Below are 59,519 nucleotides of genomic sequence, written 5' to 3'. Positions count from 1 at the left end.
ATAAGTTAATTTTAGTTTATTAAAAAAAATTTCATTTTTCTTTTTATGTATATATGTTTTATAACTGTTTATTCAAATAATTTTTTTAGCTATATTAATTAAAGTGGAATGTTAATATTAAATTTAAATATAGTTTTAATTTAACAATTATATTATAAAGATTGAAATATTATAAGACATATCAAGTGTTATATTGATATAAAATGATTGCTACTCATCATGTGTGTAGATCAATTTATACTAGATATCAAAAATTAAAAATTGAAATTTTTACAAAAGAAATAATTATGAATCTAACATTTAAAATTTTTATAACAAAAATCATGTTTAATTTTTTTTGCATAATTTAAGAAATAATTAGATATTGCGTTATTGCATCACATATATAATATATTATGTAAATATTTACTATTAAGTTACATATTTTCAAATATCTAAATCGTTTTGAAATATATATATATATATATATATATATATATATATATATATATATATATAATCATCCAAATAATATCATTTAATTTAATGATTGATTAATATATTTTATAAAAAAATTATTTAAAATTTTTCATTTCAAAAAAATTAATATCTAATACTGATCTCCCAATTCCTACTTACGAGACTTAAATCAGAAGTCGTATACTTGTTCTTTATTATAATATTCAATTCATAAATTTTATATATATATATATATATATATATATATATATATATATATATATATATATATATATAAGTTTAAGACAAATTTATTTTCATCAATTAAATTAATTATTTTTTAATTTTGATCAATTAATTAGATAATTGAATGGTATAAGTAAAAATAAAAGACGTGTGAATTAATCCTAGTACGTGTGTGTGATTGTGTTTGTTTGTGACACATTTCTAAATAATGTTAGTCCCAGCTTAAAGTCAACTATGTTTAATTAGTGCCTATTTTAGTGGTGTTGAATCTATATAACTTCTACAACGTTAAATGTGTTTGAATGAAACTTTTGTATTCTGGTCTAGTTAACTAGTGTTTTAAGGACAATAATATTTTTAAGATATTATTAAAAAACTAAAAGAAAAAATTATTTATTGTATAAATTATAGAAAATCATAAAAAAATTATGAGTAACATAATTTTTAGTCTCCTAATAAAAATATTTTTATTTAAGTTTGTTAACCAATGTTTTTAGTTCACTGGTTATCATTTTTCTTTATTTTCCTAATTTCATCATGATGAAGTTTATGTATTTGGATTTTAACGAAATTTTGTTGTGGTTATGTAATTATTTGATCAATATTTCTAGGTTAGAGCACTTATATTTTATTCAATAAATTTTTGCTTATATAAAAGAAAAGATGACCGGCCTTTTTTTAAAAAAATTGAGAGAGAAAAAGAAATCATATCAAGTCATCGTTAATACTTATCACAATTAACTATAGGTTTACTTGTTTATTAAAAAAAATTGTCTTTTCCCTGTTAAAGAGCAAGAGATGATTTAAATCTTTGAGTTTTTGTTGCGTATACGTATTTTTCTATGCTTGAATGGATCCACATTTTTAGTCTAAATGAAATTGGGAGTGTGTTAAGAGATTAAAATCAACTTATGAATGCAAATTATTAGATCAAATTATGTAGTTTGTGTTAACAATAACAAATGAAATTCTAAAATAAATTAATCATGCACACATACAGACACAGGATTTTGATGAGGTATGACGTTTTCAAGAATAGAACGATTGTTTTTAATATTGAAAAACCAATGAGATTATATCAGTATATAGGTTTTCGAGCAGAATGGTTTTAACCTTGAAAGTCTTTAGGCCTCGTCTATTAATTTCGAATATTAAGGTCATCCATTAATTAATGTAAGAATATAGAAAATCTATACGTATATATATCTATGTAGAATTATGTAAAAAGCCATATTCAATGAAAGTCGTACGACGCATGTAACATTTGGTTTGGAAAGAGATGTTTCATATCTTTTGGAACAAAAAAACTAAAATAAATGATTTTAGAAGAACAAATTTATAATATCTATCACTCTTGTATCTTATTGTGCTAACTTGTGCATTATAACCCAACAACAAGTGGCACAAGCCCAGAGTTGTTGTTCAGCTCCAATTCGCTTATTACATTTCCAGACTAGGATTAGCTAATTATCTGTAGTTTATGAAATCTAAATAACCACATAGCAATAAAAAAAAATTATGTACATTTGTGATTCCTTCCATTATATGTGGGATTTGAATTTGATGGGATGACATAATCTGGATTATGATATGTGATGGTAGGAATAGGAAGACTTGGTGGTCAGCACTGCCCTTGCCCATACCGCCGTGTAAAAAAAGGTAAGTAGAAAGAAAAGTTTGAGGGATTCTAAGATGCATCCCTTCTAGTTGGTAATTGGTGCATACCAAAGTCTCTTTAGCCATAGATTAATTAATTTTTATGGAAAGTTTAATTTATTGCAGAAACATGCATGACGAACTTGCTCTGAATTTTCTTCTCTTGGAAGGAAATTAAGTACTGCCTTTGTCATAGCCTTCAATCATGGCGGGTAGTATGTTTTCATGAATTCAGCAGGAAAGAAAATTAACAAAGTGCAGCAACCGTTGTGGTTTCTTTTCTCGGTCAATGGATGCAAGGTCTATTTGACTGTTTTTTATTTCACCAGAAATATCTAGATCTTTTTTTTAATAAAATATATAAATAACGGATATATTATAGAATACCGGTTCATTTTTAAATTCAATAATTAAAATAAATAATTTTTAACAAATTAATAAATACATCATACACACTTTAATTAGCTTAAAGAAAAATTAAAGTCATATCTCCTTATCAAGAGAAATATAATTAAAGTCATATATAGGAATAAATACGTAATATTGTGCATTCTAATTTATGATATAGAAATAAAATATCTTCTTTAGATCATATATAGTCATATATATTCATAGGAAATATTTTTTCTTATAAGCTTCAAAGGAAATAAATTAAAGTCCTATATTCTTATTAAAGGAATAAAATTAAGAAAAATACTAACGAATACCTTAAAATATTAGTTAAAAAATTAAAAGAAGAATAATTTTTTATTGAAATATGTAATATTATGTTCTTTATAACTTATTTTAGGATCTCTTATATTTTACACAATAAATATTTTATCTTTTTAATTTCTTCACCAATATTTCAAAGACACTAATCAACAAGATCCTACAAATTAAATGTTTTCTATAACTATGTAAATTAAAATATTGAATTGATTTTTTTTCACTGACCGTGCATAGTGGGCCAGTAGTATTCTAGTTAGTTTAGAAAATAATTAATGATATTCATAACACGCTCCCTATATGTCTATTACTAAAGAATATTAAATGGAAAAATCCTATAGGACAAAAATTTAGAGAAGAAAAAAAAGAGTGCATCATTCCTCCATGTGCTATTGAATAATGTTTATTAAAAATCAATATTTGATCCAGATCTTTGAATGACAAACTCCAGTATTATGAATAAGCTTTCCATATAATGCAAACGACAAGTACTTTGTCAAACAAATTAGTATAGTGTAATCTTTAAATAAAATTGAGAAGAAAGAAATGATTATGATAGAAAGATGTAGAAAAGAGAAGAAAAAGAGAGAGATTTTTTATTAGTTAGATTAAGAGAAATAAGGAAATTAAAGATGAAGAGAAAGAAAAAAATGTTTCATATTTGTTTATTCGTTTTGATAGGAAAAAAAAGAGGAAAAAAATGTAATTATATTAAGTGAGTGTTTTGTTTTTTTTTTTTTTTTTGAGTAAGAGTATCCATGACTTATCCGCTTTCATTATCCCGATTTGCCTCAATGTTATTATTTGTGGGTTGAGATTTAAGAAATTAGACCTAATGTATTTTGAGGATAAATTTATGTTCGTCGTCTCAGTATGGTCCAATCTTGATTATTCTTTTAAAAATAATAATGTATTAATAATATAATTTCTAGAAACAAATATGATTTATACCTTAATTTTAGTTATATATTGTTCAGCAAAAAAAAAATTATATATTTTAATTTTATGATTTAACTATATGATGTTAAGATTAGTATCTTATATCAACAAATCAAGTTGATCTGGTCCTATGCCGTATATATTATTGAGTCAAAATTTCGTGACCGGTAAGAACGTAAACATGTCCTAAACAATATTAAGTTAGTTTAAACTATTCCTAATATATATGAAAAATAGGATATATTTTTCATTACGGGATTACCTACTACGCATTTCTTTCTTGATTGTTTTTTTAGATTGTAAAAAAGAAGATAAACGTTAACACACAAAATTCGTTTAGCTTCACTTTTCTCGCATTTCAAACTATCGATGAAATATTGATAGTGCACCTCCACATTCAAATTTTCTGTTACGAGGATTTTTTTTTTCCTTCCTTTCCTTAATTTGTTGTTCCAAAACATCCTTTACAGTGAATATCATTAATTAAATTCAAAGAGGAATAAAATATAAAAACAAATGACAACGTAGAAGAACATCAAATACACATGACAAGTTGAAGAGTAACATTATTATTGATTTGTGTGAGTTAATTATGAGCTCACATGTATTCCAATACGATGGAAAATATCATAACATGAATCTATATAAATTCATGATGCTATTATTTATTCTTAATATGTATGGTATATAACTCATCATCTTAAATGGTAGCCATCTCGCTGCTACAAATGTAACAACCTAGTAGGGTCTTTGGCCAACATAGTTGCCAGGAGGAGCATAGTTGCAAGTGATGAAAGTGCCTCCATTATCACATGCTACTTTGGCACATCCAAGACGCACAGAGTCTCTCCAAACAACCTGAGTGTAATGCAGACACTCTCCACCAACACAGGAATTAGAATTGTAGTCATAGTTAGACTTCTCATCAACCCACAATTTCACTGCATCTGTGCCACTTAGGTCACCAGTGCTCATAGCAAGATTCTCCCCGTATTGGCCACCACCACCAGAGTGGATCAGTTGACAATCACCTTTACGTTGATTAGCATAGTTCTGTGCAAAAGCAGCAACCGTGTCATCCCAAGCCAAGTTTTGAACACCCACCTCTGATCTTGCAGCGTTGTGTGCATTGACGTAATCTGCTGGTGAGTCTTGAGCATTGGCAACGTGACTCACAATCATGACCAACCCCAACACACATAATACAGGAAATGAAACCTTGCACAACCCCATTTTGATTGATTGATTAATATTAATTTCTTCAGCTCTATAGAAATTAATAATACTGAAAGGGAGGTGTTAATTTGATGAATAAGGTTGGAGCTCCTTTGAGGTATTTATAGGAAGATTCGTGTGCAAGAATAGTAGAATTTTTAAAATCATAATTGCGTGGATGACTAAAAATCTAGATAGCTTGCTAGTGTTGGCTAACGTCTAACTAGTAGGTAATTCTTAATAAGGCATCATACAGACACAAACTTTTGGTTTCCATCTATCTATCTATATTTAAATAAACTAAACTTTTGAAGAAATTTTGATATAAATTTTGATATTATTAATGTAATATCTAGATCAATATATAAATAAAAAATTTATATAGTATAACACAATTTTATTATTTAATTGAAGTTTTTTACAGTTAGTTTATATAAAACAATTATTTTTGTCAACATATTGACGTAAAATATCCACTAATTTTGTTAAGTATTAATTTATGTCGTAGAATTTGACTAAACATATTTTTAATAAAATCTTTTTTTCTGATCCTTTAATTTTATATAAATATATATATATATATATATATATATATATGTGTGTGTGTGTGTGTAAATTTTATACCAATATTTAAGCACATATATTTTTCTTATATAATATGACACATTTTTGTTAATTAATTAAGAATTTACAAAATCAGTTTATAATATATATATATATATATATATAAGAAAATTATAATATTTATAGAAAAAAATCAATTTACCTAATATATTAATCAAGAATTTACAAAAATCAGTAAATAAAATATATTTGATATTTTTTATGTAATTTTTATAGAAATATATAAATAAATAATTTTTTCTTATATAGTATATATAATACAGTATGATTTTTATTTAATGGAGGTATTTTAAAAACTAGTCTATAAAACATGTTTTCAAAAAATATATAAAATTCTAATGTATTTTGTTGATATATATATATATATATATATATATATATATATATATATTAATTTTATTAATATAATATTTATAGAAATAGATAAATAAATAGAATTTCCATATATAAATATGTTAATTAATTAATTTTTACTTTATATATATATAATAAATATATAAAATGATATTAAATAAATATATTAATATTCAAAATACACATAAAGTCTAAATCAAATTTATAGTATATTATCCAATTTAATATTAAGAGTAAATAGTTGATACATTGACCAAGTAAAGGAAATTGTATATTGTCCTCTAATCAGAAATTTTCATATATAGCAGATTTAATTTATTAATTTTTATAAAAATTATCTTAAAAAGTTCTAATTATCACAATTTTTTATTTGTTAACAATATAATTTTTTTACGCTAAAATTACATAAAAATTAAACTCTAATCTTAATTTGTTTGATATTAACACTTCCAATTATCTCAGAATTTATTTTTTTTCTTAATAAGAAGAAGATTTGAACATTCTTATATGCATTTAGTTGATGAAATCCGTATAACTATAGCAATCACTTAATTTGATTTCTCTATACTAGTCATTTCTTCTAGTGTAAATGGGAATTGAATTTGATCGGTATGATGTATATAATCTAGATCATGATCCATGATTGTAAGAGGACTTGGCAGTCATCGCTTAATTCTCCGGCGGCTTGCCCCAACCATCATTCTGCCGTGTAAGAAAAGGTAAGTTGAAAGAAAACTTACACTAATTAGACCATGCAATTGAAACGAACTCATGCGGGAAAATACTTGTTGCATCATTACATACCAACTTGTATTCAATTCAATTCTCTCTAAACTCTTCCTCGTCACAGGCTTCAATATTCAAGGTATCGCACGTGTTCCATGAATAGACTAGAAAAACTGCCAGCACAATGTTTATTTGTATTTTCTAGCTAGGTCAATATATGATTGGGCATATATACACACGATACACGGTTCTATTTGGCTGTTTATACTATTCTACGCATATAATCCCGGATATTTTAAGTACAAGAGACATATTTTCAACTAAAAACTCTTTTATTCTAATAGCTTGTACTTCTCGTGATTGGACCAAGTTTCTATCTAAATAAAATACATCAAACATAGATAGAAGAATTATATATAGGCATGTTTTGCAAATTTTCACAACTAAGTTAACCATTGTCTTATTATTAACAGCAATTAATCATGGAATAATGGAGTGAAATATATATCTTTTATTCTTTTTCACCTGGTCTATCTCCTCTATATTAATAAGACCTTTATTATAAAGTAAATACTATTAACAGCGTCGGTCTAATTGACGCATAATGAAAGTAACATCCTTAACTTTTTTAAAAATATTAAAATAGTTATATCTTATACATTGATTGAAATCTATGTTAACAAAGATATTTACTTTAGCGTGACCTAGCTGACACTAATGGAAAATTAATGAACTTGATTGTTTGATTTAACTTTTTTATTAGCATCATCCCAAATGTTGTTTAATATAAGATTTAAATACATTTTTCATTTTTACAATTTAGCATTTTTTTTATTTTGTTTTAATCTTTACATGGATATATTTTGTTTGTCTTAACGATAAAACACCTTGAACAGTTAAAAATAAATATTTTCAACAGTAAAAAATGTTATCTAAAGTGTTTTAAGAAAAAAAAATAGACACATTTTATATGGACTAAAAAAATTATAAAGATAAAAATGAAAAAAAATACTAAATTAAAAAAATGAAAAAAATATATTTAAACCTTAATTAAATTAACAAAAAATTGGTTTAAAGAATAATTTTTTAAAATTGTTAATTAATAATAAGTAAAAATAACTTTATAAAGGGGTGTTTACAATAAGTGAGAATTTTCCTATTAACTTCTTACAATAGCAAAATCTCAAAAGAATATTTTAAATGCCACATATTTGTGTCCTATAACGTGATCTATGAAAATTTAGTAAAAAAATCTTTATAGTATAAGAATATTTAAGTAATTTTATAACGGATAGTATATAATGGAAACCTATAGACACGAGTACCATAATACTTGCCTCTACCTCATTAATAAATAAAAAAAATTGTAATAAAATTATTTGTTTATTTAAACTATTTGTAAGTAACCATTTAATTATCTATCTTCTATTCATTACAATTGATTTTATCCACAAATAATGTACAAATATTTTTATCATCTCTAATTTTAATGACATTAATTAAATGATTTTAAATAAAAATAAAATATTTAATATGTTAGACCTCAAAGTACATAAACAGTGAAAAATAATAAAATATTTAATGAATTTATTAAACACTCTGTAATAAAATTTAGTAAAACTGACAAGTAAAATAACATCCTAGACTAGACTACTCTACATGCATGTAGTAAAGTCAACCTAACCCGACACTTCTTGTCTGAAATATAGACCTTAAAAAGCTGTTTCAATGGGACCCAACAGTTAAATACACCGGTCTACCAGCACTAGTTAAGCAGTAAATTCTGCCTATTAAGCTGAGTGGAGCCCACCGTTTTGTGTGTGTGTGTGTGTGTTTTTTCTTTTTCTAAAAATAAGATATTTTTACGGTGAGAAGTCCTGAGATTAACTTTCATCTTTTTCAATAAATTTCTTGTATCGATTTTTGTGTGTGAATGTAGTATTGGAATTTATTATTAAACCATTCAAATTAAAAGTGTCTTTATTTATTTGTATTTTGTATTGATGTATTGTACGGGTAAACAACATAAAATGAATTCTAATTCCTTGTGATTATTCTATTGCAATGTGCTCAATCATGGGTTTGTTTGAGAAGTGCAGAACCAATTAAAATCTTGCGAGCCAATGTCCTTCTTTTGAAGCCGCCGGCAAAGAGAGCGAAAGGGAACATGTGTTGCTTAGCACTAAAGTGATCCGTGAACACATTTTGGCATTACTCTAACTTCCATATGCCAAGTGCCCAAGTGTGAAGAAGAACTTATAATTGTTTATTTTCTTTCTAGCTTATATATCTCACCATTTCAATATTTTTAGAGTTATATTTCTCACCCATGATTGCATATACTCGTATGATTTCATCATTTCCATTAACGAGCAAGTTCTTTTTTCTTTTTTACAATAGCTATAACATAAAACTTTTTATTTTATTGGTATATGGACTATTTTAAGGAATATATATATACTCCTGCCACTAAAAATGTCCAACTATAATTGCGACAATTATATGTACCAAAAATATAACTGCGACAATAAACTCTTATCTACGCCCACAAAATAAATCCAGCAAAATCTTATTATTACAGGCAACATAATATACTTATCCTCAAAAAGGATGATAAAAAAATTTAAAAAAAAACTTATCCTAAAAAAGAGACATATACTTGAATAATCCTATATCGGAAACAGTATCATAATAGAGGCACTCGGTTATGTATACTTATAAGATGAGATTAAAGAAAAATCTGATTATTAATCTGACAGATATTGGTCAAAATATTTAATACATTTATTAAACATTTTGATTTTTTAACAATAATTATTTTGATTATTTAAAAATAAGTACCACTATTAAATACTTTTATAGAAATGAATATTTATGTTTTTATTAAATTATTTTTTATTTTCCTTGATCCTTATCCTATGACATTCATTAACATTAATTTGTCTTATTTTATTTACTATTTATTTGGTCCGAAATAGGTGAACCTGATTAACTAACTCTAATTTTGACTTATACCGATGGGCATTTGGCCAGGCAACGGACACCTAATTTTAAGGTTGCAGAGTAATTTAGGAATTAATTTCAAATTTATTCCGGCTTACAATGGTGTTGTCGTTTCTGCTACTATTTGTGATTTGGGTCTATTGTTATTTGTAGCTGTTACAGTTAAGAGCAGTTACAAAAAACGTAACTGCCCATCAAAGAAATTGCCCTTGCTACTCAATTACTCTACCATCCATGCTTTATTTGTTATTCCAGATTTTTTTTTCCTTATTATAGGTAAATATTAGTTTGTTAGGATATTAATTTTTGTTAGTATAAGATTAAATTTAAGATTTTCTTTTATTTTCTTTTAATCATTCATCATCTTATATTTTTCTTAATGTTAAATGCACAAATTATCACTTGGGTGTGCAAGTGATTCTATCTCTATTTATTTTTTACTTAAATACATTTTTTTGTTTTATGTAATTTAGTGGAGTTTTTTTTTGTCCTTGTAATTTTTTTTCTTCTGTGTGGTGTGCTTGTATCATGCCCTATCAATTTCGTTTGGAAAGCAAAACCCATTGTCAGTTTTACCCCGTTTATAAATGAAATAAGGTCACACTAAGAAATCTCTTTATAATTCATAATGGAAATATCATACATTCATACTCAATATATATCAATGTCACACATGGTGATTTCCAAACAATAATAACTCAAAGACAGGATACCCTACTAATGCTAGTTCATTTTTCTTTAATAGTATTAATAAGAAAGAGAATCAATAAGGTCGTTCCCCTTCAATGTTGCCTGGTGGGGAATAGCTGCAAATAACAAACACCCAGCCATTGTTACACTTTGCTCTAGCACACCCAAGATGAACAGAATCACGCCACACAATCTGAGTATAATGCAAGCACTCATCATGGACACAAGCGTTGGAGTAGTGGTCATAGTAAGGCTTCTCAGTGAGCCAAAATTTGACAGCATCCGAACCCTTCATTTCGCCGTACCCTTCAGCGAGATTCTCGCCGAAGGGTCCCATGGAGTGTTCGAGGTTGCAGTCAGGGATTCTCTCATTGGCATACCTTTGAGCGTAGGCTTGAAGGGTGTGGTTCCATGAGAGTGGACCAACACCAACCTCGGCACGAGCCTGATTGTGCACATCAAGAAAGTCTTGAGGGGTGTTCTGGGCAAGGGACAGTGGTGGTGTTGTTGTACACACCAAGAAAAATATGGATAGGATCACATGGGATGGGGACATCATCTTTTTTCTTTCTATACTCTATTAATGTTTTTGTTCTTTGTTTTGAAGAATGAATGAGACTGAAGGGGATGTAGATTAAGCTATGTATTTATAGCGAGAGTGGAACACTTGAGGCCATACATAAAAACTGAACAAATAATGTTTTTTAATCAATTGTCTGGTATGAGCCTCTCATCCCCTTCCTTGCTTTTCTAGATTCCCTGAAAAGGAAGAAGTATTAACAATAGATAAGTGATAAAAACATTAATTTTAATTTTCATGATGTAAAATTTATATAAAAAAATTACATAAGTCACTGTAAATAAAGAAATATATACCTATTTGATGCTCCTTTCATTACTTTAACTAAATGAAATGATAAGACAAAATAAATTAGCTGAAAAAAGTAAAAGGGGAAAAGGTAAAATGATAAATAAGAGTATTAGATACAGAATTCAGACAAAAGGCGCGTTTGATTCTGTATAGCCATAAGTAAAAGTATAATTAAAAATATTATATTTTATTGTCCACTTATAGTTATCTCTTTTATCTACATGCCACTGTTTTTATTTTTTCTTTTAGTTTTGTATAAATATTAATTATTAGTTTTTAGTAGTGAGATTTAAACTCACTACTTTCTCACTATCTCTTCTCTTTATTAATCTAACCTTTAAAATCTTGTCTAGAAGTCACTGTAGCAACTGGGTTTTTTTTTAACTAGTTATTATCTTCCCACTAAATTTAATTCTATAAAGTCTTATTTTGGGGGAAAAGCTATATAATAAATTATAAATTCTCTCCTAATTATTTTTTTAACAATAATATCATTTATTATTATTTTAAGAAGGGTTTAAATGTATTTATGTTCTTGCGATATTGACTTTGTTTGCGAAATAATAAAATAATTATTTATAAAAAAAAGGTGTTTTATAAAAGTCAAACTATAATATAAAGTGATAAAAAAATGATATAAGAAAAAATATAAATGTAATATGCATTACATATTTTACCCTTATAAAAATTACAGAAAATTGTTTTATTTGTTTTTGATTCAGTGTATGGCCAATATTTTCTTTAAAAATTGTCAATTATTAGAAAGAATCGTAAATTTAATACAGAGAGAAAATAAATTTATTTTATATTGATTTTTTCCTTAAGCATTTGAACTATATTTTCTTTCTTTGAAAATTTTCATTTAATTATCATGAATTTTAAATATATTTTAACAATAGAAGGGTTTTTTATAAATAAAAAAGAAGAAAATAAATAACTCTAATTCTTAGTTAACTATTAATATTTTTTATTTTCTTTATTATAACTTGAATGCAATCCATGTATATCACCGGATGCCTAGATCAATTGGTGCATAAAGAGTTTTGTTTTCTATAATAATTATATATCATTATTAAAAAATTATATTAAAAATGGCATATGTCACTGTAAATAAAGAAATATACCTATTTGATAAAGATACGTGTCGCCTATTCTAAAATGAATATAATGCATACATGAAAAAATTTGTGTATAAAATTCTAAATATTTTATGAAAAACATTACCGTTTAATACTTGCTGCACGAATCCATTTTATTAGAAAAATAAAAATAAGTATTTAGTGGACAATATATGTGGTATATACTAAAATGAGGATAATGCATACGTACGCCAGAAAATTTGTGTATAAGATTCTATTTATGAAAAATATATTGTATAATACTTGCTGCACGAATCCATTTTACTAGAAAATTATTAAGGGTAATTGACAAAAAGAAATATACAGGATAATTCAGCTTTCAAATTAATTTAGATAAGTTTGTGTAAATGAATGCTTTATGTGAGATCATCAAATTTTGTTAAGTTGAAAATCCTTTATGAAATATATATATGATCGTTTTCCATTATGTGTATATCATAAAATTCAATCAACTTAAACAGACAGTACATCTTTTTATTAAAAAAATCTTGTTGCATATAATTTTTTTTTTACCGGCCTTGTTGCATATAATAGTCTTCATTTTGCAATTCTTTAATAATAATATATATTTTGCTTAGTTATTGAAGCAACCGTTTAACAGTAAACCCGTGCATGTGACTAACTCTCTTCCTACTATTGCAAGTATGACTCAAACATATCACTATCACGTACCACTACATGTAATGTAATTGATAGTCACATGTTATGAATCTAGCACCTAGCAATATTATTATGTGGAGAGGGACCCAAGATTTCACATGCTTCTCCATGACTTCTGGCCATAAATCTCGGAAGGCTAACGTAAGTGGCTGATAAGACCCTAAGTTAGTGGGTACAAATTATAAAAAATAAAATTAATGGGTTCAATTATATAAATATAAATAAAATAAAATATAAAAATATAAAATTTTATTTATAAATTTGATTAATTTTAAAAAATAGGAGGTGCAAGTGCACACCCTCAGAGCCATGTAAGTCCGCCGGTGCCCAAGATCATTTCTATAGACTAGAAAATTGGGTATAATGTCACAATTAAGGGCGTCTGAACTTTCTTGTTCTCTTTTTGCTTTTGGACTTGAGCTATGAGGCATTAAATTAAAATTATGGAATGATTGTGATTGTCTTTATATATATATATATATATATCTTACAACTGTTGTTGAATATTTTCTGACTGTTGCTCTTAACTTTCTTATAATAACTATATATGTTTATCAAATCATTAAAGACCTCTTAAAAAATCGAATAATTAAAGATACGGATATCACCCACCACAGATTATAGTATCACATATTTTATAGTTATCATATCACATTTATATATTTAACTCGATATTATACAGAGTGTACAAGTTTTCTCAAATTAAATTTTTAAAAATAATATGCCATTTTTAAACACTTAGAAAAAAGCTTTCCTTTAACAATATAATTTTTCCAATGCAACTGTAAAACAAACACTCACAATATCACATTTAACTTACTGGGTTCAATTTTCATGCATTGACCGTATAAAGATTTTTATGTCTAAATATATAGTTAGTTAGCTTTATATCTGTAGTTAACTTCTGTTTTCTTTCTTTTAATTTACCCGTGTATATATGATTTAATATTTTTTTTCTAGAAATAAGATTTATGTTTTCTTTCACAGTTGATTGATAGTAATCCTTTTACATAAATATATTTAAAATAAATTCTAACAATAATATAGATTTTGATATTAAAAATGAAAACGGTTATATCTTTAGTTTTGCATGGAAAATTTTAATCTTCTATTCATTGCTCCTTCTCAGTCTTTGAGCCCTTACTTTCACTTCCCCTCCATCATCCATCATCTCGTGACTCTAGTCCATCTTTGCGGCGAAAGTTAATCCGTTAATTTCGTTAAATTTTTCCTTGTCACTTCCGTTTTACGACTATCTTTAATCCTTAGCAACAGTTTAATAACTAATAAGTATATATAGTTAATGTAATATTTTTTTGTACTTTTAATTAATTAGAAATTATCACCAATATAAAATTGCATCACTTCACATCAGTGGAAGCTGATGGAATAAAAGAAATTAGACGAACTAAATCCAAATTGTGAAATTATGTGTGGTTGGCATTTCATAAACTAAAATGGATGAGGTACGCAGCTACACTCGTTGCTCTATGTTCTCACACGTAAGCAGCCATACGCTATAGCTGGCAAGATCATTGTGCAGAATACTTGATGATTGAAAATTATTTTAGCAAGGAAATGAATGAAATTCTGGAAATTTTGCTGAAAAGAGACTTAAACAAATATGGTTTTCCCATCATATACTATAGATGAAGTAAATGTGTCAAATTAGAAATTTTTCTAAATAATAAATAGCAGTTGTGAATACAAAAACATGAGGAACACTATCCAAGACAAAAATAGTTTAATAATTGAATCTAAATAAAATATGTCATCACCATCGAACTATAATTTCAACAGCATATATGGAACTTTACCCTTCGGGTGCTGAAGATGCCTATCTCATCAGCATGGCTTCTAACCATTAAGTGGAGTATACAAATAAGACAGTGAAATTTCAAGGGTATGATTTGAGGTGAAAAATTTGGCATGCTGGCTTGTATGCCTTCTTGGCTGAAGCCTGTTCAAACTTCTTTCCAGCAGTTTCATTTTCATCTAAACTAGACTGAACGAAAAACCTTATCCACCAAGATGAGCTGCGCAATTTGGCCTTCATAAAAGAATATCAAATCTCAAAAAGGGAGAAGCTGAATTAATGACTTTATTTTGGGTAATACCTAACTAGTCAATAACTTCACATTATTACCATGACATGTGCGATATGCTTAGATCTTGGCCAATATTTTTAAGAGTGTATTACTGACCAATATTTTGTTTTCTAAAGTTTAGGCAACAATAATTATTATTTATGAACATCAAAATGAACGTGATATCAACTGTCAAGGAAATTCATATTTATATTCTTCCACAAATCAAATTAATTTGATATTGCCCAAGCCCAAGGCTCCAATCTATCTATTATAACCAATTCACTCTCTTCTCTCTTTTGAACTGAAATCAGCTCAAAGACTTCTCCTAATCTTACATTTTTTCTTCTAAATGCTTGAAAAGTATAGAGAAAAAAAAACCATTTGTTTCAATTAATAAATCCCTTAATACCAATATATAGAGAGGAAGATGGTACAATCTGTTAAAAAAAAATATCTATCTCCAAGACTTCCTGATGCATTCTGGTAATTTATCATTCTCTTTCTGCTCATCTAAGTTTCCTTTATTTCAATCTAGGACTACAATTTTCTAGATCCTTTCCTTTTGTCCTTTTAATAAAATTATTTTTACAACCCTTTCATCCAGTTATTTAAACTAACCACCAATATCTCTCTCCTATATAGTACCCAAAAAAATGCACAATGGGTAAACATGTAATTTAGTTGATGATGGAGTCATGAGTCATTAACAATGCAATTGCATGTAGCTTAAATGCCCATGTTGTAAACAAAGCATCAAAATTCAATAAAAAAAAACAGTAACTTACTGGACGACCAAATTTGGCCACTTCTTCACCTCTAGTTCTCTGTTGACCTGGATAACCTATGCATGAAAATGAGAAATCAGGAGAAAGAAGTCAAGGGAATCACAGTAGAACTCAATTTTCTATTACATCCAACATGAATTGTGATCTTGTGAATGATAAAAGTAAAAGATCATGATTTGTAGACAATAAAAAACTGCTAAAATTAACAGTTTATCATGACTGGAATTGCCTAGCTCTTGGTGAATGTGACCCTAAGCAGCCAAATAAATATGCCCTAATAAATGCCTAAGATAAATCCATTATACTAAATTCAAATGTGCAAAAGCATAAACTAATAGAACAGAAGCTTCACAGGGGAATGTACCTGCAAAGATAACAACACCATCAGCAGACACCCTCACCAACTCTGGCAGGGTTTTATTCAGGTATCTTGGAGATAAGTAATCCAATGCATCTGACACAATAACCAGAGAAAATGACTTTGCACGGTAGGGTAGAGAAAACTTCAAATCAGCCACACGCACAATGCCCTTGCGTACAAGACTTTTACACTTTGCACCAACATCATCTAACTCATATGGTTCTATTCCCCAAGCCTCAGTATCCTCTTCTTCTAACAAACTAGATAACACAGAACAAGAGTCAGGGCCAACATGCAAAACCTTGTGCAAACTGTCTCCATATGATTTCTTCAAAACGGGCAATGCTTGTAGGACTTCTGATGAGCATGATGCACCACCTGCACATGCACACTAGAGCTGTTTGAATTGCTAAGAATTGTATCAAATTTGAAATCAACAATTCTATATTAAATATCAATGAATATGCACCAAGCCACCAACTTATAGTACAAAAAGATGTTTATAATGCCTAACATATTGTGAGGCAGTATCATCCAGTTCCCAGTAAGAGTGTATATACAACAGCCATACAGACAAAAATACAGTATCAGCAAGTAGCCTAATCTTTATTTGCTCATATGTTTAGGACAATAATAAGTGCCTATTTGGTTTCTGCATTTTCTGTTTCCATTTTCATTAAATGTAGAAAATATTAACAAAATTAATGTTATTGGGTTCAAGAGAAAATTTTACATACAAATTTTCTAAATTGGATTCGAAATGGGAAAAATAAACTCCATGCCTCTTGCTCTTCGTTGGTTTTATTTCCTCTTGATGTTGGCAAAAGTTGAATTGATACAATTTTAAGGAAATGATAGTTGAACATTTTTCCTAAAATCAAATATACCATAAACCAGCAGAAGTTATTAATAAATTGAAATTTTGAAGGTAGACTAAGATGCATAATCCAATCTATACATGTATCATGTATGTCAAAATGATACCAAAACAGCCAACAACTTTCTAGTTTTAGATCATACCATCCACACAAGAACAAGTTATGGGATGAAACCAGAAGTTCAAAAAACAAAATGTGCATGCTGATGGGAGACACCAACAAAATTAAAAAAAATAAAACACTCAAAGCATTAACACAATTTAAAGGAAATGAGAAATTTCAATGATTCTTTGCCAGTTTACCATAGTTTCATATAAACATGATTTCTTACATGGAAAATGTTCTGTAAGCATTATATTTTTAAATGACAAAAAGACAGTTTTATTTACCTTCAAGTTTACTTACATCCTTAATACCACCGCTAGCTCCACCTGCCATGTGACCAAACAAATCAGAGTGAATATCAGTATCAATGGAATTTTATAGCGAGTTCACAAAACAGAATATCTTCATTGTTAGTTTATGCAGTGATGTCTGCCAATATTCTTCGTATTTTACATAAATATTTTCTTGATAAAGCTGACAAATTAAGAATGACTGAATGATCAATGACAAGAAGACTAGATCTAGGATCTATGAGGCAAGTGCAATATGCATTGATCAACATGCCAATGTAACTAGTATTTGTTTGGTTTCCTATTAAGACATAACTTACATTAAAATCTTTACTGCGTTATACAAGGTGATAGAGGAATTAACACAGTTCCCTTAACAAGTCTGGCTAATTCACCAAATCTGGTGGATGTAAATTCAAAAAAATAATCTATTCAGCCAAACTCAGAAGAGGATTTATTTTCACTCTTCTAAACTGGACTACCTGTCTGTGTGCCTAGCTTGTGGGCAGGGGAGGCACACAGTTAAACAACGGAAGGGATTTAGCCACCTCAATACTCTTTCAAAATATGAAAGTTTACAAAGGTTTTTTTTTTTTAACTTTTAAAGCATGGCCTCTGCAAAACTCTAAATTTTTTTTCCTCTAGCTCTGCTACTGATTATGGATAACTTGTCTTATCACTCCTTGTGTATAGCTTGAGGCCAGAGTTGATAAAAATATTTTCATTTGTATTGCTCATTTTTTTTCAGTTACAATGCTACATTGAGCGCATTCATTTTGGGCACTCCACTGTGCTGTTTCGTTGTTCCTTGACTGTAACATTCTCTTAATATACATAGTCTGGACTCAAACTTTGTAAACCCAAGGAAGTTGTAGGTCTAAAAGACCGTATCCAGAGTCCAAAGTTCACACAATTTGGTATTTGAAACACAATGTTTGGATGGTGAAAAATTCAAAATCCTTCTCTTATTATTTGATTAAAGATTTTTTTCTTTATGAGGGATCCACACTTCAAGTTAACAGAGCTTAGTTACTAACCTGAATTGCTGTAACAATAACCAATCAGAAGGATTGCACCCTGAAAATTTGTAAATATCAATTTATTAAATACAGTATGGGTTGACGACAAGCATTGATGAATATACTAGATAAAGTAAATTGAGAAAACTGTATCCTGATTTAGAAACAGAGGGAGGAAAAAGTAGGAAATATCTCAAATGCAGGATCTGTCTGGTGCACACATGGTACATCAAACAAACACAAAGAACCATTGCACAGTAAAACAAATTATGTCGTACTATTTCCGTGTTGAGATACATATTTCGAAGAAAACATACCACAATGACAAGCCCAATAGATAGTAGGGGAGAGTTTTGAGATTTAGACCGGATAGATGCAGCAAATGGTATACTTCCACCATCACCTAACCGACGCGAAGGATTTACTGGCCTCCTTGACATGATAATGGCAATGAGCCCTCAGACCTATCACAAGTTTTGGCAACAAGCTCAGTTGTGGTTTTTCAAATAAATTAAATTGTTTCTGGTGCCAAAGTAGTATGACAGTAAGTATCTGCTGCCTAAGCTGTTTTCCAAGAGATAATTTTTTTCTTGAAACCAAGGCCACTCATTTAACATTAGTTGAGGAATAAATAATAAGCACCGCGTAATAATAAATGCTAAAAGGCTCCACATAGCATGGTCAGTTATTAATACGATACAAGATACACTGCATACTTATAACAACTAACAAGAATCTTGTGCCATCTCTCCACAGATTCCAATTAAAGCGATGTGATTAGCACAAGGAAACAGCATATTCTGCAGTGCCAAGTACCAAAGTTACACAAGGCAAAATTCGCCTAACAATTCCATCAAACCCTGTATGACAAAACTTTTTTTTTTTTTTTGAAGTTTTCATATCACTTCCCACAGAACACATAACGTGGGAAATTGCTAATCCTATTTAACGAATCCATCACTCATTTATTAAGAAAAACGATGTTCATAGGGACTGACTACTCTAAGCTTAAGTAGAAATACACAACAACTGAATCAGAAGTTAAACCATAAAAGGTGAATAAGTAAAAGCAAATCGATCCAAAGGAACTAAAGCCAGAAAAGGGGGTTAAGCTGTAATCGGGTACAAATACGAAACGAATCGAATTGAGTAAGGGATATACCTCAGAAGCAAGTAAACAATTTAGTAAATAGAGTGCATCATAAGCAAAGTGTGATGAGCATGGAGAAAGGGGAAGATTGAAGGAAATACCTAAGAATAGTGATGAGAAATGAAAGAAGCTAGATTCCTTCAGTCACCACTCAGATCTGTGCAGTGTCTTCTTACTACTCTCTGCTCTGCTGTGACCGAAACAGACTCTCAAAGCGGTGGATTCGGATTCATGCATTAATATAACTTTTTTTTTTTTTTAATTTGTCTTTTGACAATTTTTTATAGTATTATATTTCCGTGTTGGGTTGGTTATTTGTGCACTCGATAGTCACTAGTTTCCAAACCTTCATTTTGGTTGTAAATCCAGTTAGGGTCCTTCTACTTTCACATTCGTGTAATTTTAGTTTTTATATTTTTAATTAAGGAATTTTACTTCTTAATAAAAAAAAACTGAGTTCCTTATATTCAAATTTTGAATTTTATCATATATTAAAATTGAGTTTCTCTGGTAATTTGAGAATTAACAAAATTCATTCACATATATATTTTATTTTACTATCAAAAAGTTTAGCTCAATTACTTCATCCGTTAGAAATTTCTTAATATTAGAGTTGGGTTTCTATGAATAAAAAGTAAATTATGTTTACTGATTTAATTGGTTAGCACGAAAACCATTTCACATATTCAAATACAAATATTTTATAAATAAATAAAGTTCATATCAGAATTTACATGTTTTAATATATTAGAACTCCGTATTATTTAAAAAGAATTATTTAATCGTCAAAGATATGACTGATGTTGGTAAATTTTGAAAATATGAATCCTAAAATGGCACAAATATAAAAATAAATGATTAGGTATTTAAGATTTTTGGGTTTCAGAATAAGACTACCTCTTGTTCAAGTAGCAAAGGCGTCGGTTGACAGGCATATTACTCTAAAGACTATGTGGATTGAGTGATTTAGGATGGATAGAAATCAGATGCAGAGAAATTAAAAAATAGGTGCCAAAATGGGCTACTCAGACTCATGCGGAATTACCCAATGTGATTTGCAGGTGATAATAATCCAGATAAAAAAAAATCTAAATTTTATTCGAACCTAAAAATGAAGCTTAAGTCTTATAAAAATATGAGTTTTGCGGACTTTCAGCGAAATTTTTGCTTGCTTAATCTGCATTGGATCATAATTGGGTCAAACTAAAAAACTCACATTTAATTATCAAGCATGTTTGGATCAGTCTCATTAGTCCAATTCATTTTACCACCTCTGAAAAGCTGTTATTGTGTAACTTTTACTTATTTTATTAGTAAGGGAATAGGAAGGAGAAGTCGTTAAATTTTGTGAGCCCTATTAACTTTTCCTATTTGTCATGATTTGGATAAGATGTATGGTGCATTACTTTTTTAAAAAAAATTGTTAAAAAAATAATAGAGTAAATTTTTAATTAATATAACATATTCTTTACATAATTGATGTATTTATTTATTTACTTTTATTTTTTATTTATTCGAACTGACAGATAGAAACATTTTTACTTCTTTTGTTCTTATTTCTGTTCATATAAATAACACATTTTTACAGATAAAAAATAACACATTTTTTCATTTCTTCTTTATTTTTATTCCCTCCCCAATATCACTTCTAATCCAAACAAAAGTTCGATCGAAACCTACTCCAACTATCACGAATTGCACGAAATTGAACGATGGATATTTTTAAAAAATACATATTGATTAAAATCAACTCTCGCCAGGTAATGACAAAATTTAAATTCGTACTAAATAGCATTTTTCATAAATCAATAGCAAAAATTTTAAGCCAACTTTTTCAGTATTTCAATCACCTTTCAATGGATAAATAAGTAAGGCATTAAGTACACATAAAACAAAAATAGAGGTCCTATTTGTGCTAAGGGCAAAAATTACTCTTTAAATTTGGAAGTGTCATCGACGAAAATTCAATACTTAGAAGGGTCAAATATCCAGCAGCTACAAGATTTAATATTTTGTAGCTTTTACACTATTAATTTAATATTTTGTAGTAAAGAATTTTATTAAAATTTCATCATATAAATTATATTATCAAATCTTATACTAATCCAAAAGTATTTATATTTTATAGATATATATATTAAAAAGTTGAGGTAACGTATATTTTGAAATTCTATAAAAATAAGAATCATTTGAATTTTTTTTAATCTTTGATAAAACTTAACAAAAACATTAAGATAAATATTCTTATAATTCAATGATTAAATAAATTAAAATATATTTTATATAAAATAATTGATAATAGGTAGTATAAAACTTGGTGTAGTGTTAGAAGTTAATTTCTTATTACAAGTTACATCAAGTTTACCTCTATTTTTTTTTTATGCAATAAGAATCAATATTAATATTAAAAAACTTATAATAACTTACTTATATATCATGTCTAATCAATTAAATTAGAGTCTTTTTTCAAACTTGGAAAACAAAACAATCCCTTCACCCCACCCTTGGAATGTGAATGTCCTGTACTCGTGTCTCCTTTTCTTTGATTTTCTTTATCTTCTCTCGGACGAGTAGTGTCAGGAGGAACATTTATTTACCAAAAGGATTTATATGATGTAACATAATTCATAAAAAACTTTGTTCTTTATAGTAAAAAGCATAATCCTTTATTTGTGTATATAGAAAAATATCTATAAAAAACTTAAATAGATAATAGTATCTCAAGATCTTTAGCTCCCGACTGCATATCTAAGTTATAAAAGAAAGAGAAAAATATTATTTACCAAAAGGGAAGAAAATAAGAATCAAAACTCGAACATTTCTCCTCGTAGTAGTTGTGTTGTGCTGTGTCTGCATGAGAACTAGTAAAGGGCATTATCCGACGCAAAAACACATGGCATCTTTATTAAAATGTCAAGTTGTGGTGGGTCCCTTCTCTCGCAAGCTACATTATCGATTCGATGACTATGATCTCTCACCGACCTAAACGAATAGTACTATTACTATACTAGTTGAGTGTTATGTTATGTACCTATTTTAGAGCATTAGCATAGATTTGGCAACGCTGTCTTCATCTGATATATATCAACCACTCTCAAACAAACCGAACACTCGTCCTCCTTCTATCGCATTCCATTTATTAAACAAAACCATCTTTTCAACGTAATTCGGACACCCTTTATAGCAATGGAGGCGTTGGACCTCTGCTTTCTCTAACTCTAGCTAGCATTGAGAAACAAGAACAACGAGTTGAGGAGAGTGTTTTTAATGGCGGTGGAGTACCAGTGTTGTGAAACTCAGTTTTTCATACGCTTATTGATAATTTTGCTGCTTGTGTTGTTTGCTGGATTGATGTCAGGGCTCACTTTAGGACTCATGTCCTTGAGTCTTGTTGATCTTGAGGTTCTCGCTAAGTCTGGCACCCCTCAGGGTCGCAAACATGCTGGTAATTTCTCAACATAATAATCAAAACATGCATGAGTTCCTCAGATTTTTTGTTCATTGTTTGAAAAGTTTAAACCGTCTACTAATTAAGGTTAGAGTTTAGAGCTCTCAACTTTAGATTTTTTTTTTTGGAGGGGGGTTGTCAATTAGTTATGTAATATCTTTTTGATTTCTGTGGAATTCTAAAACTGAAATAAGGTAGCTTTAATCAGCTTTCTTAAACTGACACTTCAATATTTGGAGAAAAAAAATAAGCAGGGCGGAAAATAAAATCAAGGGTACTTGGTGATTTGTAGTTTTAATCCAAGAATTTCTTGGATACATGTGAGTACGTGACTTCAATTTTTTAATCATAATTTAAGTCTTTCCCTTCCCAAGCTGCTTGGACACTTATGTTACTCCTTAATATGAGGGAACTTTGTCGCTGTAGAAATAGGAATAACATTGTTATGGATGCCACCATTGAATCTTGAGCTGTTTTAACATGTGTTTTTGTAATTACAGCGAAGATATTGCCTGTTGTCAGAAATCAACATTTGTTGCTTTGCACCCTTCTAATTTGTAATGCTGCAGCCATGGAGGTACAACTAAAAATATGTGTCAGTGTGAATTTAATCAAATGGTCATGCCAAAACATCCAGCTAATATTGGATATGGGTGCTTTTGTCAGGCACTTCCTATCTTTCTTGATGGTCTTGTTGTGGCATGGGGTGCTGTCTTGATTTCAGTAACATTAATTCTTCTGTTTGGTGAGGTGAGAAAACTTTTTCTCCTTATATGTTTAAATATAACACATGCATATCACAGGTTAGAAACTGAGTACACTACATTCCTTTCAACAAAAACTGACTGGGAAATTCAGAAGCTCAGGTTCAATCTTCATTCATTAATCAGTGGAAATAATTCAGACCAGATATTGTTACTGTTCAGTTTTCCAATCATGGGAATGATACCTTTACTAGACTTGGTGGTCCTAAGTCCTAATCCTGCTGGATTGCTGCATTTATAGCACATATTTACTTAAAATCTCTCATGATATTTTTGGACTCAATTGCTCTGCTTGCAGTGCAAAATTTCTGACATCTGTTTACTTGTTTGTAGATTATACCACAATCAATTTGTTCTCGGTATGGTTTAGCAATTGGTGCAACAGTGGCTCCATTTGTTCGGGTTCTTGTATGGATATGCTTTCCTGTTGCTTATCCAATTAGCAAGGTGACATACAATGAGCAGATTTTTTGTTAGTACTTCTTTTAGTTTTATTTGAGTAAAGATGGACCCAATTTAATTAGGTATGTTTTTTCTTTACTTTATTGCTTATTTTTACATTTATTTGGGGTTCCAGTTGTTGGATTATTTGCTGGGGCATCGACATGAAGCCCTTTTCCGCAGAGCTGAGTTGAAAACACTTGTAAATCTGCATGGCAACGAGGTATGTATCAGACCTTTATGATGTTTTGGATTGAAACAAAGGCATGCATCTACTCTTTATTGATTAATTTTCTCTTGGAAGTTGGAAGACTTGTAATTTTCTGTGATCATATTGTTACTTCATCAGTATGCTGCAGTTTACTATTGTTTCCGATGTGAATAATGTCACTGAGGGTTATCTTAACTTCTTGTGGTTATTTAGACTGCTTCACCATGACACTCATGCTTCCTTATGTTGTTGCTGTTCCATGATGAATTGTATTGTATTAGGCTGGAAAAGGTGGAGAACTGACACATGATGAAACCACAATCATTGCTGGAGCGCTTGAACTTTCTGAGAAGACAGCCAGTGATGCCATGACCCCCATAACTGAAATATTTTCTGTTGATATTAATGCAAAGCTTGATAGGTAAGGAAACAATGTGACTCGAAAAAATTACAACATGCAAACTAGCTTTTGTATCTTACAGAATTTTGTCATCAAACTGAATGCTTATTATTAAGCAGGGATTTGATGAGTCTAATATTGGAGAAAGGGCATAGCAGAGTTCCTGTCTATTACGAGCAGCCTACAAATATTTTTGGACTTGTCCTGGTATGTATACAGTGTCTTATTTTTCTTTATTCCTTCAGTAATGAACAGTCACTTTCTGTTACGTGAAAACTTCTTATAAAAACCACAAACAGTGAAACAGTATTACACCAATTTCTTTGAGCTTCAATGTGTCAACTTTCTTTCCAACAAGATTATTGCCGATGTTAAATTGTTTTATCTGTTCGACTAAAACTATGTTGTTAGATTTTGACAAAGCCTCGGCATCATTTTTCACAAATTTAGCCAATTTTGAGGCAAGTAAAATTGAAATTTAGCCTTGACATGTGACATTACCAATATTTGAGAGTCAGACTAAGTTTTGAAATTATATTTCCTTTTCCTTTGCTCTACATATCATTTGTTTTTCTCCACATCATTTATTTCGTGTGATTGTGCATTACATTTGCTTTAACTTTAAGCATGCACTCTGCTTACTTTCAGGCAAAGAATTTATTGACAATTGACCCAGAAGAAGAAATACCCGTGAAAAGTGTGACCATCCGCAGGATTCCAAGGTATTATTTTGTTTATGTTTTGCTAGTTTTATGGATGATATAATATAACCACCGAAACAAATTGGTATTTATATTATCAGACATTCATATCTAAATTATTACATATATTAACAGGGTTCCAGAAACGTTGCCACTTTATGATATTTTGAATGAGTTCCAGAAGGGCCATAGCCACATGGCTGTTGTTGTCAGACATTTTGAGAAGACAAGGCAACAGTCTTCCAACAATAATGCCGATGGTAAGCATATGCTGAAAGCGAAATACTAGCTAGGAACATTTTCAACAACATTCTTTTAAATACAGTCTCATATTAAACTTGTATTTATCTTTGAATTTTTCTACAACATAAATATTTAAGATTACTTAAAAAAATTAAATATTGAATCATTTTTGCATGTCTGATATTGTATTTAATGAATATTAAATAATTTCAGTGATTATATTCTCCAAAACTTCTTTTTTTGAAAGGCCAATATTTTTATTTTTCAAAACTATTAAATATAAATAATTTCTTTGATCGGTGCACCTAGTGGTTAATATAAGAAATTCGTTCATCTTCTACTAACATTCTATTATAGATTCTCTTTCAAATTGAGAATTTGTTTCACATCACACTAAATGCTCTTCTATCTTCTCTCTAATACCTGTGAAATGGGTTCAGTGAGAGATGTAAAGGTAGATATTGATGGGGAGAAGACTCCCCAAGGGAATATTTTGAAGACCAAGAGGTCACTCCAAAAGTGGAAAAGCTTTCCAAACTCAAATAATTCGAATAGGGGTGGTTCCCGGAGCAGGAAATGGTCAAAAAATATGTACTCGTATATTCTAGAAATAGATGGAAATTCACTTCCAAGTTTGCCCGAAAAAGAAGAAGCTGTTGGAATAATTACAATGAAAGATGTCATTGAAGAGCTTTTACAGGTACTAAATTAGTTTAGGTCACTCTGAACAATTTTATCTGCACTTGAATTCTTGTATTGACATCAATATTTCTATGTAGGAGGAGATCTTTGATGAGACGGATCATCATTTTGAAGACTCATGACAATGATATTACTAGGTAGATTAGTATTTCACAATCTTATCTTGGTGTTTAGATTCGTAAGTAATTTAATTAGATTGGATAAATCAAAATAACTATTCGAGGATGTGGAATTAATGTGATTGAAAGGTAACAAGCAAATGAAGCCATGATCTGTGGGAGAATCTATTTTTGTTAATACGTTCACATCAAAATTTATTTTTCATTTTATTTATGTTATGTATGTCATTCATAGTTGTGAAATCTGGTCCGGTCATTAACCGGTCGAGGTAGTAGGTCAATGGGTCAGTGATCCAACCGATGAATCAGTAATTAAGTTGATTTCATCCGATCTATATTAAAAAAATTAAATATATTATATATAAATACATTACTAACATTATTAGATTAAGAAAAATTCATCCATAATTTCATACTTTAAAATTCAAGATAACAATTGAAGTATTAAAGTTAATAACACAATTAAAGTGTATTAATAATAAAGAGAGTATAATAGCAACTGTTTAAATTAAAACACAATTTCAATTTTCAATAAATAAAAGAGTTTCAATAAACAAAAAGAGTGTAGATAAACTTTCTACACTATCATTATTATTTTTTGCACTCCCATTATTTTTTTTATCGTGCATAACCCAGTCTAGGTTTTTAAAACTGTTCGGGTCATCGGGTTTCAACAAAATCAGTAGGTTTGGCCGGACCATCTTGGGTCACATGCATAAGCGGTCCAATAGCGAAATCGGTCTGATTATGCCACCAGATTCTGGTTGAACCGGTCTGATCGACCGAGCTGAATTGAGTTTCACAGATAATTGAAAAGATAATCATGGTTATGTTTTTTATTTTTTAAGAGATAATCATGGTTGTGTTGATTTTAATCAGAATGTGAAATGGTTGAGACTTGGGTAAGTAATTTCATACTCCAAACTTAAGAGGATGGTTGTATATTATGTTCTATAAACTAATGTTTCTAACAACAATACGAGGTAACAATTGTATCTATTTTAATAACTAAAGACAAAACTTGTTAATTTCATGTGACATTTTAAAGCCCATTAGAAATTAGTTAAGCAATTATCATGATAATTGGATATGCTCTTAGTGGTGTTACCTTTTTCTTAGAAAAACACGTACTGTCTTTGGAATTTCTGTTTGAACAAGTAGTGGTGCGTGCGTGCGAGTAACATTCATTCATATCATATGTTTATCCGAAGAAGGGGAGCAGAATAAGAATCAATCAAGAAATACCATTCGAGAGAACAATTCTTGTACTTCCCTTCCAAGCTACATAATTATCTATGACTATGATCACTCCCCAACCCAAACATATAACCTTAACATACATTTGGCAAAAACAATAACACTGAAATCTGTGTGTGTGTGTGGAGTGGTTTCAATGGGGGTGGAGTATACGTGCTGTGACATGGAGTTTTACAAACGCATACTAATAATTGTGCTGCTTGTGATGTTCGCTGGATTGATGTCAGGGCTCACTTTAGGACTCATGTCATTGAGTATCGTTGATCTTGAGGTCCTTGCTAAGTCTGGAACCCCTCAGGATCGCAACAATGCCGGTAATTTCTCTCCTTGCCTTATGGTCATGGAACATCACCATAATGTAAACATGAGTTCCTCTCTTCGTTGTTTAGAAATTACAAGTTTTAGTCATGTATTGACTATTGAGCTTTGAGTTGAAAGCATTCTAATCTATAGTATTTTGGTTTTTACTTTTAGGAAACAATGATTCTCTTGGATCACTTTCCAGCATTCAGCAATTTTGAACCGTTAAATGAACATTAGATTATTCATATTTTATCTCAACAACAACAACAACAAATAAGACATAAAACATACAATTGAGATCTGAGCCATGTAATTTTCATCATGAAGTTATAATGCACTGCTGCATGAATGTGTAGAAAAGGTGACCGCACCGCATCCAGTTCGGAAAGAAAAATGTTTATTGGTTGTGTAGTTTCTAACTAATTTTTGTGAAAAGGACATAATACAGTTATTGAATCTGACTGTCTGAACTTGTGTTTTGTCATTACAGCAAAGATATTGCCTGTTGTCAGGAATCAACATTTATTGCTTTGCACCCTCCTAATTTGCAATGCTATAGCCATGGAGGTACAACTAAAATCATGTGTTAGTCTGTACTTACTTAATCACATGGATATACTGGAAGATCCAGACAATATTGGATAATGCTGTTGCTTTTGCCAGGCACTTCCAATTTTTCTTGATAGTCTTGTTGTGGCGTGGGGTGCTATCCTGATTTCAGTGACCTTAATTCTTCTGTTTGGTGAGGTGAGAAAGTATTTTTTTTTCTCATAAATATGTTAAATCAAATGCATACATATCACAGGTTAATACATGAAGACACTATATCCATTTTGACACAAAGTGATTGGGAAAGTCAGAAATTCATCTTCAACCATGATTCATTCATCAGTAAAAATAATTCAGATCACATCGTGAGAAGCAGTTAGTGGTTGTTAATCAGACTTAGTATTCTCTGTTTTCCAATCTTTTTAGTGATACCTTTGGCAGTGATAGTGGTCCTAACTCTGCCCGATTGCTTCTTTTTGGCACATAATTACTTAATACTCTATAGGAATATCTTGGCATCAAGTTATTCAGCTTTGTTAAGGAATATTCTCTAACATCTGCTTACTTCTGAGAAGATAATACCCCAATCAATTTGTTCTCGGTATGGTTTAGCAATTGGTGCAACAGTGGCTCCAGTTGTCCGTGTTCTGGTATGGGTATGTTTTCCTGTTGCATATCCAATCAGTAAGGTGACATACATAAAGCAGAATTTTTATTGATACTTTTTAAGTTTTATTTGAGTAACTTGGACCAAATTTAATTTGTTATTTCTTGATTTTCTTTGAATTCCAGTTGTTGGACTTTTTGTTGGGGCATCGACATAAAGCACTTTTCCACAGAGCTGAGTTGAAAACACTAGTAAATCTGCATGGCCATGAGGTCTGTATCAGAGCCACATGATGCTTTGGATTAAAACAAAGGCATGCATCTATAATTTATATGTTTCTTAGTTCATTTACTCTTGAAATTGAAGACTTGTTCTCAGTACTCTTTATTTATTTCATCAGTATGCTGCAATTCACTACATTTTCTTCTTACCCTGTTCGGGCAAGATTGTCTCTAGTGAAGGATGTCTATAGTCTATTAAAAAAGAAAAACACAAGTTCACTACCTTTTCTTTTCCAATGTGAATAATGTCATCATCTTCTGGTTACTTAGACTCCATTTGGAAACTCATGCTTCCTTATGTTGTGCACTAATGATGTGTTGTTTTAGGCTGGAAAAGGTGGGGAACTGACACATCATGAAACAACAATCATTGCTGGAGCACTGGAACTTGCTGAGAAGACAGCCGGTGATGCCATGACCCCCATAACTGAAGCATTTTGTATTGACATTAATTCTAAGCTTGACATGTAAGGTGTCTCCAAAAATTATAAATGCAGCTCTAGCTTTTGCATTTTTTACAATTTTCTGTCATCAAGGGTTATTATTAAGCAGGTATCTGATGAATCTGATATTGGAGAATGGGCATAGCAGGGTCCCTGTCTTTTATGATCAGCCTACAAATATTATTGGACTTATCCTGGTATGCATGCAGTCTGTTATTTTAGTTTAATCCATCAATAACAGCCATTTTGCATTATGTGAAAACGTTAATCCGCAAATAGTTTTGCATCAATTTCATTGAGATTCAACATGTCAACTTTCTTCCAAGAGGATTATTATTTCTTATGATTGTACATTACGTTTGCTGTAACCACTTCTTACTTTCAGATCAAGAATTTATTGACAATTGATCCAGAAGATGAAGCACCCGTGAAATGTGTGACCATACGCAGAATTCCAAGGTATTTTGATTATGTTTTCCAAGTTTAATGAATACTAACATATTATATCCACTGAAATTCAAATTAATGGCATTATATTACCATACATTCATATCTAAAAATTATACATATATTAACAGGGTTCCAGAAACGATGCCACTATATGATATTTTGAATGAGTTCCAAAAGGGCCATAGCCACATGGCTATTGTTGTCAAACACTGTGACAAGACAGGTTATCAATCTTCCAATAATAATGCCTATGGTAAGCACATGCTGTAATCAAGTTAAACAATGCAAACTTTATATTTAGATTCTCTTTAAAACTTAAAACTTCTTTCACATCCCAATAAGTTCTCCATGTGACTCCAATGCCTGTGAAATAGACTCAGCGAGAGATGTGAAGGTGGATATTGATGGTGAGAAGCCTCCCCGAGAGAAAAATTTGAAAACCAAGATGTCATGCCATAAACGTAAAAGCTTTCCAAACGCAAACAACTTAAACAAGGGTAGTCCTCAGAGCAGAAAATGGTCAAAGAATATGTACTCAGATATTTTGGAAATAGATGGAAATTCAATTCCAAAGCTACCAGAAAAAGAAGCTGCTGTTGGAATAATTACTATGGAGGATGTCATTGAAGAGCTTTTACAGGTACTAAATTAAGGTCACTCTGAATAATTTTATTTGCTCTTGAAATCTTGTATTGACATCAATATTTCTGTGTAGGGAGAGATCTTTGATGAGACGGATCATGATTTTGAAGTCTCGTGAATCGTGACAATAATCTTTTCATAAGACCAGCCAGCTGTCTTTCACTTACTTAGCATTTAATAGTTAATAAATGCTTCTATTTGACATGGCAAAGTGCTCACATGTAGCAGTATTTCGAACAAAATTGTATATACCAAGAATCCAGAATATATTCCCTAAAACATAGACAAGGTATATTGTTGCAATGGGCTTGGAGTATCATTTCTGCAAATGCTGTCCCCTTAACTACAAAATTTTATTTATCATTCAAGAACTTAACATTGGCAAAAGTTTATTGGTAAATTGGTATTGGTAGGCCTATTGAGGCAGTGGCTAAACCTCGACATGTCATCAACAATGGGGGCATTTTGTCCGGTTCCGGATAGTCTTGTTATCTTGTAAGGCTTTGGATTTTGGAATATAGCTGCGCGTTACCATTGATTGACACTGCCAATACGGTTAAACAAATGTGACTACATTGAATTTTCTACACGTTACATAATTTCTGGTTTGTCATTGTGGGAAAATTCCATGACTCATACTATGGTATGGAGGGAAAAACGACATTGAAGTGGATGGTGCTGTAATTATAGTGAGTGAAGATGGAAAGATAAAATATAATTTTTAATATGATACGGGTGAAGAAAATCTCCATGACATTCATGGTAGTGAGGTTGACCAGTTGATGAAACAGAATGCGATATGCTCAAAACAACCTAATGAGGGTGAAAGACAAGACAAGCAACCGATGGTGAAGGATTGAGAAACCTAATCAAGTGCAACAAACCCTACACCCTAAGCTGAAGTTTAAAAAGTTGGATAGTTTGCCTTGCCTGAGTAAAAAATTTTAAGTGGGCAAATAACTAGCTTAAATATTCTCCCTTAACACAAGTCAATTGAAATTAATAATTACTTTTGCATCAAATGGCCAAACTGGTTGGATTTGCATTTGATTTTACAGAAAATTATCTGTACAAAATACACACGAGCTGCATCCGAATTCCCTGTATCCGCTAGTTATAACCTTCATGTGAGAATATCAAGTTACAGAAGAGCCTCAGTGATGATGTTTACTTCGTTTCTCCTCCCTTTTCTTTTTCTTATGCTTAGATTTATCTTTGGACCTGTGCTTCTTAGAACGCTCCTTGTCTGAGTTCTTAGAATGAGACTTTTTACTCTTTTTCCGCCTTTCTTCATGAAGCTCCTCCTCATCAGAAGATTCATATGGCCTCAATGACAGAGGCTTCTCTGGACCATAAATAACACGATGCTCCCTTACATCGGGACTAGTACTAGGCTCCCCTTCCAAATGAGGAAGGTAAGGTCCAGTCTCATCCATCCTTGGACCAACAGCACCTCTGCCTCGCTTGGTCCTGCACCAAAATGAAGTTTCTTCTTCAGTTTTAAAATAATTCAATAGAGAGAAAGAGATACTACAAGAAGGTATGCATGCTCATAAAACAACAGAAAGCACGAAAGAGATATAATACCTTGAGTGTAGAAACTCCTCAAGCTCTTCATCCTTTAAACCTTCCAGACCATGCTCATATTCTCTTTCACTGGAGCATGAAGCATGTGCACTAGTGCTTTTATCCACTGCAGCATGTCTTCCGGCGCTTCTTGATGAGTTTCCAGCCCTATAGCTCCTGTCACCGCTGCTTTTATCTTTTGATGTGTCTTTAACCCATTTATCCAACTCATACTCTCTTTTACCTGACCTTGAAGAGGAGGAGGTTGAAGTGCTATTATCAATACTAGCATGTCTTCCTGTGCCTCTTGATGAGTTATCATCCCCATGGCTTCTATCTCTACTGCTTTTACCCAAGGATTTTTCTTTAACACGTTTATCCAGCTCGAGCTCTTTTTGCCTCAATCGCCACATCTCATTCACTTCCACAGCTCGATTTGCTGGTAGAAAATACCACAAGAAATTCAATTCAATATAATTAATATACATAAACTATCAGCTCAACATATAGACATCCTATTTGCTGTACAAAATTCACAAATAGAAAGATTATGATCCTGTCACAAAAATTATAGAATTGAAGAAAAAATTCAGTATGGAACCACTTGCACTTGAGTCACACTGACTCATTGCAATAGTAAATAAGCTGCATTGAAGTATACACATGAAATTTTTTTATCACCTAGCAACAGTAAGTTGTTTCCCTCCTAACTCCTTCCTACCCCCGGAAATGAAAATTGAATAAAAATTGTTTCACACTAATGGGTATACCCAGCACTCACAAAATATATTAATTAAAAGACAGGGCAGGGCTATTAATACAATCAAGATAGATCCAAATGTGAAACAATCATGTAAATATTATTTCCTAATTCCAACACAAATGACATAACTTTCTCAAAAGCACCGCCATAAAACAATAGTAAAGAAGCTCTATCTAAAATAAGTGACTAAGAAATAACCTTGTTGTACTCCACGAACAGTTGCAGTGAGGAAACGTGAATTTGGTCGGGTCCGTATATTAGGCTTGCGAAGATAAGCCAGAACTCCTTCCCTTTCAGACTGCCGCCGTAATTCTGCTGCTTCCCTCATAAGCATAGCAGCTAATCTGTTTTCCGTCTCCAAATCCATTTGAGTGACTGAACATATTACACAAAAGAAAGAACAATAGGAATGAGACTTTAATTGAATGAATAACATAAACAATTAATGAAACGACTCTAGGATGCTGAGCTGTTTTGTATTGGGAAGGGGCAAGACACCAAATAAGCAGCAAAAAGCAAAAATTGAAAGGTTTTATTGCTCATTTGGTCCCTACACATGCACAATCTTTACGTTTCAGTCCCCATACCTAAAAACTACTTGCTTTAGTCCCTACGTGTACACTTTTTAATTATAATCTCTGTCAAAGAATTAAAAAGGTGTATGAATAGGGACTAAAACAAGCAATTTCTAGGTGTAGGGACTAAAACATAAAGACGAAGTAAACAAATGAATTCAAATATTACAGACATTACAAAGTTCCCTAGGCCCTATTAATGCAAAATATTATCCAAAGGACCTAAAATCTTGTGGTTACAACCACAAGCACCATTCAGTCTTTTTTATTGAGTGAAAAAAACCCTGAAGAAAAGCTTTCTCCATTTCAAATTGAATCCAACATTCCCAATCCCAAAGAGGTTTTAGGGCATAGAAGGTAGCACTCAAATTATCATAAACGTTGGGTCCCTAAAATGCACTAAACAATAAAAACAATGTTGTCTGTTTCATCTCACCACATTGGGGAAACATGATGACACAAAAAGTGAAATAAAGCAAAGTCATCTACACGATGGGATTCCAATACAATGAACAAAGGTGTACAATTAAAAAATATATGATGATGGATGCAGCAGAAAGTACCAATTTTTTTTGCTGAAAGAGAGTTGAAGTGCGCGGTGGTGGTGGAGGTGGCTGCGGCAGGTTCCGATGTCGAAGTTTCTCTTCGATCAGTGACGGTGGCGCCGCTCGTCGCGATCCCTGTCAGAGAGAGAGAGAGAGAGAGAGAGGTGGTCGAATTTTCTTTTGGCTGGAGGTCTCGGCAACGGATCCTATCCCTAGTTGGGGTTAAAATTATGGAATTTTTCAACAAAAATACAAAAAATATATATATTTATCCAAAAAAATTATGGAATTTTTCAAAACAAAGAGTTTTTTAAAATTGTTTTTCTATTTTTTTTTTCTTACAGTTTCTTTAAGTAATCTAATTCTTTTTCTTAAATAAATTAAATAAGTAAAACATGTTGAATTTAACTTGTTGGTTGTATATGTTTTTCTAAAATTTTAAATATGTATAAGGAATTAAAATGTATGTTAGGATGAGTTGTTGTTTAATCTTTTTTATTTTAAAAATATAGAAGTAACTGAATAGTAAATATTACTATTGTTAACTAAATAATTTTTAAATTAATTTTATTTCATTTTAGTAAAATATTTTTAAATAAAATATATAAAAGAGTGTTCAATATAATATGTGTAAGTGTTTCTAATAGCTTATTTATTATTTTATATTCTTAATTAATACATAAAATAAATAATTATAATTTATTTTATATTTAATTATATATAAAAAGATTGTGCGTGTGTTTTATTTTACATTTAATTAATTATATAAAAATATTTTGTAAGTATAATATGCATATTTTAACTTTTTATTTATTTATATGCATATTATAACTTTCATCATATTATTTTATATAGAATGAGTATAACAATAAAATTAATATTTTTAATTTATAAATCTTTCATTTTTTTTCTTTAAAGAAACTTGGTGAATGATATTGTTTTAACTTCTGCTTATATTTTATTGATTTTTTGTGTTTAAATATATTTATGATATTAAAATTAAGTGAATCTAAAAGTATTAAAAATATCAAGATAAAACAAACAAAAAAACTAATTAAATTTCATATGAATAATCATAATTTGTTCTGCATGAATAATTATATATAGTAAAATAAAAAATGTGATTTAGTGAAAATAAAAAGTAATATGAATTATCCAAAAATAATAAAATAGCAATGTAGTAATAAGAATGTGAAAATTATACAAAGTTTGATTTAACAATTTATGAGAGTTTTTTTTTTCTATACCAACACATAGATAATTAAAAAGGAAAAAATTATAAAAAAACTAAAAAACTAAAAGAAATAAAAAAAACTCAATTAGTTTCTTAACTGGATTTTTTTTAAGTAGGCAAGAAAACACGCTTTAGAAGTGTGTTTTTTAAAAAAATTGTGTAAGTGACCGATTTCTCAATTTGCATACTATTTTATATCATTCATATAAATATATATTCACATGTATTATTTAGATAAATATTTATTTTTTGTATTTTTGGGGCAAAAAACTCTAAAATTATACACTTTTAATACATTTTTAATTTCTTATCAGATCAAAGATTAAAAATGAATATTAAAAACAAAAAAAAGAGAATAAAAGTTAATTGGAGATTAATTTAAATGTGTTGTATACTACAAATAACTATTTTATTAATCAAGATTATTATTTTAACTTGTACGTTGTAGAAAATAATTTTTATATTTATATAATTAATTTTTAAATATATAAAAACCTATATTATAATTAAATTTTATAATAATAAATATATTTGAATTTATAAATTATATTTTTAATTTACAACCAACAATTTAAATTATGATATATAGTTTTTTTAATTTTTTAAAATATGAAATTCAATTTAGAGATGGAAATAAAATAAATATTTCAAAGTTTGTTGTTCAAATAAATGAAATATTATAAATTTTAGTATAAACTTAATATTCTTGGACAATTTATACTTTTAAGAAAGTATTACAGTACTTTCATATTTTCTTACATTGTTAGTCATACGTCAATCAACTACTTCAGTATAAGTATCTTTGATATATTAATATTTCATTTTTAATTATAATCTCACTAAAAATTGTCTATTTGTGTTATAGATTTAAATAAAAAAATACATATAATATCATATATTTCTTTACTTACTTTTTGTATATTAATTTTTTTATATTTAAATAAACCTGTGCACGTAATAAATATTGGATATATTGCATTTCAGAATTCTTCGCATATTCAAAGGATTTTTGTTATGACGGATATTATAATTATAATACTTCATAACATTGAGTATATTGTACTAATGTATTCCTCCAGTCGAAAAAAAAAGTATTATTTTTGTTAGTTTCAAATATAATTTTTTAAACTAATTTTATCTTATTTAATATTATTATCTCTAAAATATTCTTTATTTAATTGTTATGTTAGTTTCAATAAATTTTTTTATAATAAACTTCAACCAATAATAAGTTAAAAAAATTATTTTTTAATAAAGATAGGTGCAATTAATTATAATTAATTTAAAACATTTTTTTTCTTCTTGAGACCGAAGGAAATACTATTTTAGAAGTCTTCACATTTTCAATCCCCTCAAAGTTGAATATTACTTGCCCATGATTTACTGTCCCAATACTTTTTCTCCACTTAAAATCAAAGTCTTCCCATTTTCGTTAGAGTCCAGTTGTTTCCTGTCTAAGTTACTCGTATTCCTAGTCACTATTGACTCTTTCATGTTGCTTCGTTTATCACGTTACACAATGGCATATTTTTACATTATATTATTGTCTTTTTAATAAGTGATAGGCATACAGCAATGATATACTAATAGCCAAAAATCAAGGACTTGTTATTAAAGCCAAAGCGTACATTTTTTACCTCTGATGCTTGCAAAGATTGACTTGGAAACTTAGATTTTGTCCTAAACTAAAGTAGACAATAATACGTTTAAAAAGTTTTATTAAAACAAAATATATTGCACACGAACAAAACCAGTGCCCTGATGTATGGAGCCTTCTAACAAAATTCCCCGCTAGGCTCTCTTATTCCTTTAATTTTGGTAGGACTAATCACAGTTACAAAGAATGCGGGCACAGATTATGTTTTGTATTCATGCCTTTCCTTCCAAGATGTGTATTTAATCTTCCAAATTGGTAGGGGGTGTTCTGTAATACGCTGGCACAGTTACTGGGAAGAACATTTGTCTAATTCCTTCGGCCTTGATAATGGGGAAAATGATAGCAGAGGCACCCTGAAAATGTCAAGAACAAACTTGGTTCAAAATCATAAATTTTGTTGTACCATTAACTAATATTTTGGGAACAATTCTTTTATGACCACAACATTTACAGACTCAATTAATCAAAATATATAGACCGTGTTGAATTTATTTGAATATTAAACACTCTACTCATGCTAGAATTATTCATAATTTGTAATAGAATATTGTTGCAGCAAAGGTTATGGTTAATATGTGAAAAATTATGTCTATAAAGAAATGCAAGAAACACTCACGGAAATCAATCTAGCTCCAATCCACATTCGTTTTGGAGAAGGGAATGGTATGAGTAAGCGACCAACACCATATATAGCCACGGCAAAGAAGTGGAGAACCAAGCTTAATGGACGAGGATTTAGACCAGAGAGTAGAGCAATTGGTCCATCTGAGAAAACACCTCCAAGGCTTAAATAATCAAAACATGCCTGGCGCATTTCCTTACTAGCTGGATCAGGGGATGCACAAAACACCTTGTACAATGCCCCAGCTAATGTGTTTATTGTAGATGCCACTGGCTGCAAACACAATCAAGAACCACCTATTAAATTTGCTCAAACCAATACTGATAAAACATGACAGGGTATTTGGTTAAGAAAACAATGTAAAGGTTTCTTATACGATTATTCAATTACAAACTGTCATGTAAGATAAACTCGTTCACTTTTATAATAACCACCAAAGTCATAGTACTGCATACTAAGGAATAAGGATGTTTTCTAATTAGTTTATAAAGAAAATACTTTTATTCTAAGGTGCATGACTATTAAACTCTTTCGATTATATATATATTAACCTTGCGTAGGGTGTAGAATGATTCAAGATATTTGCAAAGAGCATTAGCGTCATGCAGATCATGCAGGGGTCTAAGAAGGTTCCTTAGCAAAACAATGTCAGACAAAGCCACAGTCATTCCCCCTCCGGTTAAAGGGTGACGCATGTTGAAGGCATCTCCCATGAGAAGGGCACCAGGTGTGGGATAAGGAGATGCGGGCATGCTTCTGTTTGGCATGCTTCTTATGTTTCCTTTCTCAACTGCTGCTATAAAAGAGTCACGCAGCTCTGGAGGAACCTAAAACACAATTTCCTCCATTAGTGGAATTGAAGAATATGTTCCATGTTTTGAATATTAAGCCAAGCCAAAGACTAGGATATTTGTACCTGGGGAGCTACTACTGTTTTCAAATAACGGGCCATGTCACCATTGCCAAGGGAAGGTAATTTATGGCCAGGCACATCAACCAAACACCGAATCTCAGTGCTACTGATGGGATAAAACAAAATGGGAGAAGGATCACCCAAGATAACGTGCCCGTGGTTTGCATATGGAAGATTGCAGTTCTCTAGGACCAGACCAACAAAATGAGATGGTACATCAACCTGCATAAATAAATAAACAAATAAACCCATCTAAGTACTAGCAAAGACAAATAGATACCAACATTAAGTTAGCTTGACTTGGACTCGGACCTATAAGTAAAGTCTTGGCTTGGAGCCTTGTGACAGAAAAAAAAACACCATTAGAAGAGAAGACTACTAAAATGGTCAACCAATTTTTCAATGGAAATTAATCATCAACAAAGTCAGAATATATTTCACACTTTTAACATAAATAATAATAAAAAAAACAGCATAGTTACCTTTGGGTTGCAAAGAGAACGTCTCAGGTTGGAAAAACAGCCATCACATACAATGGTGAGGGGAGCCTTAGCTGTGAGCTCTTGTCCACTCTTGGTTTTGAAGTTTACCCCTTTGATGATTCTATCTTCTTCTAGTAGAAATGTGACAGTTCCTTGTTCTAATTTTACACTGCACAAAATTTGGAACAATAAGAGCAAGTAACGGAAGGAAAGGATTTAATAAAAAAAAATCCTTTTCAGAAACAGTTTTTGAAAAAGGATGATAAGAGTCTGTACTTTGGAAGAGATGAAGCCTTTTCGCGCATCCTTTGTATGAAACGGCCATTGTGAAAGCTTCTTCCAGAAACATCAGAGGCAAAATTTTCCAAGGGGTAAGAAAGCTTAGTATTTTTCCCGTCCTTGTAAAGAGCATAGCCAAAGACTGGCTGAGCATCAATCTCACCCACACAATCTGAAACAACTCACAACTTAATCTGTTAATAAGAGCCTTGAATTTGACAAGCAAAGGCAAGGGAGTTCACACCTAAGATTGATTACTTCAATTCTCACACAATCTTCCATACATCTACTTATGTGACATAATATGTGACATGTTTCTTGCTTGGTTACCTTGGAGACCCAATTCAATTAACTTAAGATACCCCCCAGGTTGTAGCAATTCCCCCACAATCCTGTCTGGTTCAGTCAAGTCCCTTTCAATAACATGCACTCGCCTTCCTTCCTGAAGCAAGAACCATAGACCAACATCATTGATCCTTTTACAACACAAACTATATGATTCATTGTGTAAAAATATTTTAGACCATTCTTTTAAATTACCATAAAGTTTATATATAACTAGAAGTCTGAATCTGACTGCATATGTAGTTTGTGTTGTGGTTCTAAGAACAGATCATGGAAAGGAAGAGATCTTGGACTTTCCACAGTTTAACTTTTCATGTTTTTGTCTGGTTGCAAGAAAAATATATTCATGAAAATGAAAATAAAAAAAAAATGGGAAATCTATCTTTAGAATAAATGTTCTATGAAGCCTATATAAGGTTATAACTTATAACTGTATCACTTGTATAATTTCATTCAGAATAACACTTAGAAAACTACTCTTCTATCTTCCAACCTCTACTTTCTGGCAATCAAACATGACTTTCTAACATAATTGTTATTGTTATTATTTTACCTCAACATAAGTTTTGCATATATCTATGAATCAAAACATATTTGCAGGTAGTAACTAAGAAAAAACATCACACATATGGATTAGATTTCACAAAGTCGTGTCAAGAAAAGGTTTGTTCTACCTTGCCAAGTGTGTAAGCAAGGGCTGCGCCAGCAACCCCAGCACCGACAATGATGACGTCCGTAGTTTCTGAGATTTCTTGATGGTGGTTTCCATTTTCTGGTGATGTCCTTATAATACTACCACCATTACTTTCTGCATGTACTGAACTTTTGGCCTTCCTCTTTGATACAGAACCATATATAACAAACACAAGCACCAAGCTAGAAGCTATAATGCCTCCCAAAATATACTCATAACCCATCATCTGCAATAGATTTGGTGGAACTAAACTTGAAAAGTAAAGAAAAATGAATAGGTATGGAAGGATATTAGTGATGAATGAAAGAGTCCTCTAGTCTCCCGTTTACGTGTGAGCTTTGACGTGTTAACTGTTCAACATAAATGCAAACTAGCTAGATCTCTTCCACCTTTTGATTTTTATAGGGACAACCAGAACAGGTTGATCATAATTACCTCCCTCTCACATTCATTGCCTTTTCTTCAACCCCTTCTAAGTAACCGCAATTCCGATCAAGTTATTAGTATAATTTAATATTACTCCCCTTCCATTGTGATATATGAGGAAAAAATTATTTTAAAATAATTTTTATTTTAGTTTTTTAATTTAGTATTAATTATTTTTTATTTATATCTTTTATATAATGTTAATGGAGGACAATTAAAAATAAATTAATTAATAATGGTATAAGATTAATTTTGTGAGATTATCACTCTATTTCATTTATTTATTTTATGGATGAGGTTTTATTTATTTTACTTATACTTTTGTCCATCGCTTTCAAAATGAAGGTGCATGCCTAATTTAGTTAAAGTCAGGGAATTAAATTGTTAGGTTACTATTAATTTAATTTGCACTACTTTTTCTATTGAAAAGCAGTGGTTGATAAAGAACATTGATTGCATGATGTTATTGGTACTTATTCTGACTCTTTTATTCTATGTTCAATTTTCATTTTCAGATGCCTATCAGGAAGTTATACATCCTCTTATAAATTAATTTCTTCACCAGCAGTCGATAGCAGAGAATGAGGTTCTTGTAAATGAATTTCTTCACGATCATCACTATAGTGTTACTCATCAATTTGATGTCTCTCATAACATTCAAAACAGTGTTGAGGTTTTATAGGTAAAGTAAATTTATTGAATTCTATACTAATAATAATAATTAGTTTGTGATTCACATTTCTAATTTGATGAGTTTTACTTATAGCTTTTTAAATTTTTAATAAATTTAAACTAATAATAATTAATTTGTTAGAAAAAATGTGTAAAAGAATTTATTGCTAGCAATACTCTTAGAAAAAATGTATAAAATGTTTTACACTTACCTTACATTGCATGTGCATTAAATTTATTCAAGTTATTTTTCATAAAATAAGTTAGGTAAGATATATGAAAAAGTATTAAGAAAATATTATAAGAATATGATTATTTTTTAATAAAATAACCAAAACTTAATTAATTACCACTCATGTTAAAGATTTTCAGTTAGTTTTTTTTATTTATTTTATTAATTGAAAAGTTTGTTTTATCAAATTTTATTTATATGGATTCCATCATTTCATCATTTGAACTAAATAACTGACTAATAAATCTCCTATAATTCTTTTACACATTTTTTCTAGCAATAAATGTTGATTATATTTTTAACTTTTAGAGTATGCTTAAAATTATTTTTATGGATTCCATCATTTTTTCATTTCAATTAGCAATTTACTTTTCAACTTTTAAATGCCTTTATATTATTTTTCTCCATATATAAACTTAGTGAAACAATATTAATTGCAGGCATGGTATTTGTTTTTGGATATACCTCAGTAAATTTTATCGAGTGATCAGGACTGTGTAACCCACAAGGCAGTTAAGGTGCTTTAGGCCTCTGATTTTGTTTTTCTTTTATGAATAGACTTTAGTTATATATATATATTTTTTAATAATTTCATTTAAACATATAAAGACTTGTATTTCAAACTTTTTACTATTTAAATTCAGACATTAATATGTAACATGTTTATTAGAATATCACGAATATCACTCATTAATTAATATATAACTAAAAAAATTGTGCATTTTGTATTGTTCTATTGGTTTTTATTTTTTATTTTTTATGGAAATACCTATTGATTATCTGACTGCATTAAATAATACAGTAATTAAAACTAATAATTGAATATATTCTTTTTAAAGATAAGTTTACCATTTTTTAAGATAATTTAATCAAACATAATAATATTTTTATTATTGGGATTTAATTTGAATAATTTTTACAATATGAAACTGTTTTTTTTTATTTTGCATCCAAAAATTTTAAAATTTTAGGTGAATATAAATTGAAAAATATTGTATTAATCTTAATTTCTTTAAGATTTAGTAAGCTTATTAAATACTACATGTAACACTTTGAAAGGAAATCTTCAAAATTAAAATTGATAAAAATTTATCTATAATATTACAAAATAGATTAAATAAATTAACAACTTATCTATTAAAAGTGAAATATTAAAATAAATGAAAAAATTATTTTTCACCTCAATTTTTGTGTGTGTTAGGTGTCATATTCTTTACACACGGCGTCCGAGTGATAGCTATCCGTACCCAAGCCAGTAGTTAGTAGATACATGGCACATCATTCATTCAAACTGCCGCCCTCTAAATATTAATGACCTTATACGATATCCACGTACCATAAAGTTTTTTATTTTATTTTTATAAATACCATAGAGTTATTTGACAACAAAGATAAATATGTTAGTACTACTTTTATAAAGAAAGAAATTGAGGATTTATGGGGAGATTTTTTATTTTTATTTTTTATGTGACAATGACACACTGTTAAATTTAATTAAGAAGATATATGACCTAAACTTGGCTTCCAAAATTTATTGCACGGTAAGGGAGAACCCAAAAGTAAGAAAGACTTTTGATAATTGAATTAAGTAAAAATTATGATCGTCTAAACTATATATTTCATGAACTTGACTGATCTTAATTTATATTTCATGAACTTGACTGATCTTAATTTCAAGTAAAAAATGTGAAAATATATTTAACTTTAATTTAATTTAAAATATTTCAAGAACTTAATTCACTTTAAATAAAAAAAAAGGTAAATGTATTTTCATTTTATTATTTTACATACTTTTCCACTTAAGTCAGTTAAATCCATATTTTTGGTGAATAAACCTGTTTTTAATGCATTCCTTTCCTAACCGATTGATGTAAAACTTGTTTCGTTATGTCGTGAATTTTCAACGGTGACGTGGCAAATTTGACGCCAATGATTTTGCATCACATTCATTCATAATTCATTCGGTGTCAACATCGGTCGGACTAGGACCACATGATTGACACATAAGACAAAGGAACTAAGCCTTAATATAAGCGTATTACTTTGTGTTGAGACAAATAAATCCTTTCCCGTTTTTTCTTTTTTTGCGATGAAATACTTTTCATTTTACTTTTGCTGCTAAATTTGCCCTTCTATGCTGCTAACGGCTTCTTTTGAATTTCAATGCTAGTTGGTACTTGCATAATACAGTACTAGTATTACTTTCCATGTTTTTTATTTGTCCATTTTTTCGGAAAAAAAAATATTTTTTATGGATCATGCTAGTAAAAGAACTCAAAATACATTAATAATACTTTTCAAATAAAATTTTATTTTAAATTCCTTAGATTCATCGAGATATAGAACAGCATATAAGTTATCATGCTTGCATATCCACCATTTGAGTCTCCAATAATTATTCCAATAATTACATATCCGATTTGACCTATGGACGAATACGCAAGCATACGTTTCATGCTTGTTTGGGTAATAGCAATGAGATTCCCCAATATCATGCTAAGAATAGCTAGGATTTTCAGAAGAAGATGTCATTCGTTTGATGAGAAATAGAAAGGGATATCGAAAATTCAAGTGGCTGAAGCTGAAGCAGCTACTTTCGAAGTAACAGAAAGAAAAGCAACGACATCCTTAACCTTATGTTTGGATTAGGAATTTCAAAATTTCAAGGAATTTAAAATACCTATAATTTGAATTGTTTTGATTTTAATTTCTTTTATTTTTTAAATATTTTGTTTGAATAAATCAATTCAAATTTCTTCTATTTTAAATTTTTTGTTTCGATAGGGCAATTCAATTTCCTCCAAATGCAAAATTTTAATTTTATATTTTAAATAGATGAAATTTCAATATTAAACTTTATAGAAAATAAACACAATCTAATTTTGAAATATTAATTAAAAAATATTTTCATTTTTTAATAATTTATAAATATAAAATATTGATAATTTTAACGAAGGTTGTTTTACTTGACCACAACCAGTGATGTTTTTAAGCCAACATCAACTAAAACTATTTTTCGATCAATATCAAATATGACTTTTTTGTCAAAGTATGTCGGGAATATTTGTCAGCTGATGTCAGTCAGGGCTATTTTTTTTGTTAACATTGGTTGAGTCTATTTTTCAGTCGATGTTGGCTAGATTTTTTACCAACGTCGACTAGGTTTTTTTTGCCGACACCGGCTAGGGTCTTTTCGAACAACATTGACCAAGACTATTTTTAGCCAAAGTCAGCCTAAAAAATCATAGCAGGTGTTGACAAAAAAATCTACCCAATATCGGTTAAAAAATAGTTTGGTCAATGCCGACCAATAGAACCTACCCGATGTCAACCGAAAAATATCATTGGTCAACATTGGCCAAAAAATTCCTAGTTGAAGTTGGCTAAAAAAATAGCTCTGACCAATGTCGGACAAAAAATCCTACTCAACATCGGTTATAAAATAATCTTGGCTAATGTTAGCTAAAAAATAGCTCTGACCAATATTGATCGAAAAAACTCTAGTGGATGTCGACTGTAAGAACCTAACCGATGTCGACTAAAAATAGTCATGCTCGATGTTGGTCAAAAATACCTAGCTGGTGTTAGCAGAAAAAACCCTAGCCAACATCAACCAAAAAACCTAGCTAATGTGGTTAAGAAATAGCTCTGGTTGGTGTCAACCAGAAAACCTTAGTCGATATTAGCAAAAAAATCCTAACCGACATCGGCTAAGAAAATCTAGTTGACATCAGCCAAAACACCCTAGCTAACATCGGTTAAACAATAACATTAACCGATATTGGCTAAAAATAGCTTTGGTTGATGTTAGCTGAAAAAACCTAGTTGACGTCAACTGAAAATCCCTAACAGGTGTTTACTCAAAAGTTAGTCATGACTGATGCCAATAGAAAAAATCTAGCCAACGTTAGTAAAAAATAATCATTGGTCAACATCAACTAAAAAAACCTGGATGACAACGACAAAAAAAATCCTTGATCGACATTAGCAAAAATTTCTCATGAGTGACATCAATGAGAAAATAACCCTAACTAACATCATCTAAAAAAATCTTAGTTGATATCGGCAAAAAATAATTTTGGTTGACATCATACAAAAAAATTATGACAAAAAAAATCTTGACCAGCGTTAGTGAAAAATAACTTATGTCGATATTGGCCGTAAAAACTTTAGTTACCCGTAGTTGTGAGTGTTGAGCGAAAAAGAATCACGAGCAAGAACGTGAGTTAAAGTGAGCATCTCCAAAAAAAAAAGAATTTCAAATTCTATATTTTTTTAGAGAATTTGAAATCCCACTATTTCAGTCAATCAAAATGATTCATAAAAATATCAAAAATTAAATCTTCTTTCAAATACTTTATCCAAACAAGCTATTTTATCATGAATCATTTTAAATTCCTTGAAAAAATAAATTCTCCTGATAAATTGTTCCATCCAAACACACAGGATAAAAGAATAAGGAACAATGACACATTAGTTAGCATCTAAAAAAAAATGTGTTTCTTAACACTCGTGCAACACATAAACACCATATGTCAATTCTCATAAACCTTCACCCTAACTATTGTTGTTTTCCATCTTTGCTACGGCTAGCTTCACCTATGCTCTGAATTTTTGCCGCAAATTAAGACAAGACCACTACGGCTGAAGCCATATTCAACACATTCAACGGCCACTCCAAATATCACTGCATTGCATGCACCAACAGAACCGAACCTGCCACCATTAATTGTAACCTTTTAATTAGTCTTTAGATCTCAATATATCACTACTCCTATAACTATAACTACCATGCATCAACCAACGACCACACAAACTCAACAAGTCTTGTTGGAACCAGAAGCCGTAAAACCCACCACGCGTAACATGTTAGACCGAACAAACAAACTAACCATTTATTGCAAATCTCTTAAATATGAATACGTCCTCCTGGCTGCAACTGCATGCTTTCCACGATCCATTTTTCAATTGCTGTGAACCGCCCAAATCCCAACATTTGGTTTCATATACTGGTATATAATAACTATAACACACACATATATATGACAAATACTAATCGGTGTCTTAAAGATTTTGATTAAGAACTTAAAATAGAAATATTTGTATTGGAAAGCAAAAAATTATGTTGTATATAAATTTTTTGTTGTTGTTTTACACAATAAATATTTTTTGTCGTATAACTTGTATTGCTTTCTAATTCTTGATCACTTATTCTAAATCTACCAACACTCAATAAATATGCAATTCTAATACTTTTTCCAAAATACTACCCCTAATGATCACTTATTCTTGATTTGTTTTTCATCTAATTCATCTAATCTAATATTGTAAAAGGTGGCAACTACAACATTAAATGAGCAACGGCCAAACAATGTTGCCATACGCCTATATTAATTGTAACTGAAGAAAGTAGTTGACAATTAAAAGCTAAATTAGGTTTGAGACAAATAGTTTGGTGCGGATTTTCAAATGCATGAAATCACAATTGTGTGGTACGAATTAATTTAGAATAAACTATTTCTCCCGGTCTTTAATATAAATAAGAAAAAGATCTCATGAATGGCAGATTAAGATATAAATAAATTGTAATCAACCTTATCTTATCTAATAATATTATTTATTTAATCGAGATTATATTTTTAATGACCTCTTTTTTTTTTATCCTAGTATCAAACTTTAATGAAGAAAAATTATTTTAAAATGAGATTAGTAGAGTGAAATGATGTTAACTATTTTTCTTAATTAGCATGTGAATTAATTATTTTTATTATATTTACAAATGGAGGGAGTATATTTTGGTCGTGTACAGAAAAGACTACCCTAGGCAACGATTAGAAAAATAGATTGCATGATTGAACAAGCACAAGCGCAAATTGGTTAGAATGTTATAGGCCTTCAGAACTAAGTGGGCTTTATCAAAAAAGAGGAGGGCTTGGGCCACAGTGTCCAAGTGCGGAAAGAAAGAAACAAGCGCAATGACGAAAGGACCCCTAGCATGCCGTTTTTCTCTTACCAGGCTGTCGTAATCGTAACGGCTAGTTACTGAGGATTTAATTTTAAAAATGTCTGCTGGGAGGCCAAAGTAAGTCTTACGTTAATATTACAACAAAATACGACATTTAAAGCAAAACACTCCGAAGAGAAGTGGTTATGGCGGAAACTCGGTGTTTGGCAATCATCGACGAAGAAGAAATAGAGGTAGACGACGACATCTACGAGAACATTGAAGCTCCCAAGTTCGTCGACCTCACCGCACCTGATTCTCGCCGCCCCGACGATGACCGCCACTGGTTCTGCTTCCGCGTTGGTAATTTCTTACTTTATACTAACACATTTCACATCTTCTTTCAAATCCTAACTCATTTTCAGCTTCATGATATCAATTATGTCACTTTTTCCAATAGGATGTGACCAAAAGCATGAGCAAGAGTTGGACTCTGAGGCAATTTACAAGAATTTTGTTCTTCGGGTATGTTCGCTTTACTTTTCTTCTTCAACTTGCTTTCACTCTCTCAACTTATGGTTATGGACATGAATGAATTGATCTTGGATTTTCAGGTTATGGCAGCTAGAAGTCCCAATGTACGCCTCAGAAAAGCTTTGAACAGAAGAGAAGCAAGGTAGCCATCACCCAACTTGATAAACTAGTATATACACTCACTCTAGATTAATGTAAAATTTTGAACTATAAAACCATTTAAGACTTTTTTTAAGGTAAGATTTAGGAAGTGAAGGTCTTAAATTGTCGAGGGTTTGACTCAGTTGACAACACAATTGAGCTTGTAGGAGAGGATTTAGTTTGATTCCCACAAAAAACACTATTGCGGAGGGGAGAGGATTTTAAGTATAATTATGCCCAATCCAAACATCCAATTTACTTTAAGTGTGTGTTTGAATAAGGGTCACAAAATTGATTTTTGGTAAAATTGATTTTGAAGTAATGTTATTTATGTTTGAAAGATTTTATTATAAAAGCTAAAAAGTAGTAAAACTGATAGCGTGTTTGTTTATGCGTCTTTTATGCATGTCTTATTGCAATTTAACGTCAAATGGGTGAGCAATACACGGAACCTACTTCTTCCGAATTCAAGCAATGCATGTCCACTTGGAATTGAGCAAAACGAAACACCCATTTGGTAGAAATTTTTGAATTCAACCTAAAAGTCATAAAGTTATTTCAATCCAGAATCAAATATGAACTCAGAACGAATGCAAGTTTGGTTCAATTATTTTCTTGTGCCATTTTATTTATTATGAATGCAATTTGGTTGTTTTTCAGTGCAAATTTGAAGTGCCCCCTTACAGCTCCTGCCAAGTCAAGGGTGTCAAGGACGGATTTTATTTCCTCCTTGTCACACAAGATGACCGACAATAACGTGAAAGTTAAACCTCTTTCCAAGGTTGCTGCAACCCCGAACGCTAAGGTGAAGCAATCACCTTCTGTGGCCAAGGCCTTGACTACACCAAGGAATCATCAGAAGAAGGTTTCCAATGTAGAACAATTTAGAAGTGTTCAGAGCAAGAAAGCCTTGACTGTTGGTGTGCCTAAGAGCAGAGTGGTGGCGAAGGCTCTTGTTTTTCACTCACCTAAGAAGGCACTAAAGATCAAGAGTTCTATAGAATTGAAAACGGCAATGAGAACACTGTGTCCAGCAATGAATAAGCTTGAACTCAATGGAGTGAAGAAGAATGGAGAAGGAGGTAGCAACTCATTGGCAGTGGCTACCTGGAAAAAACAATTGAGGGGAAGAGAGGTTAAAAGCCGTGTGTTTGATTCCTTGTATTCTATTAATCGTAAGGAACCAGAAACCAACACAAAGACAAGTTTGATGGAGAAGAAAGTAAAAAAATGCATGCAGAAACGCCAGGTTGCTGTGCCTCATGAAACTGACACTAGTGATATGGAGATAGATGAAAAATCTAGGTGTGGCTCTCTAGAAGGATGCCATGAATCAGGAACTTCAGGAAGTGGTGGTGAATTGTCTCTTGGAGATGAAAAATCCCATGAATCAACAAGAGGAGAGAGTTCAGTTCCAGTTTTGTCAGAAGCTTCTAGAGGTGACATTACCTGGCTTTCAAGTCTGAACAATGAAAAGAACGAGACTACAGAAAGGAGTGAAAAAGAAGAGACAAAGAACTCAGTTTCTGATAAGGGAAAAGTTTCTGAAACCAAGAAGAGAAGGGCTGAAGAAAATTCATTGGCTTCTGATGACAAAGAAAATGAGAGGCAACTCACTGAGAATGATGACAAGGAAAATGTTTCAGCCCCTCATGAGAACATGTAAGGAGTTTGATTTCTCTCAACATGTCTATCTCTCCTGTGTTCCTTAAACTTTGTGAAATCAATGAATTCTTGATGACTGCAGAGAGATGAGTACCAATGATGATGTGCAAAAAAAAAGGGCTATTCTTGGGAGCAAACATGAGGATTTGAGAAAAACACAAAAGGTTTGGTCTAGTTTAGATTGATGTTACGTTCAGTCTTTAATGAATTGACTATAATCATTATGGGTTTGACCTTGAAACAGAAATCTACATCGACCTCAACTACTCCTCAAGTTCTGAAATACAGAAAATTAAAGCCCACAAGTCCTAAGCCTTTTAAGCTGAGAACTGATGTAAGTGGGTGGGGGGGTGGGGGGGGGGGGTTCTGTTTTAGTTGGTTTGTTTAGAAACAAATTGGTTTAATCAAGTGTACCATTCATGTTGTTTTTTATGCTGCAGGAAAGGGGAATTTTAAAAGAAGCAAACTTGGATAGGAAAATCCCCTCATCTTTAAAAGAAACCACCGTTAAAGGTAGTGAGTCCAAGGCAATGAGGAAATATCAGAATGCGAAGCGAGTGAGTTCAGTTCCATTGTGAATCCCAATTTTTACCTCTCAATATTAGCATTGAATATATAAAATTTTGCTTTTTTGTTGTACTTTTCCTTTCAGACAAGTGAAACTTGTTCCACAAAAAGTGAACAAGTCACTGATAATTATAGCAGCTGTGATGAGAAATCAAAACAAACAACACAAGAAAACAAATCTGTAAGTTCATGCACAGAATATACTATCACCTATTGCTGCTTAGAGAATATTTTAGAGCCAGAGGCTGAAACTTCCCAAAACGTTATGTAGGGGAGCATTAAAAGTAACAACTCCAACTGCAAGGTGCAACGTAAATTATCTGCTACAACACCTCATAGAAATCCTCCTGGTCCTAAACTTCAGAAAGCCATTGATCAGGATGACAATTTCAAAAGAAAATCGCAAATGATACAACGTAAAATTGTAAGGCCTCGGAGGTAAGTAATAATCAGATTGCAACACACGTGTTTACATTGAGTATGTTTGATTATAATATAATGGAAGTGCCTATTGCACAGTGCTTTGCCAAGGAAGAAAGAAAAAGCTGTCCTTGCAACAAAACTTAGTGTTATTATTGAAAAGCCATCAGATATTGTGAAGCCAAAGGAAACAAAGGCACGTAAAAATGACGCAGCTTCTTCACCTACAAGTACAGGTTCCGTTCACAGGCCTTTTTCACGGGGAAGGAGGGATTTAACTGTTCCCAAGGAACCAAAGTTTCAGAGTCTACATGTGCCAAAGGACTGCACCACCAGGAAACACACATAAGAGCTTCTTCACCTACAAGTAAAACTACAGGTTCCGTTCACAGGCCTTTTTCACGGGGAAGGAAGGATTTAACTGTTCCCAAGGAACCAAAGTTTCAGAATCTACAAGTGCCAAAGGACTGTTGGGGGTGGAGGGAGGGATGTTGTTCAATATAATCATTGAATTTTTAGCAGCTTTGGGAAAATGGATTGATGATGTGTTGTTGTAACTTGCGAGTTTGTCTAGACTAGACTGTATGTGCAAACATGAGATTTTGTTAACGTGGTGTTTTTAATTATGACAATCATGAAGAGAACTTTTTGAGTTTATGCACTGTCACTTGTAAGTTGAGAGAGATGAATCAATTGTATACTATTTGATTTTTATTTTATTTTATTTGTACTTTAGTTTTGATTTGTGTAATAACATTATATTTCTTTTTGGGTGCTATTTGGTGTACAGAATTATTTGGTACTAAATTTTACATACTTGTAAACCTTTTATTGGATAACCATGGAAGTTGACAGAAACAGCAAAATCATCCCATTCATGATTTTTGTGCAACAATGATCATTTCCATTATTCTAGTGTTTTTATTAAGACAATGATGAAGACAATCTTTGAGTTCACGGTATGCTAGTGTTTTTAAATACATGGACATTGCAGTATTTTGCTTGTAGATGAATGTTGCACCATTTGATTAGTCGGTCTCCAAACTGCAGCCTTTGTTCCTGTTTGCCTGTCCACTCACTTCAGTCCCCTTTGTTCTTGATTATGTTTTTCAATTTCTCATTTGCAGCCACTAGTTCAGCAGTTATGCCTGGTTCATTGGCTGAATGCCCTGCATCAGGAACCACCTGAAACCATTGTATGATTTAGTAACTTGACCATGTTTTGCACAAGATTATGTGGAAAACTTTTGTTTGAAACTGCTTGTATTTGTTTCTTATAAGAAACAAAATCTTAGAAAATGAGACTTCCGTATCCTGAAACTTGATACACAATTATCATAGCATGCAGAGAAAATCAACGTAAGCAAGACTAATGACCAAAAGCAACATTCTTGTCTCACCCTAAAATCTGCCTCTGGCCAAGCTTTATGAAGATCCCAGGCTGACATCATAGGACAGCAAACATCATATCTTCCCTGCAAAGTTAAGAATGAAAAACATTAAGAATCTATGTTTTAAAGGATGCAGCATAAAAGTTATTTACCTGAACGATTGTGGTGTTTATATGCCTTATTTTATCAATTCTGTCCAACAGGAATGAATCAGAGGGGAAGAATCCCTTGTTTACAAAATAGTGGTTTTCAATCCTTGCAAATGCCTGATAAAAAAATGTAAGTATTCGTCATCACTCATCAGTACAAGTTAAAGAATCTCAACCACAAACAACAAAACACAACCGTAAATCAATCCAAAATTAAACGGGGTAAAGATTGTAGACTTTTCTTATTTATGCTGTTAATTTGTATATAAAAAAGTAACTTATTTGACAAGGGATTGTCTGACTTTACAAATTTTAACAAGGGAGAAAACAAGTCCGAAGTGTTGAAAGAAGGACGAAGGGCTCCTAACAATTAAGATTCAGAAGCACAGTGCTCAGGGTACAAAAAAACCGTTTGTCCACTTCTTTTCCTCATTTCAGACCGCAAAGATTATTAACTATTTCTCTATAAGGGAGAAAAGGTTTTCCACAAACTAATGACAGTTCAAGAACACCCAAAAAACTAATAACAGAATGCAAAAGAGATTTATAAAGTCAGTGCACTTCAAATTTTAGAAAACACAAAAAACATCCATATAATTATATATTATTTTATAAGAATTACATTTGAACTGCAAAATTTTACACAAGCAATGCCATATCAATTTCAACAATACATACATACAGTGAAATTCATAGGTTTAGGGGATGTAAGCATTACAAATTATGGAAGTTGCACAACATGTTGGGATAGAATTTGGAAAATGATTAGCAAACTTTTTCCAGCCAAAATCCAGGTTATTATTCTTCACTCGATGAACTTACCAGCGAAAAGTAATCGTCATCCCCTTTTTTTATATTCTCTTCATTTGGAAGAAGATGAGCAGTCATCATTTCCCATTTGGTCCACGCTCTAGCAGCTGCATACTAAGAACAAAGAAACAGGTAAGTAAACAACACAAATTCTTGAATCCATTCTTAAGTCCATTCAAAGTTCAAACAATCTTCTAGAAAGAGGTTGATCTCTTTTGACAGGATTTAGACAAGGGAAATGAAAAGAAAAATTCAGGGCTAGTCTTTTTTACATTTCACAAAGAGACTGCCAACTGAAGCCTCTCAGTTAAATAGAAAACCCAACTAGTAAATTACTCAACTTCTCAATATACACAAGAAAGTTACTCTAGATAATCCAGTCAGGTAACCAACTCATAGATAAGCTCATTATTCCTCATTTCGGATAAGAGGATCAGTTGATAGCTTGGTATTGTTAAGGATAGACTTCTAAGCTAGTTCAACTATCTTCAACTCTGTGTACCAAGTTCTAAGAAGAATTCAGGCCAAAAAGATGGAACAGTAGCTCTGAAACCAAACTAATATTAAAAAAGTCTTGTTATGATTAATGAGGAAAAGGAATGGAAGGCAAGCTGAGAAAAGAAAAACACAGACACTAACCTGAGTTTTGATATCATCAGAGTTTAATCTCTTGTTATAGGCATCAACAAAGCATCCTCTCTCACTCTCTGGAATAAGATCTCTAAATGGCTCCCAAGCTGACATGAGAGAAAATGCACAAAGATCAATCATTTAAAGTCAAAATTTTAATGAGCAGAAAGCCAGAGATCATTATCAAAATCAAATATGAGATTATGCAAAGCAACAATAGAAAACACCAAATTAATAAGAGAATATAGAATAATAGAAAACTGCAACATAATATCAAATAAGTCAAAACATACTCAGATCATTAAAAGGAAACTTTATTATGCATGGCAAATATTAAAACTTAATTCACCAGAAAAACAGATGAAAAGACAGTGCTATACCATCAGGGAATATAGCAGCAGCGCCTCCCTCGTAAAACCAATCAATTTCTTTCTTCCTTAAAAGGAAAATCCCCCTGAGGATCATGCCAGTAACCTTGGAAGAAAATGATAAGATATTTTAAAAAGCGAACAACATAGCATGGAAACAAACTCCTTAACTATAGATTACACACTCTTTAGCAGTACTGGAAAAAATAATAGTAATAATAGCAATATAATAATAATAGTAGTAAAAAAGAGACATCATTATGACATAGTAAAAAAGAAACCAATTATCTTCATAATCATAATAAAAAACAAAGGCATACACCTTGTCCGGGTGAGATTGGCTGTATGCAAGGGCAAGTGTGCTTCCCCATGATCCACCAAATACCTGCATATTATATGGGGCAGAAGATCATATCTCATTACATAAGAATCATAGAATGTATAATGATAAACAACCAGAGGTGAAAAATGACCTGCCATTCTGGAATCTCCAAGTGTTCTCTTAGCTTTTCAATGTCATCAATGAGGTCCCATGTGGTGTTTTGCTCTAAGCAAGCATGTGGTGTGCTTTTCCCTGCACTTCGCTGATAAAGAGAATAATTGCCAATTTGTCATTGCACAAAAGCTGGGGAGACCATTATTGCACACTACAGTTCAGAAACTAACCTGATCAAATAGAACAATTCGGTAAAAGTCAGGATCAAAAAATTTCCGATTGCTTGGAGAAGTTCCCCCTCCAGGACCACCATGAATGAACACAACAGGCTGCCAGAAAAATGCTTAGAAAATGATGAATCAATTTTTATTTTTTTTCCTTTATTTTTTAGATTTCCCCCTCGTAACAAAGTTAAATAAATGTAAAAAAAAAAACAAAGTGTCAATATTTAGAATCTAGAGATAAATGCTTAGATCCATCCAACCATACATGCATGTGTGTAGGTTTTAGTGGCCATAGACCTACTGACAGACCAAAGTGACTTCTAATTTTTCGTTTCCCCTTTATGGATTTCTATTCTATATTGAATGGTGATGGATAGATGTATTTTAACAAGCTGTTAGGACTAAGGAATCCACAAGTTTCCAATGACACATAAAAGTTATTGTGAACATGAACTAGAGAGAGTAGGATATTTCCAATGGCTCCCATAAAATGGAGGTATTTTCCCAACATACAAAGATACCCAACAGAAGAACTAAATATATCCATTTAAAAAACATGATCTAGGAATTGACTGCTTGAGGTTCAATGGAACAATTTAACAATACCATTCATTCAATTGAGTCAATAAACAACCCACATAGCGTTAAGACTTAGAAAAGTTAAATTTTTTAAAAATAAACATAAAAATTCAAGCGATTGTTGGAGGCAATTGCTACTCACATGGCCACTGGGGTTTCCTGATTGCTCCCAGTAAATTGTGTGAAGATCTGAAACCTTCAAAAATCCTGTACTGTAGGGTTCTATTTGCGGGTAAAGATTTCTGTTGAGTTCTGAGAATTCATTTTCTGAAGCCATCAAATGACTAGGAATTGGTTCAATTCTATGGTCAATGTTTTGCACACGAAAAACTAAGCTCTTTCTTCCTGCGCGTGACACCAAAAACGCAACTTTTAGCAGATCCTCATGAAGGTATAAACTTGTTGAATATAATAACGCAGAAACAGATTCAACGGAAAAAGGGAGAACAAAGGAAACATAAGGCAACAACAGTGTTAGCCAAAATTAGCACAACAGGGCATGCTCTTAGAGATAACCTAAAATAAACACAAACATTTGATGAAACTAGTAACCCCACATAACTCTATCATTGTACTATCACATAATTCATGAACTAACTAAAGAAATCCAAAAAGTGGCGAGAGAGGGCACCTGAAGAAGTAGTTTTGGGGTGAGAGAAGGGAAATGAGATGGGAAGTTTGAAAATTAGGGAAGTTAAGGAGAAGGAGGAAGGGAGGGTGTTTGGAACAAAACCCAACTTCATTCTTGTGGGTTATGAACTTGTGACAAGTGATTTTCATTATCCAATTGCCACTTGGCAACGCAAAGATCATGTGCAGTTCCACTTACTAATTGTGTCATCTCATAATTGGTGATCTTGTCGTGTCTTTAGTTTGTTACAATCATTTTAAATTTAATTTTTAATCCCTTGCCTCGATACAAACAAGGCAACTACGCTTCTATTTGGTCATTATTATATTAGTAATCATCAATCTTGCTTTTATTTGGTGTTTATTATGTAAATTTGGTGATTGATTGAAAGAGTGGAAAAATTGAAGTTTATGTAATATTTTTATCAAATAAATTCACAAACAAACCCATATAATTCGTCTCGTCGTGCAATTCAACAATCAATTCATAAGAATGGCCACTCACATATTAGTTTCCATACAGTATTGGTATGATGGCAAATTTTGTCAGTTAAGTTTTTTTTTTGTATTTTATCATAATATTTTTCAATTTTTATTTATTTTACCACTTAAATTTTTATCCCGTACATTTTTGCATAATATTCTTCACTTTTTTGTGTATCTATTTTTTAATTTTTGCATAACTCATTTCGGATGAATTGCGGAAGTAGCGGTAGTAATAAGACATTGGACATCTCTATTACGAAAGGTGTTAGGCACTGGAATGCCTCCTAATAAAGAACCAAAAAGGGTACTAAACATAAGATTACTGACTCAAACAGAAGATTGATCTATCAGCAGGACGATTGTAGTGATATCTGTAAGTTTTACTGTTACAATTTGAGTTACAAGTTGTTAGTCCTTGTTACAACTGTTTTATCTTGAAGCAATTTCAATCCTATTTTATAGCAACTTGTTATTTGAAATTGTTATCACTTGAGTTGTATAAATACACTCCTTGTGTATTACTTTAATCAATCAAGAAAATATATGTTCATTCCCTTTCTCCAATAAACACCCCACGTCTGCATTACTTCGACATGTGACCTGCATCTTTTAAAATGTTTCAGCAGATTAAACAATAAATTTCATGTCACTTAATTTCTTGATTCCTGATCATTAGTGTGTTTGGATGAGACAATTTAAAATTTTAAAAATTTTAAATTCTGAGAATTTCAAATATTTTAATTTAAATTCCTTTATTTTTAAAATTTTGTGCTTGGATACAACGACGCCCAAAATCACAATGGCGTTCTCATCCTCTCTATGGTCTTCCCTCTCCGTTGCGAACCCAAACAGAACTGTCATTTCTACTTGATTCTCTCACAAACTGCCCAAACTCCCTCTCTTTTCGTGGTGAGGGAGTACTTCAACAACTCCGACGGCGACAAGGAGGTGGTGAGGGAGTACTTCAACAACACCGACGAGGTTGGGCCACGCCAAGATGGTAGAGAACACGCTGAGCATGTTGAAGGACGAAGGTTCCCTTCAAGGCGTTATGATTTGCGACGCTGGGTGTGGTACCGGTTCTCTCTTCCTCTGGCCAAAGAGGGCGGAGAGGTTTTCGAGCTCGAGCGCGATGTTGTCGACGAGCTCGTTGCTAGGACGCGATGTTGTCGACGAGCTCGTTGCTAGGACGAGGTACTGGAGGTGCTGCTAGGTGTCGTATTCGGGAGGGATCTGGGCGGATAAGAAGTTGCCACAGAGGTGGAGGTGAAGGTGGCAAAGGAGGGGCATGGCGGGGATGGAAAGAATACTCCCTTGAAGATAGAATTTGAAATTATATTATTTCCACTAACTAAATCCCTTTTAAACTTCTAAAATTTTAAATTCTTTATACTAAAATATTCAAACAGTTACTTTTAATAAAAAAGAATTTAATTCCCTATAAAAAATACATTACCTAATTAAATTATCTTATCTAAACACATTCTAAGTTAATACGACTAATTTATTTTTTGAGAAGCATAATTGCTAATTGTCATCCATTTTGTTGTTGTTCGTCTATTTATTCTTCATTTTGTGCAAACCATTATCTTAACGCACAAGATGATTTCCCTGTTGTTTCAAATTGCAATTAAACTTGTTGTCAAAAGTATTCAGTCCAGGCTATAGTAATTAGCACTATCCTTTGGCTTTGTATTCTAGTATAATTTATCTTGAATTTAATCTGAATAGATAACAGAAGGGCAACAATTTCTGACTTAAGTGCCTATGAACTTCACCAAGAACCATAAAATAATTTAGATAGGAAATTGCAGCAGCATCATAAAAGTCATTGCCGGCAGAGAGATGGTTTAGAAAAAGAAAATTGAGACGAGGGAATCCACCTTTGCAAACAACCGTTGTTTTTCATCTCCCACTTCAACTTTTTCAAGTAGAGCTATAGCTTCCATACTTTAACTCTATACACACATAGATCATTATATTATAATAGCAGTATTCATTGATTTGCGTACACATGGTACAAACCTACAAG

The 59,519-nt window shown here is 31.1% G+C and overlaps 9 protein-coding genes across 13 annotated transcripts; 3 read left to right on the top strand and 6 right to left on the bottom strand.

Moving 5' to 3' along the window:
• Positions 1-4,510: 4,510 nt before the first annotated feature.
• PR1-6 (pathogenesis-related protein 1) lies at positions 4,511-5,300 on the bottom strand. Its single transcript, NM_001371185.1, has one exon. The coding sequence runs from the start codon at positions 5,218-5,220 to the stop codon at positions 4,726-4,728; it is 495 nt and encodes a 164-aa protein (NP_001358114.1). The 5' UTR covers positions 5,221-5,300; the 3' UTR covers positions 4,511-4,725.
• Positions 5,301-10,510: 5,210 nt separating this feature from the next.
• On the bottom strand, positions 10,511-11,219 carry LOC100527778 (pathogenesis-related protein 1-like protein). Its single transcript, NM_001250324.3, has one exon. It carries the CDS (start codon positions 11,156-11,158, stop codon positions 10,673-10,675), a length of 486 nt encoding a protein of 161 aa, NP_001237253.2. The 5' UTR covers positions 11,159-11,219; the 3' UTR covers positions 10,511-10,672.
• Positions 11,220-14,870: 3,651 nt separating this feature from the next.
• On the bottom strand, positions 14,871-20,213 carry LOC100800870 (uncharacterized). The gene is made up of 7 exons (NM_001253246.3): positions 20,049-20,213; positions 19,115-19,261; positions 18,816-18,855; positions 17,773-17,814; positions 16,509-16,883; positions 16,145-16,200; positions 14,871-15,319 (listed from the first exon to the last, which is right to left on the bottom strand). The coding sequence occupies exons 2-7, from the start codon at positions 19,235-19,237 to the stop codon at positions 15,167-15,169; spliced, it is 789 nt and encodes a 262-aa protein (NP_001240175.1). The 5' UTR covers positions 19,238-19,261; positions 20,049-20,213; the 3' UTR covers positions 14,871-15,166.
• Positions 20,214-22,978: 2,765 nt separating this feature from the next.
• LOC100789945 (DUF21 domain-containing protein At4g33700) lies at positions 22,979-27,154 on the top strand. Its single transcript, XM_003547063.5, has 11 exons — positions 22,979-23,392; positions 23,896-23,972; positions 24,062-24,145; positions 24,493-24,606; positions 24,737-24,823; positions 25,093-25,232; positions 25,331-25,418; positions 25,860-25,933; positions 26,048-26,172; positions 26,596-26,855; positions 26,935-27,154. Exons 1-11 carry the CDS (start codon positions 23,215-23,217, stop codon positions 26,977-26,979), a joined length of 1,272 nt encoding a protein of 423 aa, XP_003547111.1. The 5' UTR covers positions 22,979-23,214; the 3' UTR covers positions 26,980-27,154.
• A 132-nt stretch (positions 27,155-27,286) lies between these two features.
• On the top strand, positions 27,287-31,837 carry LOC100799797 (DUF21 domain-containing protein At2g14520). Of its 4 annotated transcripts, none has more exons than XM_041009916.1 (11): positions 27,287-28,547; positions 29,027-29,103; positions 29,200-29,283; positions 29,661-29,741; positions 29,878-29,964; positions 30,301-30,440; positions 30,526-30,613; positions 30,802-30,875; positions 30,995-31,119; positions 31,241-31,506; positions 31,582-31,837. In XM_041009916.1, exons 1-11 carry the CDS (start codon positions 28,370-28,372, stop codon positions 31,624-31,626), a joined length of 1,245 nt encoding a protein of 414 aa, XP_040865850.1. In that variant the 5' UTR covers positions 27,287-28,369; the 3' UTR covers positions 31,627-31,837. The 4 variants fall into 4 exon arrangements, with proteins under 4 accessions (XP_040865850.1, XP_040865851.1, XP_003545767.1 ...); XM_041009917.1 differs by having other exon boundaries at positions 29,661-29,774; positions 30,565-30,613; XM_003545719.5 differs by having other exon boundaries at positions 29,661-29,774.
• Positions 31,838-32,530: 693 nt separating this feature from the next.
• LOC100797688 (protein FAM133A) lies at positions 32,531-35,194 on the bottom strand. The gene is made up of 4 exons (XM_003545717.4): positions 34,976-35,194; positions 34,036-34,212; positions 33,096-33,513; positions 32,531-32,978 (listed from the first exon to the last, which is right to left on the bottom strand). Exons 2-4 carry the CDS (start codon positions 34,202-34,204, stop codon positions 32,663-32,665), a joined length of 903 nt encoding a protein of 300 aa, XP_003545765.1. The 5' UTR covers positions 34,205-34,212; positions 34,976-35,194; the 3' UTR covers positions 32,531-32,662.
• A 2,698-nt stretch (positions 35,195-37,892) lies between these two features.
• LOC100795027 (squalene monooxygenase SE1) lies at positions 37,893-41,622 on the bottom strand. The gene is made up of 8 exons (XM_003545714.4): positions 41,164-41,622; positions 40,475-40,586; positions 40,142-40,316; positions 39,866-40,034; positions 39,387-39,605; positions 39,022-39,297; positions 38,465-38,743; positions 37,893-38,201 (listed from the first exon to the last, which is right to left on the bottom strand). Exons 1-8 carry the CDS (start codon positions 41,407-41,409, stop codon positions 38,088-38,090), a joined length of 1,590 nt encoding a protein of 529 aa, XP_003545762.1. The 5' UTR covers positions 41,410-41,622; the 3' UTR covers positions 37,893-38,087.
• Positions 41,623-48,579: 6,957 nt separating this feature from the next.
• LOC100788889 (myb-like protein X) lies at positions 48,580-52,560 on the top strand. Of its 2 annotated transcripts, XM_003547061.5 has the most exons (10): positions 48,580-48,820; positions 48,918-48,982; positions 49,072-49,133; positions 49,793-50,794; positions 50,880-50,961; positions 51,042-51,131; positions 51,238-51,354; positions 51,450-51,545; positions 51,636-51,802; positions 51,884-52,560. In XM_003547061.5, exons 1-10 carry the CDS (start codon positions 48,664-48,666, stop codon positions 52,131-52,133), a joined length of 2,088 nt encoding a protein of 695 aa, XP_003547109.2. In that variant the 5' UTR covers positions 48,580-48,663; the 3' UTR covers positions 52,134-52,560. The 2 variants fall into 2 exon arrangements, with proteins under 2 accessions (XP_003547109.2, XP_014623545.2); XM_014768059.3 differs by lacking the exons at positions 48,580-48,820; positions 48,918-48,982; positions 49,072-49,133 and adding an exon at positions 49,150-49,649.
• A 125-nt stretch (positions 52,561-52,685) lies between these two features.
• LOC100793450 (proline iminopeptidase) lies at positions 52,686-57,228 on the bottom strand. Its single transcript, XM_003545713.5, has 11 exons — positions 57,003-57,228; positions 56,514-56,716; positions 55,799-55,897; positions 55,606-55,716; positions 55,455-55,517; positions 55,145-55,238; positions 54,774-54,871; positions 54,147-54,248; positions 53,328-53,441; positions 53,185-53,259; positions 52,686-52,969 (listed from the first exon to the last, which is right to left on the bottom strand). Exons 1-11 carry the CDS (start codon positions 57,112-57,114, stop codon positions 52,865-52,867), a joined length of 1,176 nt encoding a protein of 391 aa, XP_003545761.1. The 5' UTR covers positions 57,115-57,228; the 3' UTR covers positions 52,686-52,864.
• Positions 57,229-59,519: the final 2,291 nt, after the last annotated feature.

This window comes from Glycine max, chromosome 15, assembly GCF_000004515.6.
Source record: "Glycine max cultivar Williams 82 chromosome 15, Glycine_max_v4.0, whole genome shotgun sequence".
Classification (NCBI taxonomy): Eukaryota; Viridiplantae; Streptophyta; class Magnoliopsida; order Fabales; family Fabaceae; genus Glycine; species Glycine max.
Note: the sequence above shows the minus strand (reverse complement) of the source record. Positions and strands in the feature narration are given on the sequence as shown.

Bases quoted from the DNA above. Each gene is read 5' to 3' on its own strand.
- PR1-6 (NM_001371185.1), bottom strand. From the start codon at position 5,220: ATGGGGTTGTGCAAGGTTTCATTTCCTGTATTATGTGTGTTGGGGTTG.
- LOC100527778 (NM_001250324.3), bottom strand. From the start codon at position 11,158: ATGATGTCCCCATCCCATGTGATCCTATCCATATTTTTCTTGGTGTGT.
- LOC100800870 (NM_001253246.3), bottom strand. From the start codon at position 19,237: ATGTCAAGGAGGCCAGTAAATCCTTCGCGTCGGTTAGGTGATGGTGGA. The intron at 17,815-18,815 runs GTTAGTAACTAA...GTCACATGGCAG, and splicing joins TTATTGTTACAGCAATTCAG to GTGGAGCTAGCGGTGGTATT. The intron at 15,320-16,144 runs GTAAGTTACTGT...TCTTTTATGAAG, and splicing joins TGGCCAAATTTGGTCGTCCA to GCCAAATTGCGCAGCTCATC.
- LOC100789945 (XM_003547063.5), top strand. From the start codon at position 23,215: ATGGCGGTGGAGTACCAGTGTTGTGAAACTCAGTTTTTCATACGCTTA. The intron at 23,973-24,061 runs GTACAACTAAAA...TGCTTTTGTCAG, and splicing joins GTAATGCTGCAGCCATGGAG to GCACTTCCTATCTTTCTTGA. The intron at 24,824-25,092 runs GTATGTATCAGA...GTATTGTATTAG, and splicing joins TAAATCTGCATGGCAACGAG to GCTGGAAAAGGTGGAGAACT.
- LOC100799797 (XM_003545719.5), top strand. From the start codon at position 28,370: ATGGGGGTGGAGTATACGTGCTGTGACATGGAGTTTTACAAACGCATA. The intron at 29,104-29,199 runs GTACAACTAAAA...TGCTTTTGCCAG, and splicing joins GCAATGCTATAGCCATGGAG to GCACTTCCAATTTTTCTTGA. The intron at 29,775-29,877 runs GTGACATACATA...TTTGAATTCCAG, and splicing joins TTGCATATCCAATCAGTAAG to TTGTTGGACTTTTTGTTGGG.
- LOC100797688 (XM_003545717.4), bottom strand. From the start codon at position 34,204: ATGGATTTGGAGACGGAAAACAGATTAGCTGCTATGCTTATGAGGGAA. The intron at 33,514-34,035 runs GTTATTTCTTAG...ATTTTCTACCAG, and splicing joins TGTTCGTGGAGTACAACAAG to CAAATCGAGCTGTGGAAGTG. The intron at 32,979-33,095 runs GTATTATATCTC...ATTTTGGTGCAG, and splicing joins GAGGAGTTTCTACACTCAAG to GACCAAGCGAGGCAGAGGTG.
- LOC100795027 (XM_003545714.4), bottom strand. From the start codon at position 41,409: ATGATGGGTTATGAGTATATTTTGGGAGGCATTATAGCTTCTAGCTTG. The intron at 40,587-41,163 runs GTAGAACAAACC...TTCTTGCTTCAG, and splicing joins TTGCTTACACACTTGGCAAG to GAAGGAAGGCGAGTGCATGT. The intron at 38,202-38,464 runs GTGAGTGTTTCT...TGACATTTTCAG, and splicing joins TTGGAGCTAGATTGATTTCC to GGTGCCTCTGCTATCATTTT.
- LOC100788889 (XM_003547061.5), top strand. From the start codon at position 48,664: ATGGCGGAAACTCGGTGTTTGGCAATCATCGACGAAGAAGAAATAGAG. The intron at 51,355-51,449 runs GTGAGTTCAGTT...TTTTCCTTTCAG, and splicing joins AATATCAGAATGCGAAGCGA to ACAAGTGAAACTTGTTCCAC. The intron at 51,803-51,883 runs GTAAGTAATAAT...CCTATTGCACAG, and splicing joins AAAATTGTAAGGCCTCGGAG to TGCTTTGCCAAGGAAGAAAG.
- LOC100793450 (XM_003545713.5), bottom strand. From the start codon at position 57,114: ATGAAGTTGGGTTTTGTTCCAAACACCCTCCCTTCCTCCTTCTCCTTA. The intron at 55,717-55,798 runs GTTAGTTTCTGA...TCTCTTTATCAG, and splicing joins GAATTGTTCTATTTGATCAG to CGAAGTGCAGGGAAAAGCAC. The intron at 54,872-55,144 runs GTATAGCACTGT...CTCTCATGTCAG, and splicing joins TGCTGCTATATTCCCTGATG to CTTGGGAGCCATTTAGAGAT.